The 72089-nt window shown below is 41.1% G+C and overlaps 2 protein-coding genes across 3 annotated transcripts; one reads left to right on the top strand and one right to left on the bottom strand.

The window, feature by feature from the left end:
- The first annotated feature begins 20932 nt into the window (after positions 1-20932).
- On the top strand, positions 20933-24101 carry LOC147435500 (putative pentatricopeptide repeat-containing protein At3g13770, mitochondrial). Of its 2 annotated transcripts, none has more exons than XM_086488562.1 (2): positions 20933-21276; positions 21373-24101. In XM_086488562.1, exons 1-2 carry the CDS (start codon positions 21241-21243, stop codon positions 23308-23310), a joined length of 1974 nt encoding a protein of 657 aa, XP_086344688.1. In that variant the 5' UTR covers positions 20933-21240; the 3' UTR covers positions 23311-24101. The 2 variants fall into 2 exon arrangements, with proteins under 2 accessions (XP_086344688.1, XP_086344689.1); XM_086488563.1 differs by having other exon boundaries at positions 20934-21276; positions 21378-24101.
- A 4463-nt stretch (positions 24102-28564) lies between these two features.
- LOC147435499 (pentatricopeptide repeat-containing protein At2g33680-like) lies at positions 28565-31987 on the bottom strand. Its single transcript, XM_086488561.1, has one exon. The coding sequence runs from the start codon at positions 31725-31727 to the stop codon at positions 29538-29540; it is 2190 nt and encodes a 729-aa protein (XP_086344687.1). The 5' UTR covers positions 31728-31987; the 3' UTR covers positions 28565-29537.
- Positions 31988-72089: the final 40102 nt, after the last annotated feature.

The raw sequence follows: 72089 nt of genomic DNA, 5'->3' as shown, positions 1-72089 counted from the left end.
TTTGAAAATTTATGATGTAGACTAGTATCACAATAGTCAACTACAAGGACAAAAGTGAGAAATTTTATAGACATTTGCTTATACGCTTCATATACATGGTACATATTGATTTTTAACCAATTTGGACATTGGAATCGAGACCAATAGAGCAAAATTTGAAAAAAGAAACACAAGCTAACCAAGAAATTGACAAGTTGCATCAAACCAAGTCCAAATTGCACATAAAGGGTACCATTGGGCTTGTAAAGTAGAGAAAAATCAAACTGTGAAGTTTGGCTAAAAACTGAGATAAAAGTCCAGTATCGTGATATTGGACTTGGGGATCGAAATCCAACCTGTTTTACCAAGATTTGGGTACAAAGAGTATGCACATGCTTAGTAAAGCCCATAACTGAAGTCAAAACAAAAGTTGGACCTTTGACCATTAGCATAGACCAAAATGTGAAATCAAGCAGTCTATAGATTGTAACACGGACCAACATGTGAAATCGGGCAATCTATAGATTAGAATTTGGACTTTAAGGCAAATTATAATTATCCAAACTTGACCAATGGATTACACTTAACAATATAAGGAACAAGTGTGTCAAGTCAATACTCTCACAAGAGGTCCAAAACTCTAGGGCGATACTAGACTATTGCTCATAAGTGGGATATTAGGTTGTAGAGCTACATGAGTACTTTCCAGATATTCTAGATTGGACCAAAAATACCCACCAAAAGTCAAGATATAGCAAAAACAAGATTCTAGTTCAAAAAGGGGTTGTTTCATACTTCAAACCCCGATTAGGGAAATTCTTGCCCAAAAATAAACCCCATACAAAGTGTATATACATAACTTTAATATTAAAAACTTGTATTGTTATTGATAGGTTGGGATCGTTGTGGGAAAAGGCGATCCTTGGAACTAGATTAGAGCTCAAAGATTGCTACTGGATTGACAATAATCAACACAATCCAAGTTAGCATTACAATTCAATGGTTAACTGTAAATCTATGAACCTTAAATTAGGTCAGGTACTAGGACTCCTAGGACAGAGATTTTGAGAGGCGATCATTAATTGAGGAGAGTATAGACCAAGGAGGTAAGTTGTCAAGAATCCATGAAAGAATCCTTGAATCATACTCTTATACCAATTCAGAGATAAACTCTCAAGCGAGTCTAGACCCGATCTTACCATTAGATATTTGAGCGTGCTTGAATTTTACAAGTAAAATAAACATGGGGCTGAAATTTACATAGGTCCTTTGAATGCATATGTAGTCAAAATTGATGACCATGAAATTGAGTTCCAAAATCCCTTGTTGACTTAATAATAGTAAAACTATTTCATAGATCCCAAGTCTACTAGATTCTTGTGAGTAGAAGACTATGAGAATGACAATGGTTGGGGACAAGTGGTAGCTCCATCAACTGTGAGTGCACGAATGCGGTGCATGTGCACACACACACACACACACACACACACAGAGAGAGAGAGAGAGAGAGAGAGAGAGAGAGAGAGAGAGAGAGAGAGAGAGTACACAGGATGTGGGTGGAGCAGCTCAACACTATATTTGTGTAAGAGAGCCCCTTATTCTTCTAACTAGTAAAGAATAAGATGTGTACAAGTAATGGGTGGTCGAACGTCTTTGGCATGTCCGACTGGGGTAAGAGACACACCGCCTTTACCCCAACAATGTCCCACTTAAAGGCGAATGTGCCGATAAGTGGTACTACCATAGGACCTAGTAGTATGTACAGTAGGTAAGGGAGGAAACTTGTCTCAACCTATGCCCACTGGCTCTCAAAGCCAATGCATGCTCCCATATAGGCTCTAGCGGTGTGTGAAAGCGTTATCCCTACTAGAATCAGCATGCATATCTTACAAGTATCCTGTAATGACCTGCACTGCTCCATGATGCATCATGCTAGTGTCAATCATCGCATGACTAACAACCTTAATTGCAAGCACTTCCACTACAACTGCTATGTCGGGTCTTGACACTAAGAGGTTGTACATGAGAGTCCCAAAGGCTGATGCAATCCGTGCAACCTAGCTAAACTATCCCTGTCAACCGCCTCTGCACTATGTGCAATCCTTGCACCATCGGGACTAGAAACAAATGGATGTGACAAATCACAGGTGCTCAACACTGCAACAATCCCTGCATCCATTATACCTTGCTCTATTTGTCTTGGCATCACCATATCAACCTCTAGCATGAGCATGTCAAACAACTCCATATCACTCATCTCCATGGTAGGAGGTATCTCTCTCCTAAGAGGATCAATCCGCTATGTCTCGCTAGAGCATGGATGCACTAGCTCCGTATCTACAGACATGTCATGCACTGCACTCTGGATCTTATCTGCAAAAGCACATGTCTGGCAAAGAGAATGTAACTACAATATCTCGCACATGTGACTCACTGCTCTACTCTTTGACTGGCAAAGCATCAAAATCTGTCACCATCGTCGATGACTGCTCTAGTCATGCACTCAAAGAGTTTTCCTACACTACATGTTTGTCCTTAGACCTTGCATGCACGACAAGCGAATTGTCACGCTGCTCATCAGTAAAGTGTACTCGCCTAGACTGCAAACGTCTACATGATGGCAACGAACTCATAGAGACTATGATGTCTCTGACACCAAGAACGTAGAGAAGAGTCGAACGCGTACCACAATGGCCTCACGCTATCACACACAAACCTCTTCTCATCAAGTAAGACTCATCAATCAACTGAACATGACACCCATGATCTCTAAGATGCAAGATGGAGATCAACCTCCTATGAGGATTATGCACATATTGAACATCATGGAGCACAAGCATACTCCCACCGGCAAAACACAATTGAATGTCACCCACACCATGAGAACACCATCTCTTCTTAGAGCAAAAAACATGCTAAACCACTCCTTGCGAGGAGTAACATGGCGTAAAGCACTATTGTTTAGCTGCCAATTGTGCGACAAAGTCCATGCATGTCTAGGTGAACTTGTAGAAGTAGGAGTTTCTACCACACTTGTACTCTCAGCAACATCCAATGGAATCCTCCGGTGTCTCCAAGGCCTTCTCATGTGCCTGGTCTGCCCTAATGTCAGCAAACCACATGTCTACGCCTCTGAAATCTGCCTGATACACCAACCTGTGTATCCAATGACAAACTATCATTGCAAGATGCCATTTTGAGTGTAAAACGAGTCTATAGATCAGCCCACACAAAGTGTAAATGCACTATCCACAAGAGCATAATCGCTCAAGACAATGCAAAAGAAGACTAACAGATCAAACACCTGCCACCAAAACTATAGAAAACATCGCATAGCGCGCATAACCCTTTACCAAAACCAAGAATCAATAATGCATAAATAGTGACCGTACGCAATGAGAGTGCAAGCAAAATGACCATCCGCATAGACACAAGCCAAAACTTGGCTAAAACAGCTCTCTAGCCCTTGTTACAAATCGCATAAAACCTAGCAAGAGCCTGGTAACAATCCGACAGAGTCTCCTCTGTAACTAGAGCAAGATGTCATCAAAAACCCAAGGAGATAAACAATGCCAAAATACTTGTTGGAATTAGGGTTGCAGAGAAACACACACAGCTTGGAGAAGACGAAGGAAGCTCAAGGCACACAATAGAGAGTGTATTACTTAGTGTGCAATGGAAAACATGGATAGTCCTAGAGTGATGGGCGTATATACAATGCACGGGGGAAAAAACCTCCTAAAGAGGGAAAAAATGCCCCAGCGGTCCTAGTGTGTTCACACACATCACTACCACATGTATATGGTAACAAATCCCCCCTGGAGTGATGCGGTGAACGAGAGATGGCACATGAGTAAAGGAAAGTGTCATGCCCTGAGAACAGGATCAGTCCACAAAGGGGAGTAAGCCCAAAGCTTTGCGGAAAGCTTCAAGCTTCTCACGAGACAATGCCTTTGTGAAAAGATCTGCAAGGTTGTCCTGTGTTGGCACATAAGCCAAGCTGATCTCTCCTGCTGAGAGCCTCTCCCTGACATAGTGGTAATGCACCTCAATGTGCTTTGTGCGAGCATGAAAAACTGGGTTCCTCGCAACTGCCAATGCGCTCTGACTGTCAGTGTAGATAGTGTTGGTAGTGTCCTGTCCAACACCCAAATCAGCCATAAGGTGTCTGAGCCATACACACTCAACCGTAGCTGTGAAGACTGCCCTGTACTCAGCCTCACAACTCGAAGTGGCCACAGTAGGTTGCTTCTTGCTCAAACATGATATACATGAAGTGCCAAGCATGAAACAAAAACCACTTGTGGACACTCGCGTGTCAAAACAACCAGCCCAATCTGAGTCCGAAAAAGCATGTAAGTCTGGCGGCAATGATCCCCCCTTGGGATAAAACAAGCCAAGATCTAAAGTGCCACTAAGGTAGCGGAAAATCCTCTTGACAGCCTGCCAATGCTTAGACCTTGGGCTATGCATAAATCTGCTGACCTATGAAACTGAAAACTGAATATCCGGCCTCGTGTTGCATACATAAATGAGGCAGCCAACAACAGTTTGATAAAGAGTGACATCAGCAGGATCACCAGCATCATGTAGACTCAACTTCAAACCTGTTTCCATGGGAGTGGCAATAGGTTTGCAATCCTCAAGTCCAAACTTACATAGCAATGTCTCTATGTAACTTTTCTGACACAAGGCAATACCACCATCACACTGCTTAAACTGTATACCCAAGTAATGATGCAACAGCCCCAAATCTTTCATCTTGAAAGTAGCATTCAAATCAGCCTTAAATTTAGCAATGTGTCTCTCATTTGGTCCAGTGATCAGCAAATCATCAACATAAAGAACCACAATGAGAAGTACATCACCCTCACGCTTTACATACAATGTGCTTTCTGTTGGAATGTTACGAAAGCCTTGTTTGACCAAATGAGTGTCAGCTTTCTCATACCAAGCACGAGGAGATTGCTTCAACCCATACAAAGCCTTGTTACATTTGCACACTTTGTCCTCTTATCCTTTTATGACAAAACCGAGAGGTTGCGTTACATAAACTTCCTCAAATATGTCACCATTCAAGAAAGCTGTTGGACGGGAAGCTACTCACACACCCATGAAGTGCATGTAAACACTACCTAGATCAACATAATGTCAATCGAGGACACAGATGACACGATAGGCACACGGAGGAAATCTCTTAAGCTTGTCAGGCCGAGACCATCCTACACATACAATACTCTAGAAGGCCAACGAAACCATAATCAAGAACCTCACTGCTCTCAACTACACCACCTAGCCACATACACACATGCGGAAGGTAACTCACCTAATCATGCCAGATTCGTACGAAACTTAAGGAACACCATCCCCTCACTAGGATACACCTGTCCCTAAGCTTCTACACTCAAAACCCATCTGCGGAAAACGCGTAGGATGACAGAGCAAAATTCTGAAAGTGCCCGAAACTGAAATTTATGAATACCTATGCGTAGCTTATGTCGCCACGATTCTATAGACTACTAGCACGCAGAAAACAGACATCGTTTGATACACTTATGGCCACAAATAGCTCGTAGATGCGTCGGCGTGTGCGCTTCGTCTCGCGTGGAATGCTTGGCTTTGTATTTACAATCTGGAAGTGCCATTGCACCTCGGCTTCTGAAACTAGAATAACTACTCATTTCAAATGACGTTTATAGCCATAATCCGCAGCCTTTCATAACTCGCAAAAGATAAGACTTTGGTACGAAACTTGAGTTATGTTGTGTTGTTGACCCAGCGGTCAACATTCCCCCCTTCCGCGTTCATGTTGTCCCCGACATGACCTGATTGTCGATGGCGATGTGGTCTTTGCTGTCATTTTGTTGTTGGAAAGAAAGTATAGACTATAGCCTTTGCAGTAGCTTGTCTTGTTCGTCCAATCCGATGTACATAGTCTTCACATGATTGAGGAAAATCATAATTGATGATGAACTTTATGTCTTTCACATCTGCACTCCGAGCTGCAACATCTGTTTCTGTCATTATAGGTCTACTACCATATCTAAATTCAAAAAGAACCCAATGTCGTTTAACTTGACTCTTATCATCATGGATAGAGAAAGCTCCATCCATCACTTGCTCCAGCAAATATGTCAATTTGGAGTATTTGTGATTCTCAGAAACAACTTCTACAATCTGTAGAATTGAGTGATTGGCTTTTTGTTCTTGTGAGCCAATGACAACTTTGTAAGGATTTTGTAGAAATTGTATGGCTAAACCCTTAACTTCTTTAGGCCAAGTTGCACTCCAATGCAAAGTCTGTCTGTCAGGCCGAATCCAGGACTTAATTTTTCTAATTTGAGGTTCAAAACCCTGCCGAGCATTCGATGCGCATTATCAAGGACAAGATTTTGAGATCCTCTAATTACTTTTATGTCTGGTCTTCTTCATTGGGGACTTCTTTGTTCCTGTGCAATCATGTTGTTAGTGTTGTCTACAGCTTTGTCAGTGTAGGCCATTCTTCGACTCGCCATTGAGGAGAAGTATGCTATGATCTGAAATTGGTGCTCCAATTCATTTGTCAATTGCCTTATTGTTGATGTAGAAGGAATATGTACAAGAGGATGGTGATAGGTGTCTTTAGATTAGAGTCTAAAACCTGGATGACCAAAGGGAAAAAACCCGGTGGGAAAAAAAATGCCTTTGGTATACGCTCTTATTGGAGTCGAGTAGTTGAACGTGAAGTACATGTTCATGAAAGGTGAGTGCTTGGGTGAAACACGGAAAGAGTGCCTGATGCAAGTGCCAATTATGGGACACTCTATATGCATATGAGAAATTTGTCAACAAAAGCATGCAATGTGAAAGAAGGAGATGATGGGTATTTCGAGGAATAAATGTAGCACATGTGACATCAAAAGATGTCTCAATAGCTTCCACCTTTCCAAGAAGGGTTTTTGATGTAGAAGTTTCTCCACTCGTATCTCACTGTGCTCAGTACGTGAGTGTCTTTTGGACCTTCTCCTTCACTTCACCAGACTTAAGTACTTAGACTTTGACTCTTTTGCTCACCTATACCAGCATGAGCGACCCAACGTAAATATGCTCAACTCTTCCAGCTAGAGCAGTACCTAGAATAGCTAAGACGCTTAGACCACAGAGAATATTACTTGAAGCTTTGGGACTAACACCTCACTCATTTTGTGGCGTAGCTACTCGACTCTGACTTGTATGACTTGTCGGTTGCATGTTGACACTGCTTTGTGACAAGTTCTTCGGCTGTTGTAGTGGCTACTGAGACATACTTCGTGAAGTTTCATCGTTTTCCTGTACCTTCTTCTCTTTGTAGTGCTCAGGCCTCTCGTCAGTCTTTTCTTCATGTGGTTTATGGATTTTTTTTATTTTTTCTTAGTAATAAACAAGGAAAATCTTAAAACAACTCAACAAAAGAAAAATCATTTAAATAGAAATCTAAATGCTATGTACACTATACACATGTCCCTAGGGGCTCATATATGGATTTTGTCCCCATACTCCTCTGTAACACTACTATGAGGGCATATACTCTCAATTTCGTCAAAAAATTATCACAATAAAACGCAAAAATTCAATGCATCTCACAAAACATTGCCCTCTAATAGTCATAATGTTAGGTCCGCATTCAGAATGCTTCCCCCCTTCCTATTTGGAGTCATCCTTTACGAGAGGGTATCGCAAAGGGTATGTGTTGTGCTTGGGCAATTAAAAGTTGTGCCTATGCAGGCCTTGTAATGTAGCCCTATTATGCATACACAGTCAATGCATGGAAAAGATTTATGTTGTGCAAGATGTGGGTATAAGCAATTTGTTTATTGGCATTTGTTGGCAAGGCTTCCTATTCTAAGCAATGTAATGGTCTTTGAAGCTCCTGTATTGTTGCTTGATTGAAGCGACTTGCTCTCTTCTAACTGTACTGTAATCATAGGAAGAATTGTAAGAATTCAAGCGGCGATGTACTGACAACAGTTTTGTTGTTCTTCTTTGGGACCCATTTCTTTGCGATTATTGGCTGTTTTGTTGCTGGCTCTCGTTTGGGAACCCATACTTGCCCGTGCTTGGTTTGTGTTTGAAGAGACTTCTTTGGGATCCACCTTTTTGTTGTGTGAGTCAACAATGGTCTTTGCTTCAGCCCTTGTACGCTTGGTTGGTGACGGGATTTAGGCTTTGAAAGTTGATACTGTGGTTGTTTTGGAATCCAAATGAATTCTTGACTTTTTTGTGCTTGAATCAACTTCTTTGGAACCCAAACCTGAGTTGTGAAAGCTTGCGACTTTGTGATATTCTTACACGTTCGTGCACGCTTTCCTTGATTTTGTTTTGATGTTGGATCTTGTGATTTGTCATTAGAGATCTTTGTCTTCTTGATCCATATCTGTTTTTGGCCAATCTGGCTTTTTGGTTTCCAGATTTGTCGAGCTTTTTGGCTTTGACTTGTTGTCCTGTTCTTTTGACCTATCATGGTTGTTGCTGAAGGGGTTGGTGATAGCGATGGTCTGAGTTGATGATAGGGGATGTCGTAAGATTCATCACTATCGCTACTATCCTCAGCAAGGTTGACTTCTTGTACTTTCCCTTGATTTTTGGCTGGTAGTGGAAAGTTACTGTCTGTTTGCTCGTGGGTGGTAGTTTCTTGGAGAACTTTTCTAGTCCATTGATTAGAGCATTGTTAGCTCGTTGCTCTGGTCGTCTTCCTCCCAGATGAGTCTTAGCATCCTTATTAGGAGCCATGTATGAGGAGCTTGTGGTGGCTGTGTCTTCACGGAGGACTTTGGAATCCACTTTTGATGCACTTTATTCGTGTAGCGATGACATTGATTCCCGGGTCGTTGATCTTCTTGAATCTCGAAGTGTTCTGCAGAGTCATAGAACTCGTCGTCTTCTTCATCTTTTGATTCTCCACATTTCTTTGTTTGCTCCTTATTTCGAGAGCTTGTTGATGTCTGGACCTCTTCGTTTTCCTGGATTACACTCACTGCAAAATAAGGAACGACATCATAGCCATTTTCATCACAAAACTTTGTTGTGGGAGCATCCTCCACGGCGCACATGTCGAGAGTAGCCAAGATGTGTTCCCATCCAAAAGGCTCTAACTCTTCTTCAGGAAATGGTTCTGGGATATAGTCCATATCCTCTATAACACGCTCTAGGATACATTCCTCACGTTTCAAGCTACCACATTGTGAAGCTCCACACATCCACAGTTCTTTAGGCTTACCCAACCAAGCTAGAAGTTCTGATCCTACTACTGTGGCGGAATCAAACTCCTCAACCGGTGTTCTCATCACATCCCTGTAGCTATGGTCCCTCAAGTTTATCTTTGTTATGGTTTCCATATCTCTCAGGTATATATGGTCATAACCCCAATCTTGGACCATTTTCAATTGTCGCATGAATGGTCTTCCCAGAATGATTTCATAGTTGCTTCTTGCCAAAGTCAACAATAGCAAAAGTGTGTTCATATTCAATGCCACAAGAAGTAACAAGTACTTTTTCTAGCAGTCCTAGGGGCTTTTCCTTGTGTCCGTCTGCAAGCTGCAGGGTCATTCGTGTGGATCTCAAGGCAGGTTTTCCCCATTTTTTCCAAACCTCTGTGGTTGCAATGGCCACACCAGCTCCACTGTCAAGGATTGCCATGGTTTTTACACCATTGAATTCCATAGGAAGGGTGGTGTTTCCATCTTCTCCCTCGTAATACTCGCCTACCTTGTTTAATGGCACTGGCCTAGTATTTAGTTGAGGCATTTCAAGCTCTTTGATGCCTTCCTCGATTTGAGTCATTGGGGTTTTTACACCAAATTTCTCTAGACATTTACCCACATTAGCCTACATGTTTGGTCTTATTCTGAGCAACTCGGCTAACATTATTGTACAGGTGACTGGGGTAGATAGAATATCTACTAGCCCCTTTGAATCGATGGCCTTGTTGGGAGACAGTCTCTGTGATGGGACTGCAACCACATCTGACTTGGTCTCGTACTCTCCCATATAGGATGGTAGTGTTCTTAGCGAATGGGGTTGACTATCCATAGATTGTACAGATCCTTTGTCGCCCCAACACGATTGCACGTCTAGATTCATTTGAGATCCAGTCTCAAATTCCTCTAATGGTGGTAGAAACACTCCGCGTTCATCACAAGTCTTGTCTACTCATCTTCTTGGGTCATCGGCTTCATTGGCCTCTCTGACTTGTTTCCACAATTCGTCAAGACCATCTATCTCTTTACAATCCTCAGGTATAGCTTGGTGAAATCCCTCGGAAGAGTTATCTGTGGTATTCAGTACTATCCTTGGTTCTAATGCTGGGTCTTTGAGGTTTGGTCTGTGCTTATGATTAGAATCTGGCTCTTTTAGTTCCTGGTTTGGTGGGATTACTTGTGTAGGCATGACGCGGATCACATCCTCAGGTTTTGCAACTGGTGGTTCTAGTAAAGATTGGGCTGTTTGAATCATTTTCCTACACATTTCCAACCTTTGCTTTTCTAATTCTGCATAGGGATATGTCATCCACCTCTGTTCTTGGGTTTGGTTGTTTTTTAGCCTCCCATCATAGGCTTTCAAGAGGGCATCTAATGTCTCATTAACCTTTTCTGCCAACACACATCCTCCTGAACTAACACTTCTCGGTTTCTCATCCGTGGATGGTTCTTCTAGAGGTTTAACCATCTGTGTAAGAGAAGGTGCCTCCTTTGCCTCATGTTGTTTTATCTTCTCCTCAGCTTCGGTAAGCTTCTCAGCTAGGGATTTTTGCTCTCGTTCCCTGCGTGCTTTCATCCTAGTCTTTCTAGCTTTCCAACTATTTCGTTTGCTCTTAGTTTTCTGACTAGGTGCGTCTGTCTTTGGTCCATTATCTGTCTTTGGACTCGTGTCACTTTCCGTGTTCTTTGTCTCTGGATTCTCATCAGCTTTCTTTTGAGCTTGTGATCTCGTAACCACTTGAACTGGTACGACATTTTTATTTTCTGAGCTACTAGGGAGCTGAACAATCCCTGATACATTTGTCGTGATTTTCCTGATTTGGTTTGGTTTTTTCGGGCAATCGGGGATCAAGTGAGTGATGCCACACTCAAGACAATAGGCATTTACTTCTATGATCTCCGTATGAGGACATTGTTTGACCAAGTGGTTGTCACGACTTTTGTGACAATCTGTCTCTGGTTGAGGAGATTCTTTTAGCATTTCCTCTTGGCTATAAGCAAGCTTCGACCTAGATAAGCCGCTATTTGCAATGAATCGCAATGTCCTTTCGTCCATTTCATACCTTCTTTCTTTTGATTGAAACCCAGGAGGTGGAGGTTGTACCGGCCTCACCACTCCATGTGTGCTCTCACATTTTGTTGCTCCGAAGGGTAGTACTCACTTTGGTTGCTATACCACATTGTAGCTGGTACTGGCGTTGGTTTATTTGATGCTTCCATCATTGGCATGTATCTCATGTCTACCGGCATTCTAGCACCTGGCAGCGGAGGTTGTTGTCCTAAGACAAGCTGTGGCCTTAAAACTCCTACTGGTCCTGGAGCATTCCCCGTAATGTATCTAGGTGGAATAGGTGCTTCTGGAACAGGTTGTACATACCTCTCCGTAGCATTTTCCATGCTATAATAGCACTCTTCCTCCGTATGGTTCGTCCATTTTCTCTCAATTTCACACCACTTTGGCTCTCCCGAATCAGACCTTACAAGAGGAATCAACCTCTTGACCAAGTCGTCGATAAGCTTTTCTTGATCAATAGGTGCCGTTGGCTTGGCAATGGACTCACTTATCTGTGAAACACTGTGCTGAGAGGATGTGTCATCTCCTTGACTCTTTAAGTCCTTTTCTTTGTATGCCTCACAGTTATCCACTAGATAAAGAGCTTCTTTGATCAACTCGTTTAGCGTCATCCTCCTTATCATATGCAGATCCTTCTGAAGGCCCGCATGTCTCATTCCCTGGATAAAGATCAGCATCAGTCGTGCTTGCGTAGGTAATTCCACTCTCGGACAGAGCTTAACATATCTCTTGAGCCGTAATGATGCTTTGCGTACTGATTCATTCTCTTTCTGTTTGAATCTATGGATTTGTGAGACCGTGTTGTGAGCAATGCCTTTTGGCGAGAATTATTCAATAAACTCCTCAAACAGCTCATCTAGGGTCTCAAAATCCCATATTTCCACCTAGTCAAACCAAGTAGCTGCATCATCTTCTAGAGTCAATCCAAATCCTGCAAACTGTGTCGCAAAATCTGAAACTTCCTCTGCTCTAATCACTCTTCTAAAAGCCGCTACATGATCTCTCGGATCTTCATCTCCGGAGTATTTTCTGTTTACCCATTTCTGGACTTGGGATGGTCTAACTCGTCGATTGTCTACAAGTCTAACCAGAGACTCTCCCAATCCTTCTCTCGTTATCGCTCTTGAAGGGAATCTTGGTGGCTCTCTTCTTGGAATTCCTATAGGAATTCTCCTGTTTGGTGGAGGCATTTGTGGTCCTTCATTGACCAAATATCCACCTCTTTCTAGTAAAGTCTGTGGATTTGTGCTTTCTATAACTCTGTATTCTCGTCCATACTTGTCAACAACTATAGATCTCCATTGACAGTCGACTCCATATGTGTAGACATATAAGAGCTTGTAATCCGTTATCTCTTCTAGGTATGGATCTGAGCACCTATAAAGATTGACCTCATTATCGTCAATGTGTCTATATAGTCCTTCACTCTCATGACCAATCATCCAAACTCTCTCAACATGATGGATCTTTATCAATTGCAAGTTTGGAAGATCCATTGTGGGAGGATATTCCTCTATCGTCGGGATCTCCAAGCTTGTGTAAGCTGCGTTTGAATCTAGGGTAGACATAATTTCTGGGCTTAAGAGCTTTTTCTTGGTTCAAGTAGACTTAGTCCACTGTGTTCAAGTGCTTTGGTTAGGGAAAAGTTGAAACTATGTCCAAAACCGTAACCGTTTCGTCACAATTCTCGCAAATTGTCGCTTTTAGACACCCCTAACTTTGCGGATGAATTTTGAGGCCTCAAACGATGTTTTTTTCTAAGATCTGTAGGGCCGCTCTCAGGCTACGTTTTGATATAAAAACTTTTCCGATCCGATACCATTTGTGAAAGTTATGGCCAAAATAGTGAAAGGCAGTTTAGACTGGTCAAAATGAGTCCAAATTCAATTTTGAAAGAAGATTTGGGATCTCTGTGACTCTGTGAACACTTCTGTATGGTCAAAAGTACAGTTGGACCCTAAATCTGGCTTGGAGACATCCTACGCGTAGGATGTCTATATGCTCAGAATTTAACAAAATTTGGTCCAGAGACTCCCCTTAAGTCCAGCAACACAATGGTATGCTCAGCGGTTGACTTGGACCTAAAAATGGCCTTGAGACATCCTACGCGTAGGATGTCTTTTTGCTCAGAATGACTTGAAATTTTCACCCCAGCTTCTCCTTGATGTGCTGATTACAGTGGTGTGCTCATAAGTTGGTTTGGAGTCCTAAATCAAGCTAGAGACATCCTACGCGTAGGATGTCTTTTTGCTCTGTTTCAGCTCAAACTTGCACTGTAGCTTCCCCTTGATGTGTTAAACTCACAGCTCTTTTTACTTTTTGATTCTGACACCTATAGGCTGGTCAAATGATCCAGAATCTGTTCCAAAAGCCTAATGTCTGTTCTGATGAATTCCTAAGTCAACTCAACTCCAAATTGGACCAAAATTGACTAGGAGGCTTGCCTAAGGCTATATGACAGCATGGTATGGTCAAAGTAGAATTTTGGTCTCAAAATCATGCAGGAGACATCCTACGCGTAGGATGTCTTTTTGCTCTGAATGAACCCAAATTTGAACTACAGACTCTCCTTAAGGTGCTGATCACTCTGGTATGCTCAAAATTAAGTTTGGAGTGCAAAATCACACATATGACATCCTACGCGTAGCATGTCTTTTTGGCCTGTTTGACCCCAGACTTGTCCCACAGCTTCCCCTTGATGTTAGCAACCCAGTGGTATGCTCAGATTTGAATTTGGATGTCAAAAGACCCCAAAAGTAGCTATCCTTGCTTTTTCAGTCAAAAGTGTTAAAGTCCGCTTTGAACCCAATTTTCTCACCCAAATGAGGTGAAACCCCTTTCAGTCACTCAATACAACATTTAGAACATGCCTATGGAGTCATCCTATGGTTTGGTCTCAAAAATTATGCCTTGGACACAATTTAGGTAGGATGTCTGGCAATTCTCGTCTTTTGGCTTTGATCTGTCAAAATTTGGTCAAATTTTCACTTTCCAGGTGAAAATAGGGTAAAACCTACCTTCTAAACACAATGGTAACCTCAGATTTTCAAAATTTCCACCAGATCACTTTGTAGACATCCTACGCGTAGGATGTCTACTGCTAATTTTTTCAGACTGAAGTGTCCTTGATGCTTCCTTATGCTCTCAGCAAGTGCAAGCATGCTTCACAATTGCAAAAACATGCAAAAATCACTCAATTTAAGCCTTTTCTGAAATTTTATGTTTTCTGACTCCGCCTTTTGGCTTTTGGTCAACAAAAACACCCAAGTCAATATATTACTAGGGTAAAACCTACCCTCTGAACCCACTGGTGCAGTCAAAATTTTCAAATTTGGTCTCCAGAACCCCCTTGAGACATCCTATGCGTAGGATGTCTATGTTTACAGAATTTCAGGTTTTCTTCACAGAATCCTTGCAAATGCTCTTTTATATGCACAACATCAGACAGTCATACAAAAATATCCACAAAAGCTTGTTTAATGCATTTTTACTCTCAAAAGCACACTTTTCCGTGATTTCAAATGCAATCAGGCACTTTAGCAAATAATTCAGTGTCGAATAGCTCTAGATCAGAATCGGATCACTTACCTAAAGCTACTCCTACAAATCATATGGGGTTTTGCATCTATGAGTAGAAAAACGCTTCACTGCCACACACGGACTAGTAAACGCTTTTATCACCTCACAAATCACTCGACCACCAACAACTACTCTAATACTAAGATCCTAACTAAACCTATCTAGTCGCAGACCCTCGGCAAGACACACGCTTCCTGGCTATCCACTTGATCGCGGAATATCCTCTTCCGGATCCACTTAAGAAAAATGCTTTTTTTAGCCCAAACTAAATCAAGCAACCATCACACGAGTGTTAGTAGGAAACCTACTTAGGTCCTTGTGTCCCCGACAGCGGCGCCAATGTTGGACGGGAAGCTACTCACACACCCATGAAGTGCATGTAAACACTACCTAGATCAACATAATGTCAATCGAGGACACAGATGACACGATAGGCACACGGAGGAAATCTCTTAAGCTTGTCAAGCTGAGACCATCCTACACATACAACACTCTAGAAGGCCAACTAAACCATAATCAAGAACCTCACTGCTCTCAACTACACCACCTAGCCACATACACACATGCAGAAGGTAACTCACCTAATCATGCCAGATTTGTACGAAACTTAAGGAACACCATCCCCTCACTAGGATACACCTGTCCCTAAGCTTCTACACTCAAAACCCATCTGCAGAAAACGCGTAGGATGACAGAGCAGAATTTTGAAAGTGCCCGAAATTGAAATTTATGAATACCTATGCGTAGCTTATGTCGCCACGATTCTATAGACTACTAGCACGTAGAAAACAGACATCGTTTGATACACTTACGGCCACAAAATAGCTCGTAGATGCGTCGGCGTGTGCGCTTCGTCTCGCGTGGAATGCTTGGCGTTGTCGCGTAGCTCTCCTCGAGCCTACAGCAATGGTGCAGTCGGATCTCCAATGCGTTGAGCGAGCCGGGTGTAGCGAGAGGATGAAGCTCACGCTCACTCTCTTTCTCTCTCACACAGTAGACGGCAGCGCTAAAGTTTGATTATGATTAAAAGTCCTCCTTACAAAATGACCTAGGTACCTTATATACTAAGGCTACCTTAGGTTTAACCCAAATTGGGGTTGAAAGGGTCAAATGGCTTTGTATTTACAATCTGGAAGTGCCATTGCACCCCGGCTTCTGAAACTAGAATAACTACTCATTTCAAATGACGTTTATAGCCATAATCCGCAGCCTTTCATAACTCGCAAAAGATAAGACTTTGGTACGAAACTTGAGTTATGTTGTGTTGTTGACCCAGTGGTCAACAAAAGCAGTAACAATGTCTGATTGATGTACATCCCAACCAAAATGAGCTGCCAATGCACATAGAAAACGCACAATAGTCATACGACAAGTGGGAGCAAAAGTCTCTTCATAATCTATGCCTTTTTGCTATGCATAACCCTTTGCAACAAGTCGAGCCTTATGGCGATCGATCTCACCATCCAGCTTGCGTTTCAACTTGTAAACCCACTTCGTACCAATGGCCTTTTTGCCAGGAGGCAAATCACATAAAGTCCATGTGTCATTTTCTATAAGTACATCATATTCTGATTGCATGGCAGCCATCCAATTTTCTGAATTCTGTGCTTCATCAAAAGACGGAGGCTCCTCAACATCATGTAAGCTAGATACAGCCAAAGCATAACAATCTGATGCATAAGATGCATGGCAAGAGCCTGAACAAGTACGACTAGACAAAGATGCATCCAATTTACTGTCACGCAAAGTGTGCACCAGCCATTTTGGCATACCTCTAGCCTGCTCATTTTCAACCCTTTCCTCATCAAGTACATCATGTACATCTGCATCAGTAATAGGCTGATCTAAAACATTTTCAGAAACCCCCATAGGCTGTACATTTGCCTCATTGGAACTTACATTCGTATTTCCACCACTAAAAAGAGGCAACAAAGTGTCATAAATGTCCTGTGAGCTTACATTACTGTCTCTAGTACATGACAGCAAGGGCTGAACAGAATCTTCCACAAACACTACATCCCGTGAAACCAGAATATGTTTTGTTTGCGGATGATACAACCTGTAACCTTTGCTTTCAACACTATAACCAACAAAAATACATTTGACAGCCTTATCATCCAATTTTCTGCGCTGCACTTGTGGCACCAAAGCATATGCCAAACGGCCAAAAACACGCATGTGCTCAATAGATGGCTTTCTATCATGCCATGCTTCATATGGAGTCATAGACTGCAAAGCTTTCATAGGACACCTGTTAAGTACATAAGTGGCACGCATGATGGCCTCAAGCCAAAAAGAATGCGGCAAAGCTTGACTTTTGACCATACATCATGCCATTTCCGTCAGTGACCTGTTTTTCCTCTCAGCAACACCATTTTGCTGAGGTGTATAAGGCACTATACATTAGTGTTTTATCCCACGACTAACCAGAAATGCATTAAATTCATGAGACATATACTCCCCCCCTCGATCGGAACGAAGGGTGCCCATAGTACATTTCGAGACATTTTCAGCCATAGCCAGAAATTGTTTGAAGCACATAAAAACTTCGGACTTCACTTTAAGCGGAAATACCCATGCATGCCTAGAGTAATCATCAATGAAAGTCACGAAGTACAGGTAATTGCCCAAGGACGGAGTTTGCATGGGCCCACAAACATCACTATGCACAAGCTGCAACCTGCATATGGCCCGAACTGAACCATCCTTTGGAAATTTAGAACTCTGCATCTTACCCAAAATACAGCCTTCACAAACATGTTGACAGGTGCTTCAAGAGGTGGCAAAGAAGCAACCATATCAGATTTCTACAAACGCAGCAAACTGGCAAAATTCAGATGACCAAAACGTGCATGCCAAAGTTTTGCATCTGAAATAGCCCTTGAATCTGCAACAGCATTTGCAAAATTTTGTCCACACTTGTCATACAAAGTGAGCTTATACATCCCACGGCACAAAAGCCCAGATGCAACAATTTCATCACCAAAACTGAAATCATAAACTGTACATCTGTCATCCACAAATTTGACTACAAGTCCAAGTCTAGCAAGTGCGGATACAGACAAGAGATTCTTCTTGATCCCAAGTACATAAAGTGCATCAACAAGTGTGAAGGAACTGCCATTAGCAGCAGTGAGCACAATCTTTCCAACTCCCTGAACTGGATAAGAGGCGTTGTTGGCACAAGTGACTGAATTCCCATGAGGGACAGACTCGAGAGAGGTAAACAATTCACGATGTGAGGTAATGTGCTTTGTAGCACCACTATCGAAATACCACACATGTGAATCTGCAGCAACAATTGACAAGCATGCATCATGAACAGCAGGATTGTAAGTGCACTCTACGCTAAAAGCCCATTCTGCATCAACATCAGCATTACAGTCTCCTTTCACAGAAGACTCAACTGCATTTGTAGTGTAACCAGCATTTACAGTGAAACCACCCTCTTTCTTCTTAGTCTCTTTGGCCTTCAACTTAGGACACGACTTGATCAAGTGATCATTGGCTTTACAATAATGGCAACGCATCTTCTTTTTGCCCTTATCACCAGAATTTCCAGACGAATTGCTGCCAGCAGAAGCATTAGGAACGGAATTTTTGCCACTCGCAGCAGAACCATAAGAAGTGGCTGCATTGCTGTTACCACCCTTTCTTTGAGAAGCAATAAAAGCCTGTTCAACTGCACGCTGCCTAGTCCTGTTTTTTCTGGAAAGTGACTCTTGCAACAGCAATGTGCATAATGCATCAAACTTGACAACTTATGGATTTCCTTGGGTCATAAGTCTCCAAGTACTAGCAAAAGTCTGGTAAGAATCTGGTAAGGCATCAAGAACAGTCTGCACAAGGGAACTGTCTGAAATAACTTCACCTCCAGAAATAAGTTGCTCATTGATATCCTTGACACTAGCAAGGAAAGTGTCCGTATCATCTTCCTCATGCATAATCTTCGACTCCAGCTCTTTATGCAGCAAAGCAATTTTAGCCTCATTGCGGCTTGCATAAAGACCTGCTAAAATATCCCAAGCTTGTTTTGCAGATTTTGCTGAACGGATGTGAGGAACAATGGTGCGCTTCACAGACAGCGCAATCAATGCATGAGCCTGCGCATCCTTAACATCCCAACGAGCTTGTTCTGCCGTAGGCAAAACAACTCTAATAGCTACAATCCTTGCAGCAAGACTTGCAACATCCTCAACATCGCCTACATCCTCAGAACCAGGACGTACATCAATGCCCTGCACAATGTTCCAGACACCCTTTGACACAAGAACATGTTGCATCATATAAGCCCACATAGGGTAGTTGTCCCCATCCAACCTGTCCTCAGTAGCAAACATCTTGAACACATCTGTGTTGTTGTTGTCAGCCATGGTAAATGCTGCCCCTGATGTGAAAACTGCCCGAAAATAGGAGAAATGGAACGGGAACAACCTGTGCTATATAGCACAAACCGTAGAAGACTATAAGGCACCTGTTATGCAGAAAACGGCACTGGCAGAAATTCCGCAAAAAATGACGAAATAGCATGTGCAGTACTGCCTGTAGTGGAAACAGAGGCCGAAATGAGCCCAAATCAAAATTCTGAGCAAACCAAGCTCTTTGAACCTACCCAAAATTTTTGTCGACCTGGGAACGCTCGCCAAAGCTCACTGAAATCAGAGAAAGTGAGTAGGCGTGTGCTGGAGCAGCTGGCGACTAAGCTCGGGAGGACGTGACCTTCTCTGATACCAATTGTTGGAATTAGGGTTGAAGAGAAACACACACAGCTTGGAGAAGACGAAGGAAGCTCAAGGCACACAATAGAGAGTGTATTACTTAGTGTGGAATGGAAAAGATGGATAGCCCTAGAGTGATGGGCGTATATACAATGCACGGGGAAAAAAACCTCCTAAAGAGGGAAAAAATGCCCCGGCGGTCCTAGTGTGTTCACACACATCACTACCACATGTATATGGTAACAATACTATGGCACAATGCCAAACAAAATGGAAAACAATCTAGGAACACTGCAAACCTGTGGACTAATTGCCAAGCTCACCGAGGTTGGTATCGAGACATATACCCACTAATCTCCCACTTGCACAAGCCATGAGTGCAACTCATAATCACTACCTGGATTACATCAAATCATGTGCATAAAACTGATGGAAAAAATTTGCCAGAGTTTTAGCAGTATTTCGGCTATCTGACCATAATAACCATACATGCCTAAACATGCTCAAAATCGTGAGCAAATCATGCGAAAAATCCACACTCAAGCATACGCAACCAATACCACTCTCACACCCAAGAGCAAACCAGGTGTAGAGAGAGAGAAGGAGAGAGAGATAGAGAGTACACAGGATGTGGGTGGAGGAGCTCAACACTATATGTGTGTGAGAGAGGCCCTTATTCTTCTAACTAGTAAAGAATAAGGTGTGTACAAGTAATGCACGGTCGAACGTCTTTAGCGTGTCCGACCGGGGTAAGAGGCACACCGCCTTTATCCCAATATTAACAACCGAGGCTTCATCAACATATGAACTCAAGGAATCTCCTCCTTTATCAAATTAACAAGTCATGTGCTATCAAATTTAGGTATTGCCAAATTGTTATTATCATGGAAATGCATTATTACATCATGAAACAACTCCATAGGAAGAAACAACTCCATAGGAAGAATGACCGTCTCAATAAAACGAACGATCATCATGAGTAAAATCATAAATCTTTGACGTTTATTGTTGGAAAACAAACCAAATTGTCAAAACATATTTCTTATAACTCATCAACATCCACAGGCAACATATAAAATGAATCATTAAACCATAACAATTTGACATTGATTATGCTGATGATTCATCTTATTTGTTGAATTTTTTTAAATATTTTTTGCTTACAAATATCAAAATTGAATTTTTTTAATATATGTAAGCAAAAAATAAAAAAATTATCAAAACATAACTCTTTGACAAACCATCAAAATTATAATCCTTGGCATTGATAAAACCAAAAAAATTCATCGAAGCATAACAATTCAACATTGGGCTCTAATACCCTTAGTGCAATGGGGACTCGGCTCTAAGCGGGATTAGTTACATGCCACACTCACAAATTTTCAGTATTAGGCAGACAAGCTCCATGAAAGTAGAAAAGCAGCTAAAGTTCTCAACCTCTGTCTTTTTCGCTCTTCCCCCTCCAGAATCGTTCAGACAAGGCGGCGGCAGACTTGCACCAAGATTTTCTTCCACAGGCCTCGTCTGAACCCAGCCTGGCTTTAGAGCTTACAATCTTTTCCCCCAAAAAATTACCAAGATATGCAAAAGGTTCCAACACTCTACGTTGTTCAAACTGGGCTGTCGCAAGTGATTAGAGGGAGCAGCGAGGCGGGTGAGCGTTAGCAACAGCGCTATGGGGGCAACCTCTGCGGGACGACGTACCCTCAAGGTAAGGAAACCACTGTTTCTTTTTACACACACACACACACACACACACACACACACACAAAGACCCTGAAAATTAAGCATTACTGTTCTGGTTCAGAGCAGCTCCAAATCCCCTCACAAATTCACAAAGGAAGCGATTCCAGCCAGGCAAGTCAAACATGGAGAGGAAGGGAATGCTAAAGACTTGACTGCAATCAGACTTTCTTTTATGACCTCACTACAATCCTGTGCTAAGAAGAAGGATTTATACCAGGGGACTATGATACATGCTCATATTCGCGATAGTGGGTTACTTGAGAAGGACATATACTTAGGGAACACGTTGGTCAGCATGTATGCCAAGTGTGGTGCACTTGCCAGAGCACAACAAGTGGTTGACGAGCTTTCTGTCCGGGATGTGGTCTCTTGGACTGCACTTATTGCAGGGTATGTCCAACATGGGCAGGGCAAAGAAGCAATCAGTTGTTTTCATCGGATGCAAAATGAGGGCCTCTCTGCAGATGCATTCACCTATTCTTGCATCTTGAAGGCATGTGGCATTATGCAAGATTTTGACACAGGCAAAAAAATTCACGATGAGATATTTAGTCAGGGGCTCTTGGAAAAAAATGTTGTGCTTGGGAATGCTTTGGTCGACATGTATGCCAGATGTGGTTTATTCATGAAGGCACATGAATTGCTGGACAAGCTTCCCGTCCCGAATGTCGTCTCTTGGACTGCACTTATTGCAGGATATGTCCAACATGGGCAGGGCAAAGAAGCACTAGGTTGTTTCCATCAAATGCAAAATGAGGGCTTCTCTCCAAATGCAATCACCTATTCTTGCACCTTGAAGGCTTGTGGTATTCTGCGAGACGCTGACACAGGCAAACAAATTCACGATGAGATTGTTAGTCAGGGACTCTTGGGAAAGAACGTTGTGCTTGGCAACTCTTTGGTCGACATGTATGCCAAATGTGGTGTGCTTCTCAAAGCACAAGAAGTTTTTAATGAGCTTTCTGTCCGGGATGTGGTCTCTTGGAATGCATTGATTTCAGGATATGTGGAACAGGGGCAAGGCCAGGAAGCATTGGGCTGTTTTCAGCGAATGCGGAGTGAGGGTTTCTCTCCAAATGTAGTCTCATGGACTGCACTTATCGGAGGATATGCCCAGCAAGGGCTGGCGAAGGAAGCTTTGAACTGTTTTCAGCAGATGCAACAAGAGGGCGTCTCTCCGGATGCAATTACTTTTGTTAATGTGCTCAATGCATGTAGTCGTTCAGGTCTAGTAGATCAGGGCCAAATATATTTTGATAAGATGACCGCTAAATATGGTATTGTACCTAACAACGAACACTACACTTTAATGGTTGGTCTTTTTGGACGTGCAAGGCTGTTCGACAAAGCAATGAAAGTAATAATGATGATGCCATCATGTGATCATCCTCCAGTTTGGTCTGCTCTTCTAGGCGCTTGTCAAAAATGGGGAAATGTGAAGCTTGGAAGGTTTGCATTTGAGCGTGCAGTTCAACTAGATGAAAGTGATGCTGGGGCATATGCCTTAATGAGTAATATTTATGCAGCTGCTGGCATGCAAGAGGACGCACGAAACATTGAACTCATGAGATTGAAAATTGCCGCTTCAAAGCAGCCGGGACATAGCTGCTGGGTTGATGAGAGTGGACATGTTCATAAATTTGTTGCTGGGGATATCAAGCATCCACAAAGCGGACAAATCCATGCAAAATTACAAGATCTTGAACTTAAATTGGTCCAACAAGGATATTCCCCATATTTGCATCGGGTTCCTCAAAACCTTTCGGCTGATTTCAAAGAGGTAATGCTTTGTCAGCATATTGAGAACTGGGCTATTGCTTGTGCGATTGTCAATACACCAGAAGGTAAAGATATACGCATCATAAGCAGCATGCAAGTATGTGGGGATTGCCATGTGACTACCTCACTTGTATCAAAAATAGAAAAGCGTAAAATAGTGGTCAAAGATGCAAACTGTCTTCACATTTTTGAAAGTGGGAATTGTTCTTGCGGTGGCTGAGTAATGGAAGTCTCAGAAAGGAGAGCAGGGTTCTCATTCTTTAAATGAATCTGGTTCCTATGGTTGTGATTTCTATGCTCGCTTCTTTTCATGTCTTCTTGATTAAGCTTTAGAATGTGGGAAGCATTACTGATTGAATATTTATAATGGAAGTTGTGGGACTACAAAATGGAGCTTCAATCCAAAAGGGAGACTGCTGTAGAGTTTGTCACAGGTGTGATGACATGGCATGATGGGCACCCAAGGGGTCCACTGAAGTAAAGGAGAACCCCGGACAAAACAATCATGCTGAAAAATTTGTGCAAAAGCTGATGTAGCACCTAGCAGAATTTCCGCCGCATTTTATAGCCAGCCATGTGGGAAGCTGTACGGCAGAGCAGTTTATAAGCCGGATTTGGCAGTGCTTTTGGGAAAACAGCTTTTGGCTTGAGTTGCTTTTGAGGCGCCCTGTTTTTGGGTCCCCTATGCTCGTTTAAATATGGTCCTAGGGCTCTCTCTCTGGCGAATGAGCTTGGGAGCCTTGCAAAGAAGAGAGACCCGTGGCAGCTGTACTTTGTCATCAATCAAGGAAGAAATACTGAAAGGAGTGCCAGTCATCGGGGCCGGTGATTGTGGGAGGAGAACTTCAACTGCCCAAAGTGATCCCATTATTTATTTTGACTTTTAGTTATTTATTTTACTTATTTGTCAAAGTTTGGGCAGGGCAATTGAGGTGGGTATATATGTGACCCCTTGCCCCCATTGTACATTGTATCAGTTAATTCATTGCCAAGGTTGATTGGTTCAGGAGACTCTCTCTCTCTCTCTCTCTCTCTCTCTCTCTCTCTCTCTCTCTCTCTCTCTTGCTTTCTCCCCTTGGTCTCTACGCTTCCGCATCTAAGACGTGGTATTAGAGCTTCATGCTCCGTGACTTTGGTGGAGCAAGGCATCACCTTGAGAAGAGAAGGCCTTTCCCGCTTCGTAGTTGCTCTCGCCATTACCTCCCCTCCTCTGCATGCTGCCTGGTTCGCAGTTATCCCTAGCGTTAGCGTTCTAAAACGCTACTGAGCATGCTCTTGGTGACGTTGCAGAACCGCCCCCCCAAAAAAAAAACCGCTGTACCATTAGTGTTTTAAAACGTTGTGACGCACAGCTCTCCCGACTCGCTGCCCTTCTGCGCTCTGAAACAGTCCCCAGCCTGGCGGTGTTAAGCTCCTTAGCTAGCGTTTTGAGATGCCTTGCATTTGTGCTAACGACGGCGGTGGCAAGGCCATGTGTCATTGACAATTTCCTCACCCTAATCCCTGTGTTTTAAAATGCTGTTTAGCACCTCCATGGCGGCGACGCACTACACCTCTTCCCCCATCTACAGTACCTGATGCCCCCTCCACTCTCACGCTGAGCCAGCGTTTAAAAACGCTGTGAGCCAGTGGTGAGCACTTTTGGGTAGCAGAGAGGGACTTGTCTGCATTGTCTTGGAGAGCTTTAGATGGTGGGATCTTGGATCCCATTTTGTTAAATTTTTTGACAATAGGCTTGGAAGGAGCGGCCTTTGGAGGCCAATTTTCGAGAGAAGTGCAGATTCTTGTGATCGGCTTTGGGAGGAGAATTTGAGGTTCGTGAAGGGCGTTGGAGGAGTTTTCCTCTTGATCGGATTTGGAAGAATTGAAAGGGGCGCACGAGGTCAATTGTTTCGAGACCTCCCTTGGGAGAACGACTTGCAAAGGCCCCAAAGGTGTGTTGTATTGGCTTGGAAGGAGAGGATTTCGAAGTTTGGTGCTGGTGCGGCTTGGTGGAATTGTACGGCCTTTGGAGTGCAAGGACAACAAAGCCCTCCCTTGCTCGAGCGCCATGACATCAACGATCAAAACCAACAAATGGCTATGGACAACAGATCAACCATCTAGTTAACGGCCTATGCTCAACCACAATTCTCGAGGAAACCAAAAAATTGTTTGGCTCGAGATTGTGAAGCCAAAAGCAAATGTACGAGTTCGCTAGTAAAAGAAAGATTGACAAGGACGGCAATACCAGTACTCAGTTAGCCTCGGTACCCATGAGGTCCAACAACAGTTGTTATAAATGTGACATGACGCTTTGTTTGGCTCGGGATTTTGAAGCAAAAGAATAAACTAGGAACTCAAGGGAAGACAAAGGCAAAGGGAAGTTGGACAGAGATAACGGTGATAAAGATTTGACAAGTAGCCATGACCCGCATATACAGAGTGCTATGGAGACCTTGGCAAGGGAATTGAGATGATGAATCTCATCTTGCTTCATTACTTTTTTGGATTGGAGATATGGCAGATAGAGGGGGGCATCTTTCTCTCTGAGTAGGTGAGGAGGCATGCTGACATGGTAGATTGTGGTGCTTATCTTTTAGGAAAGTGTTAATTTATGGCTTTCAAGTATGGTTCTTTTGTGCTCGGAAATCATGTTTGTAGGAGGGGTGGGTGTTTATACTCGGAAAAGGGCCAACTTTGAGGTCATGTGTGGAATATAACATATTTATTCAAAATAAGAACAATTAAAGCTGAATCTCATGAATCTTGTAAAAGAGGGTCTTGTTAGGGGTTTGCAAAAGAAAAGCTTGATGCTTCAGCTTGAGTCCTTGATTCCTTGATTGAGGAAGTGTACAAATTGTAGCTTGTGTTATGATTAGAGTGATTGGGTAGAATTGGCTTCAATTGAGCTCAAGCCAAGTTAAATAAAAGAGGAATCCATCAGATCACATAGGAATCAATTGCATTTTGGTAGATCTAGGTAGGGCTTAGTTATTCTTGATATTGACCTCAATTATAGCGAATGACACTTGTATCTTATTGGACGCAAATACATGATTTCAACGGTGATAAAGATATTACCATATTGCGCAATTGAGGTCAATCGATTCTATTACAGTCTTTCCTATTGAGGCCAAACCAATTGCAATTGGCATTTGTTGGGACCTAAGTATGGCCAACTACATCTGATTGGATTTACTTCCAACAAAGACCAATTGCAATTGTTTTGACCTTACTGATATTGTCAGATTTTAGTAAGTTTAATGGGTCTTCAGCTATGCTCATTTAACCAATTGAACTCATACACAAAGCAAATAAACTCTAATCACTAACTTTGGCTATCGGGTGTTTGAGGTGACATGCACAACACATTGTTGAATGTGCAAATAGGTGTTTGCTATAAGTTTGGTGTTACAAAAGTACATGTCCAAGGAGCCTTTGTATCTCTTTATTTTTCTCAGAGGTGGTAGCTAATAGACTCTGCTTAACCAGCGATATTGAGAACGTTGAGAGTGCATTTGTCTTCGAAGTTGAGCATAGAAGACAATTAGTTTCAAAATGGGTCGTGTGTGTTTGTACATGATTTAAATTTCTAAAATGCAAAAGAGGTTCTAGAAGCACAAAACAAAATATACACAAGTGCAAAGGAGTTCAAGGTGACAAGGCCAATGAGCAAAAATTAGAACCCGCAAGCTAGGAGTACAATCTAGGATTGGGTGAATTGACGGCGTTTCAAGTAGATAGAAGCAAGTTTATAGAAACATTTGAGCTACAAGATACTCCCATTGGAGAAAAAGTGGATAAAATGAAATTGTTTCTTGTGATAGGTGAGATCATTGCTAAATAATCTACTAAAGATCAAGATCTCTAGGTGAGCTTAAATCCAAAGTCAGGCTCAGCATCCTATATGGAAAAGGTTCTACTCAACAAATATATGCGACTCAAGGTAAGAGATCTTATATGATGGCTTAGACTATTAAATAGCTTAATTTCACTAAGGAAACAGTAGTGAATATTTCTCACTTTCAATGAGCTTCAAGTTTTCTATTAAACAAAAATTAGTTGTCTGAAGAGAAAACATTGAAATTGAGAAGCTATGAACTAGGTTAGCAGCAGAGATAGAAGCTACAAAAAGCCATGAGATTGTTGAAGATCAACTTGGGACCTTCGTTTTCTCTACGATGACAAGAAATTGTAGTGGAAGAAGGCATAGAAGCTCCATAGAAGTCAATGTTGCAAGATGTCCAACAAAGCATTCAAAACTTTGCAAATTCATAGCAATTGTACACAAACTAGTAGCACATCTGATTTTAGGACTCGCATCAAAGAACCCGTTTTTTAATCAGCCAAGTGTTTCATAAGTTGATGTTCTTATAAGATTGGAAAGGAGAGTATTGGAGGTGATATATGCGGATTTCTAGTATTTGACGGTAATACCGCAATGATAAAGGATGTGGTGGCTGAACACGCAATGGGTGTATTACAAGATCTAACTCAAAAAGTTGAGCAATCAATAAGCAAACCATTCATTTTAGGAATATAAAAGTACTCCAAGTTCTCATTGATTCTTTGTTTAGTTGGGTGCTTTGTTCAGAGCTTGTTCTTGCTAGAAGGTGAGCTTATTAGCTCATAGATTGTAGGTTTAAAGCATTTGCCAAGCTATGATCATCCGTTTTATTCATCGCCTTAAATGAGGATGAAGAATAATTGCTTTGTGTGCATTTTTAGTGAGAAAGTATATATGAGATAAAGCACAAATTATAATGGAAAATAGCCAAGAATAGCACTAAATCAAATTGTCAAAAAATAATTTGTGGCGCCGTTTTGCTTTGTAGCTTTTGATAGCTATAGAACATCTAATGCCTATATCATGGGTGCTTTGTAGCATCAAATAGCAGAGACTCTGAGATAGTACTAATAGAATCATAGAAAAGCTTCTGTGGTATGCTATATAGCACACAATAGCTATATCGTGGGGTGCTAGCAATATATTAAAAAATATCTCAAAGGGCACAAAAAGAATTGTTTCTGCTATATGGCGTCCAAAAGCTATATAACACCGCAAAATCATGGCTGTTACTCTGCTATATACCGCTTAATAGCAAACATAGCACCTAATAGACATATCTAAGGGTGCTGTGCTGTAGAGAATAAAATAGCCAAGAATAGGAAAAATATTATTGCTCTAAAATGGCCTATGTGCTATAGAACCTTGAATATCCAAGAATAGCAATTCTGTTTGTGCCATTCTTGGCTAGTTTATAATGACCATCATAGAGCAATTATGTACTATACATAATGATTCAAATTGTGTTTATGTCATCTGTTCCACTATTTGGCGCCTATACAGCGTAGTACTTGTGAATACGCACATGAATACTATGATCGTCTTGGCAATAAAGCAGCTAAAAGCTTGTATAGGCACAAATTCAATTGGTATGTTTCTGTTGCAGGAGCTTGCCCAACAGACAGCAGAACATTGGGCATAAATGTCCACAAAGCATATGATGCCCTAGCATTGAGCAATGCATAATTGGAATCTTACTGCAGATTTTCTTGCCTACTTAAGCCTCAATTGTCCTCTGTGAATGACTGTGATCAGCGTGGCCTATGCTACAATCATAGTAGTAGCTTTTAGAATAAACACGTCATTGGAATTGGGAGGATGTCCTTGTGCTGCAATCAGAGTGATCGAGGAGACAACATTGCAAGTGGAAAGATGGGAGCTTATTAAGGACTTGAAGCACCACACTTGGACTTGAAACTCCTGCAGTTAGAGCATCCCAGGAGATGACGCTGCAAGACACGACGTGAGCCGGAGTACAATTGTTCTTATCCTATTAAGCTCATCTTGCAATCAAAGCTCTACAGACCACAAGACTCCACATCTTCATGTCACTCTGTGCCTGAGAAAGTGCATCATCGTCCCAACATACAAGCACCACAATCTTACACGCCCTCAATAAGAACTCCTCATGAGAGTTGCATTTCAACCAAACGCTTGTCATTCCCCCATCCAGAACAAGCATCCTTTTCAGGATTGGAGTTTCTTTTTGTACACAAGGTCAAGGAGCTTTCATTAAGGTCAGTGATCACAAAAACACTTTTCACTTTTGAAAAGCCTATCACTCTCCCATTAAGAGGACCTGCAAAGAAGCGAGCAAATCTAGCAGCCATGACCTTAAAAGCAAGCATTCCTTCTATAATTTAACTCATGCTCCCCTTCCGGAAGGTTCACCACTGAATAACTATAAGAAAAGTGCTCCCTTCCAGGAATGTGAAGGCGGTTAGAATCTCTGACCATTATTTTACGCTTCTCTAGTTTTAATATTGGCAAGGTCTGAGCATGGCAATCCCCCAAACTAGCAATGGCCAACTTCTCATTTTGCTGACAAGGCAAAACCTCTTTGGAATCAGCAGAAAGGTTTTGTGAGATGCAATACAATTTAGCAGATGCAATACAATTCAGCAGATACTATTGTCAGGACACATTAAGTTCAAGATCTTGCAACTTTGCATAGATTTTTCTGTTTGTGGATACTTGGTATCCTCTATGACAAACTTATGCACTTCTTCACTGGCATTAACCCAGCACCAGCGCCCGGGCTGCTTCCGAGCGGTATTTTCCATTCTCATGTGTTCAATGTTTTGTGCCTCCTCCTGCATGCCGGCAGCTGCATAAATATTACTCATTAAGACATATGCCCCAGCATCACTTTCATCTAGTTGTACTGCACGCTCAAAAGCAAACTGTCCAAGCTTCACATTTCCCCACTTTCTACAAGCACCTAGAAGAGCAGACCAAAGAGCAGGATGATCAGACGCTGGCATCATTGTAATTACTCGCATAGCTTTGTCAAAAAGCCTTGCACCTCCAAAAAGATCAACCATGCATGTGTAGTGATCTTTGTTCGGTGCAATCCCAAATTTTTCCCTCATGTTATCAAAATATGTTTGGCCCTGATCCACCAGACCTGCACGGTTACACGCATTGAGTACATTCAGAAAAGTGATTGCATTTGGAATAATGCCCTCCTGTTGCATCCATTGAAAACAGTTCAAAGCTTCCTTGGCCAGCCCTTGCTGGGCATATCCTCCGATAACTGCAGTCCAACTGACTACATTCGGTGAGAAGCCCTCACTCTGCATTCGATGAAAACAGCGGAGTGCTTCCTGGCCATGCCCTTGTTGGGCATATCCTGCTATCAATGCATTCCAAGAGACTTCATTCCGGAGAGGAAGCTCAACAAAAACCTGTTGTGCTTTCAAAAGTACACCACATTTGGCATACATGTCGACCAAGGCATTGCCAAGCATGACATGTTTTACCAAGAGTCCTTGACTAACAATCTCATCATGAATTCGTTTGCCTGTGTCAACATCTTGCGTAATGCCACATGCCTTCAAAATGCAAGCATAGGTGATTGCAGTTGGAGACAGCCCCTCGGTTTGCATCCGATGAAAACAATCTAAAGCTTCCCGGCCCTGCCCCTGTTGAGCATATCCTGCAATCAATGCATTCCAAGAGACCACATCCCGTATAGAAAGCTCATCAAAAACTTCTTGTGCTTTCAGAAGTTCACCACATTTAGCATACATATCAACCAAACCGCTGCCAAGCATAACTTCTTTTTTCAACAGCCCCAAGGTAGTAATCTCATTATGAATTTGTTTGCCCGCATCAAGGTCTTCCATAATGCCACATGCTTTCAAGATGCAAGAATAGGTGATCGCATTCGGAGAGAGGCCCTCACTTTGCATCCGATGAAAACAACCTAGAGCTTCTTTGCCTTGGCCATGTTGGACATACCCTCCAATGAGCACAGTCCAAGAGACGACATTCCGGACAAGAAGCCCATCAAGCACTTTGTGTGCTTTCAAAAATGCACCACACTTGGCATACATTTCAACCAAAAAATTGCCAAGCATGGCGTTTTTCCCCAAGAGCCCTTGCCTAAGAATCTCATCGTGAACTTGTTCACCCATGGAAACATCTTGTATAATGCCACATGCCTTCAAAATGCAAGCATAGGTGATCGTAGTTGGAGAGATGCCATTGCTTTGCATCTGATGAAAGCAATCTAGAGCTTCTTTACCCTGCCCATGTTGGGCATATCCTGCAATCAATGCATTCCAAGAGACTACATCCTGGACTGGAAGCTCATCAAAAACTTTTTGAGCTTTCAAAAGCAAACCACACTTGGCATACATATCGACCAAAGAACTGCCAAGCACAACATCTCTTTTCAACAATCCCTGAATGACAATCTCGTCATGAATTTGTTTGCCCTTGTCAAGGTCTTGCATAATGCCACATGCCTTGAAGATGCAAGAATAGGTGAACGCATTTGGAGAGAGACCCTCACTTTGCATCCGATAAAAGCAACATAGAGCTTCTTTGCCCTGCCCATTCTGGACGTAGCCTGCAATAAGTGCAGTCCAAGAGACGACATCTCGGACGGGAAGCTCATCAACAACTTGTTGTGCTTTGGCAAGAGCACCACACTTGGCATACATAGTGATCAACATGTTCCCTAAGTATGCATCCTTCTCAAGTAGCCCACTATTGCGAATATCAGCATGTATCCTACTGCCCTGGTACAAATCCTTCTTCTTAGCACAGGCTTGTAGTGAGCTCATAAGGGAGCGTCTCATTGTTTTCAAGTCCTTATCAATCTCTTCCTCTGCATGATTTACTTGGCTGGCTGATATTGCTTCTTTCGCAATGTTGCAAGGGATTTGGAGCTTCTCTGTGGGCACGAAGCCAGTGATAAAAAATCGTGCGTGCGTGCGAGAGAGAGAGAGAGAGGTTCTTTACCTTGAGAGCAGGACGTCCAGCAGAAGTCGCTCCTATAGCCAACTTGCTGTTTCGAATGCCAACGGTTCGAACTCACCACGTTCTCTTTCAATGATGTACGATTAGGCACATGGAGTCACAAGTAACTGCCTCCCTTAGAGAACTAGTACTAGTAAGGTAAGGGGGCCAATACAGTGGCGGCCCCCAACTCTACTTATTCTATAGGCCAAAACTATGGTACACACGCTTGTAGTACACGCTCGCCACGGTAGCGCAGTGGTTGATGTGGCAATTGTTCGTATCCGTCATAGTTCTGGTAAGAGAATACTCTGTTTTGTAACTTTTTTGCTCATGCGAGCTCTGTGGAAGTCAAAACAATGCAACAATTTTTTTTCTTCAGCATATTGGATGTTGCGAATAGAGCGTTGTAGGCGATTTGTCGAAATAGCCTCAGCAGTGTATAACCATCGAATCTGTTTCTACCGCCACAACACTTGAGTAAATATACACCCTATTGCCTTAGGGCCATAGGGTACTACAAGTAGGTGTTTCACGATGAGTATGTATACATCTTATGGCCTTAGGACCATAGGATGCTATATGTAGGTGGTTCACAATGAGCAAACATGTAGGTGTTTAATGATGAGTATGTATACATCTTTTGGACTTAGGGTCATTGATGCTTTAGGACCATAGGATGCTATATGTAGGTGGTTCACAATGAGCAAACATGTAGGTGTTTAATGATGAGTATGTATACATCCTTTGGACTTAGGGTCATTGATGCTTTATGTAGGTGTTAGTGTTGAGTAAATTTACATCTTATGGTCTTAGGGTGTTTCTGGAACTAGATGGGTTGTGTCATGACGAGTATATATACATCCTATAGCCTCAGGGCCATAGGGCACTATATGTAGTAATTTCATGATGGATATATATACATCCTATGGCTTCAATGCCATAGGGCACTATATGTAGTTGTTTCATGATGGTACAACATCCTATGGCCTTAGGTCCATAGGATGTTTTATGTAGGTGTCTTGTGTTGAGTATATATATGCCCTATGGCCTTTAGCCCATATGATGTTTTATGCAAGTGCTTTGTGTATAGTAAATATACATTCTATGGCCTCAGTGCCATAGGAAAATGTATGTAGTTGATTAATGATAGGTATATAGCATCCTATGGCCTTAAGACCATAGGATGTTATATGCAGGTGTTTCATGATGAGTATGTATACATCCTATGGCGTTAGGTCCATAGGATGCTATATGTAGGTGTCTTCATATGACTATATATATATATCCTATGGCCTTAGGTCTATAGGGCCCTACACGTAGGTGTTTCATGATGAGTATATAAACATCCTACAAACCAAAGGCCATAGGATGCTATATGTTGGTGTTTCTAGCTAAGTATATATAGATCTTATGGATTTATGACCACACGGTACTATCTATTCGTGTTTTATGGTGAGCTATATATACATCCTATGGACTTTGGGCCATACTTTGCTATATAGTGATTTCAGAAAGCTAGAGCCCGCCGACACATAAGGGGGTACGTATGAGCCGCACAATGTGCCACATGGTGCATCCACATCCATTGATCCTATGCCATGTGGCACATCCATGGCCATTGATCTTATGTAGGGCCCTTGTCTCAAGCAGTCCCGTGGATGTACATCAATATGATATCTTTACGTCTTTAAAGGGACATAAAAAATGGCCGTATGCACGTATCGCATGATCGAATGTGTGACCGCATCGTGTATGTGCACCTTTACAACCCTTTCTGGAAAGGCATACCAACATCTTCATCTTTGCAACCCATCCTAGTATATACTCACTCATTCAAATACTATTTTTATAAATATGTGTATGTTGCATGTATGCTCACACTTTCAAAACATGTGCAACTGGTGTGCAATGGCACGTGTAGAAAAAAAGCTTTTTTTTAAAAAAAAAATCGAAAAAAAATTTGCTTACCCCAAACTTTTCCAAAATGAGTTTTCAAGTCCCCTTGTCAATATGCACCAAAAAATAGCACTTTTTTTTTTTGAGAAAAATTTCAAATTTTAGTGTGTTTTTCAGTATGGAAAATTGGGTCTCGGGACACCAAAACTGACCATGGGTGTCGTTCCACTTGCCACAACGAGATATTAACACTGGCAAAACCTTGTGTCAAAATTTTCAAAAAATCATATACTCTTTTTTTTGTGCGGAATTGCCTCGTGATTTCAGAAGTGACGATATGGGTCTCGCTGTGAGAAACCCCTCGAGCGCCTCAAAAGCTTAATTTGAAATTCAAAGTTAGGTTTTTTTAATTAAAGTTTTAAATTTTAGAGCTTATCTCTTTCTTTCTCTCTCTACCACACACACACACTCTCTGTATCTGTATCTGTCTTTGTCTCGTTATCTGCTCTCCATCACCACTCTCTCTCTACCGTCGTCGTCGTCGCCGCCGCCGCCGCTACCGCGATTTCTCCCACCTACCGTCGTCGGCCGCTCACTACCTCTCAGCCCCCTACACAATCTCTCTCAACCGCCATTCTCTATTGGCTTGCACATTCCTTCTTAGCCACCACTCTCTCTTGGCCTGCACAGTCCATCTCTGTCGTCACTCACTCTCGGCCCCCTGCACACTCCCTTGCTACCGCTTGCCGCTCTTCCTCTTCCCAGATTTGAGGTCCCTGTTGCTCCTACTCATTTGGTGCCACCCCTTCGGAAGCGGTGCTACTCTTTTGGCAACAACAAGGCGTTGCTTTTTCCCTCAAACGCAAGTATGTTTTCAAAACATATGTAAACAGATTATTTCAAATCTGTGTGATTAGGTTTTTCTATTGTAAGTAAATAGGTTTGCTTTTGTTTAAAGAAGGTTTTCTATGTAAACAGGCTATTGTTTATGTGTAAACAAGTTTTTGTTTTTGTGTAAATAGTTTTCCTATTTAAACAGGTTTCTGTGTGTAAACAGGTTTTTGTTTCAACTTAATTTAGTCTTTCTCTAATTCAAACCTTCTCTAGTTATTCCATGAAATGAAATTAAAACAAACAAAACCAAATAAATGCCTACATGTGTATTGTTGTTAATGGTAGAGAAGTTGAGGGAGGAAATGTCGTTGTAGTGAGAGGTGGTATGAGAGAGTTTGAGCAAAAGGGCGATGTATCAATAAGGAATGACAATATAGGCGATGTCGTGGGAGGACAAATACGCAAAAGACCTCTCAATTTGCATGCAAAATGAATGGAAATAAAAAACTCACATCATCAAAAACCTTTTTTATGTATATCCATGGGAGCATTGGGTATGGCATGGGTCATTGGGTGGCATAGGTCCTTATGTAAAGCGTTTTTGTTAATAATGCACCTTATGGCCCTATGGACTTAGGGTCATTGGGTTTCTAAATAACACAAAGAGCACCCTATGGCCTTAGGGCCATTGGGATTCTAAATAACAAAACGAGTACTTTGTGGCCTTAAGTCCATATCGTTTCTAAAGCTAACAAAAAGAGAACCATGTGGCCTTAGGGCCACATGGTTCTAAGGCCACATGGTTTCTAACTAGCAAAAACAGCACCTTATGGCCTTAGGGCCATAGGGTTTGGGAATATGGTCTGCATGATATGATCCCCCGAGCTGTCAGAGGCTACATCTTGTGGCCTCACATATGCTGCTTGACCAAAGCGCCCGCGAACATGTCTATTGGCTTGCAAAATTGCTGTCTGTTGGCCAGCGTCAGAGTCCGACGTTACAATTGGCAACAAATCGATCTATAATAGATGGATCGAACTCGCCAAATTTGTGAATGTGCTGCAAAGAAACGCGTCTTGTCCGTCGCAAGCATGCTTGCATTGATTACAAGGACATAAGATCCTCGTTGAGAGATAGGTGTTTCGGTTGGACGGCCCCACATCCTCGTCACTACTCATAATGAGGGTAAAAACCTTATAACCTGGACAAAAATTTTAATCTTCTATTGGCATTCTTCGTCTTTTCTCTCTCTCTCTCTCTCTCTCTCTCTCTCTCTCTCTCTCTCTCTCTCTCTCTTTGTTCACACTGTAAACTACCTCACATTCTCTAGTCATGTTCAATCCCCGCACACCTCGGTCTAGAGGTGCACGGAGATCAGAACCACCGGATTATAATCTCGTCTTTATTGGTCAATGCCTATATTTGTGGGTACAAGAAATCTACACACCCACGTCTACATGATAGTGCATGTAGTGGACAAAACCCTTTGCCTCTTCTCTAGCTGTAGCATTTCACAACATCTTAACATATTTTCACGGTAGATCTTTTCACCGTTCGTCTAACTCTAATTTTTTACCATAATCTCGAAGGTAGACTCTAATATAAAAACTCAATCCAAAATCTAATCTTAAATATAACCTAATTGAACATGTGGTGATTCGCTCCATTGAAGGGTAAAAGACATACCAATGGGGCTACTAGCTGCGTAGATGTGAATGGGCCTAACATATACAAATACTTCAATGCAAGAGTTTAATAATCTCACCTCTCCACCACGTCAATCCATGACCCACTCCTCTCTTTGAAGCCAGTCAGGTCTGGCATCTGTGCATCTGACCTCCGATGCTTCATGTAGTCGCGCATGCGTCTCCTCATCCAAGCTTCATTAAATGTATTCTCCAGAGAGGGAATTGGAAACTCCCGATGCAGCGTAGCAATAAGATAATCCTTGGAGGCTTTATCCTGAGCCCTCCAAGAGACCATGACAGACTACAGTGTGTCAGAAAACCTGTCTACACAGCTGTCGTATGCGGCCCATCACCTGCTTCCCCTTAGGGGTCATAATGATCTCATTGACATATGATTGATGAGGTAGGCATATCCCTTTGGCATGTCCCTTCCGTGAACTATAGCAACCCTGTCCGGTGAATGCTCATCCTCCAGGCCTCCAGGCGACCCCGATGCAGTGTTCGGGTCACTCCTTAGCATCTCCGACGCAGTGGCCGGGACACCACTCTCAAACGCGTAGGCAGTATAATCCTTTGGTGTAGTCTGAGCAGTCTCACAAGCAGGGTCACTCCTCGGTGTGTCCTAGGGACTCTGTAACACATGAGCTCCAGGAACGACGTGCTCCTCGCCACAATAACCACCACCGCTAGACTGTCGTGGAATTGCTGGTCTGCATGGTCCATCAAACATAAATCTAGATCTAATTTAATCTTAAACTTAAAATAAACTTAAATAACGTAAATCTAAATCTAGCACGCGTAAATAAACCTAAACTAATCTAACGTAAATCTAACTCAAAATAAACCTAAATCTAATATAAGCTAACCTAAATAAACCTAAATCTACTCTAACATAAATCTAAATCTAACCTAATCTTAAACAATAAAAAGAGAAAAATCGTATAACCTTTCTATTACCCAAGTGTGGTAGAGTGGTTATGCCATTTCCCTCTTGAATAACAGGTCTTGAGTTCAACTCCTCGTTGACTAGATCTTTAAGGCCTCTTGGGATAGTTCCTATGACATTAAAACTTTCTTCTTCTTGGGTGTGTGTGTGTGTGTGTGGGGTGTGTGTGCCAATAAAAAAAGGAAAATGGTATAACCTTTCTATCACCCAAGTGTGGTAGATTGGTTATGCCATTTCCCTCTTGAATAACAAGTCTTGAGTTCAACTCCTTGTCAGCTTGATCGTTAAGGTCTCTTGGGATAGTTTCCTACGGCGTTAAAACTCTCTTCTTCTCGGGTGTGTGTGTGTGGGTTTGTGTGTGCGCAAATAAAAAGAGGTAAATGGTATAACCTTTCTATCACCCAAGTGTGGTAGATTGGTTATGCCATTTCCCTCTTGAATGACAAGTCTTAAGTTCAACTCCTCGTCGACTAGATCTTTAAGGTCTCTTGGGATAGTTTCTTACGACGTTAAAACTCTCTTCTTCTCTCTCTCTCTCTCTCTCACACACACACACACACACACACACACACAAAAACACAATGTGTGTGAGAGAGAGAGAGAGAGAGGGAGAGAGAGAGAAAGAGGGGAAGGGAACATGAGAGAGAGGAGAGGGAAGGAGCATACCTGGCTCTCCTTCCTCTCCTCGTGTGTGTGTGTGTGTGTGTGTGTGTGTGTGGAGAAGAAAGAGAGAGAGAGAGGGAGAGCACGGGTTGTTAGGGAAGGACACTCTCGGTTATTTTTTTACCCCTGTCGCCGTCTCTATAGGCGTCGCTAGTTAACTTGTAACTTAGCGACGCTCATAACGACGCCGTGGGTTTTCACCTTTGAGCGTCGCACTGCGAGCGTCGCTAAGAAGTACCTCTTGTAGTGAAGGTTCCTCTACTATCATCATAAGAGATTTTGTGATCCTAGTACCATAGAGTGGCCTAGGTACACTTGTAGAACTAGTTTGTTGGCACCCTTTGGACCTAGGACCATAGGGTTTAACATAGAGGGGACTCTATGGACCTAGGTCCATATGGGTGTATTAATATCCATCTTGTCTAAATATATTTCATTCTGTTTACAGAAAATGTCTCAGAAGAGAATTTCAAAGTCGGCTCAACACTAAGTTCTTGGTATCTATATTTTCACTTTCCAAATGGTGGAAGTGATGAGAAAGTCTACTCGTTCTTTCAAGATAAAGAACATCTACCCTTCAAAGATTGTGGGATTGTTAAGGAGATAAAGAAAGATTGTTCAGATCTTGAAATGTCTCCATGCCTTGGAGTAAAGCTACTCAATGGTGACTCCTACTTGTTGGAGCCTGTGGCCTTTGCGCAAAACTTGGTGAAGGTTGATTATGACGGAGTGACAATGACAAAAGCACGGTGGGTGGAGCTTCAAGACGATACTCCAAGTGAGAACTTGATAGACTTATATATTGAGGGATTTAAGATAGTCCCTCAATATTTAAGTAAAGTGAGCAGCACAAAGAAGAATAAGAAGCAAAATAATGAAGACACAGATAAAGAAAGCCAAGCTAAGACTCTCAAGGAGAGTTAGACTCCCTCACTTGGAGACGATAGTAGAAATGTGACCGAAGAAAATATTTCAATGATACCCTTACAGACTCAAGAAACAGGAGATTCTAGTGGACTTGTAACCCTAACAGTTAAAAACCTCTCAATGGCAGTGGTTGTGGAATCAGTATCCTTAGCTGTGTTGGACTGTATTATACAGCCCAAAGAAAAAGATCTTGATAAAGAAGTTGCCAAAACTTCTAAGAGTGGGCTATATGGATACATTGGAATTGCACACTATTTTAAATTTGGTGTACAACTTACCCAATTGATCCCAGTTGAGCATGCAACCTTGCACCAGATGGCTATAAATGCAGACCATTGTCAAATGTGTATGTGAAATACCTCTTGAAGCAATTTGCAGGGCACTCTAGTCCAGTCTCCAATGCAGCATACCTGATGCCGTATAACCCAATTACAAAAATGCCTTTACAAACAGATGAAGTGCATGAAGACAAGCTATCGGGTCAACATTCCCTCATAGAGGCTAGAGCTTTTTTGCATAACAACAACACTAAGTATGCTTTGAGAAAAGAGTTCTACAAATTTAGAACTGCAAAGATAGTGTTAGATGCTCCCAAAGAGGTTGTTGTTCAAATCCAAAATGGAGAACATGGAGAGAATAACAGCAATGAAGCACCAGCCTTATGTGGAGGTTTTGAAGCATGGTCGTAGTCGATGGCTTGCATATTCTAAACCAACAAAACCCAAGGAAAGAGTTCCAATCGGTCATCTAAGTCGAGCACCTTGGGATGTAAGTTCCACTTTTCTATGCTCGTTTTTGTTACAAATATGTCTTGAAATAAAGTTAATTTCCTTTTTTTTAAAGGCCTTTGTAAATGTGGCAAACATGACGTTCAACCATAAATCATTTGCCAACAAAGAAGCACACATGGTCATGTACAAGGATGAAATCTACGACCAGTGGATAAACATCTTGGATAAACATCAAACATCAGTTGCTCATGGGCAACAATCAAGCATAACAATCTTTAGATGCCTAAATGGTTTAGAAGCTAATGATGTCAAGTTACTACAACAGGAGCTGATAGAAGAGAAGATCTGCTTAGTGAAGCAACCACATCAAGAGGGCATGCTCGACCTCACTGCGTGTGCAATGAACTTAAAGTAGACTAGGGTTTTTGAGCCTCAAATGTTGATGGCATTTAAATATCTAGATCCATCACCAACAACAGTTACTTCGTGTTATGAATTAAGTCTCATTATAACATTACAGATGAGATCTACAAATCTCTCTTCACGAGTTGTACGCAATTGCTAAATCTCTTGCTACAAAAAGAAAAGGAGAAAGAGACAATTCCTGAGATCACTAGGGGATATGTGTAGTGGATCATTGCACAAAACAATGGCACTTTTAGTTTGCAATTCATTTTATCATGGACAATCAAGTGTGTTGGAAATAATTTGGAAGGCATTGAGTTTCTCTGCAGTGAGAATAGCTCTACAATTCGTGTTGGTGTCTGTATCATAGATACAACACACAAAAGTCTTACATCTACTGGTTGTACTGCTATCAAATTTGGTAAAGTAATTGATGGAATATGTGGGGTAGCACATCAACCATTAGAGTTTCAATTGCCGGGTTAGTCAAGTATCACCATGTTGCTTTCCTAGAGAAGGCAATTTTTGAAAAGCTAAAAGGTGTGAAATGCATATTCTACCTTTGAGCTCCTTAATGGGGTCAGAGACCATCCAAACATGTGCTCTTCGCAAAGTAGTTTTTGGGGTTTGGGCATTCTTCAATCAAGGAGAGAAGTACACCAACTACTCTAGTGTTAAAGAGTCACTGTTGGAGCCAATGCATACTCTCTGCATCAATGACGACGAGCATGATGCTGTGACCATGGCCAAAGCTATTTTGTGTGTCGTGCAATCAAATGCATATGTGTCAAAGAAGATGATCAAGTAATAGACATCTTCTCATTAGGCTATGGGACTAAAGAGACACTAGAACAACAGAGAAAGGTGATATCAGTTACATGTACTAGTGATCAAATGACGCAATTGGAAGCTCTTTGCCATTCCATAGTGGAAGAAGACCTTGATCTTAGAAGGTGGGCAAGTGTGGATACCATAGATAAATTCAATGCCAAGGAGTCAGAAGAAGAAGAAATTGAAGAACCATTGGATGCAAGTGCAGATACCATTCTCTATAAATTCTACAAGAAACAGGTTAAGCTAGCCACCCATGATATTACATCACTGATATTAGATTATTATTTTAATCATTTTATTTTATTTGTCCCATCTCAAACCCACCCATGATGTTAACAGCATTGATGTTTGGTTTGTTATTTTTCTCAATTTATTTTCTTTGAAAAAATGTGAGCTTGTGAGTTTGAGGGTTTTCACACTAAATGAAGTACTAAACTTAAGTGTATGATATTATATGGACTTGTTGTGGAAAATATAATTTTATATATATATATGTTCATAAGATATATTATGTAATACTTTAAAGTTAAGTGATCATATGAGGTTTGGGAAGATCACCCTATGACTTGAGGATCATAGAGCTCTTTGTAGACATGGCAGCCTATGGCCCTAGGGCCATAGAATCCCCTAAAAGCAAATGGGATACCCTACAACCTTATAGACAAAGGGTGATTACATAGAGTCTCTAAAAGGGCACATAAGCATTTGGGCTACTCTAAAACCTTACGGCCATAGGGTGTCGACATAGAATCCCCCAACAGCATTTGGGCTACCCTACAACTTTACGGACATAAGGTGAGTCTCTAAAAGTGAACATAAGCATTTGGGCTACTCTACAGCCTTAGGGCCATAGGGTGTCAACATAAAATCTCTAGATGGAAACATAAGCTATCCAAGAGTGTTAGCGGCAAGCTAACACGGACACCATTTTTCGGAGTTCTCTTTGTAAAACATTTATTATTGTGATAAATCGGGAATATTGTAACTCCTATTTTCTCGGATAAACTCTGTGATTAATGAGCCGGGGCTACAAGCTTCCAGATGGTATCAGCCAGTCATTACCCAGCTTTGGTAGAACTCTAGATTATTAGTTTTGACAACCCAAAAACCTTGGCTAAGGTATAAAAGCCAATTTTTGTAATTTTTTATAAGTATTGGATAATGGAATACACAGCATGAGCTAACGGCGCTCACTCCTCTCCTTCTTGCACTTCCTACTCCCTCCCCGATTGTCAGATTGCAGTCGTGTTTGTTGCATTGCAATCATAGGTAAGAGCTGTAGCTTTTGGCGTCGCCGACTGTTAGGAAATAAGACGTAGCTAAATAGATATTTGAGTAGATTACTCAATGGAGAGAGATAGATTTCACACACAAGAGATTATAGAGTAGAGAGAGAGAGAGAGAGAGAGAGAGAGAGAGTACACACGATATACGTGGTTCACCCAATGTGAGCTACGCCCATGGAAAAGAAGTCACTCAATAGCTTTAGTACTTCAAAACAAGAAGTAGTTTACAAAGGGATTATACCCTTAATAGAGCTCCCGCTCACTCTCACCACCTCACACTCACTTTGTTGCATCAACTTCATACTATGAAATGTGTGTAGAAATTGCCTCCTTTTATAGGCCAAAAGGGCTGCCCTCTCTCATGAGAGGCAACCATGTGTAGCCGCCCTTTTGTAGATAAGTCCAAACCGGACCCTCCAATCCGCCCATGTGTGGCCGCCCTTGAGAAGACAAGTCCACTTTTGAATTCAGCCACCCACCAACGGCCATTGACTTCCGACCATCGGCCACCGGCCATTGACTACCGGCCATCAGCCAACTGACCGATCGTTTTCCTACCACTTTTCGGCCGCCGTCCGGCCATAATATTCCGGCGAAAATGAATATTTTGGATGGCCATGAAAATTTTGGTTTCCGACAAGTGATTTGATTTTCCAGCGAGTTATTTTTCTTCACGCATGATGGCTTCTCCTCATAATGGGGGCCTTCAAGGGGTAAACAAGCTCATACTTAACAATCTCCCACCTGGAGATTGATCTCCAAACTAAACCTGTGACTGCTTTCCATCCTGGCTTCTTATCCTTAAATGCCGATTGAAGATGAGAAAAAGCTCAACTTCTCCTTGCTGACCACCTTTGTAAACATGTCTGTAGGATTTTCACTTGTATGCACCTTTCCTAGCTTTAGCTGTCCCTCTTCCAAAAAGGTGCGTATGAAGTGATATCTCACTTCAATGTGCTTTGTCCTTGAAAGAAAGGGTGAGTACTTCGCAAGATGGATAGCACTTTGGCTATCATTGTACAAAACACAATTGTCTTATTTGAATCCAAGCTCTTCTAAGAGTCTGTGAAGCCACATAATTTCTTTGCTTGCCTCCGTCATTGCTACATACTCTGCTTCCGTGGTAGAAAGTGAGACCACTTTCTGCATCTTTGAAGCCCAGCTTACTACTGTGCCTCCAACCGTGAAGACATAGCCCGTAGTGCTCCTTCGAGTATCTTTGTCACCTATCGTATCTACATCAATATACCCTTGAAGAAAAATATCAGTTCCTCCAAAATACAAAGCATTTGTTGTTGTCCCTTTTAGATACCTAAGTATCCACTTCACAGCTTGCCAATGCTCTTTACCTGGGTTGTCCATGAACCTACTCACAACTCCCGCTGCATGTGCAATGCCTGGCCTTGTCTAGACCATAGCATACATTAGAAAACCTATCGCTACATCATATGGAACTTTAGACATATAGGCTATCTCCTCTTGTGTCTTTGGACACATATCCTTCGTTAGTTTAAAGTGACAGCCAAAGGTATAGAAACTGGTTTTGCATTTTTCATTGCAAACGTTTCTAGTACCTTCTTGATGTAATTCTCTTGAGATAGCTTTATTGTCTTCTTCTTCCTATCCCTCGATATTTTCATACCAAGTATCCTCTTTGCAGCACCTAAATCTTTCATTGAAAAAGATTTAGACATCTCCTCTTTTAGGTCTTTGATGTCTTGCATGTTAGCACCTTGCAATCAACATGTCATCAACATACAACATTATGATGATGAATTTCCCATATCCCAAATTCTTCATGTAGACACAATGATCCGAGTTGTATCTTGGGAATCCATGATCTAACATCCATCGATCAAACTTCAAGTACCATTGTCTTGATGCTTGCCTTAAACCATACAAGCTCTTCTTTAATCTGCAAACCATTTTCTCCTTATCTTTTACTTCATACCCCTTTGGTTGAAGCATGCAGATTTCCTCCTCTAAGTCACCGTGAGGGAATGCCGTGTTTATATCCATTTGCTTGAGATTTAGATCATGAGCAGCCACAAGGCTTAAGACAAGCCTAATTGAGTTCATTTTTACAACAGGAGAAAATATTTCATTGAAGTCAATACCTTTCTTTTGAGAAAACCCTTTTACCACAAGCCTAGACTTGTACCTTTTCTTCCCACCTTCTTCTTCTTTTAGCTTGTACACCCATTTGTTTTGAAGTGCCCGCTTACCTTTAGGCAACTCAACCAACTCCCATGTTTGGTTGCGATATAGTGAGTCCACCTCCACTTGCATGCTCTTCATCCATTCTTCTTTGGATTCATGTTGCATAGATTCTTTGTATGATGTCGACTCTCCAGAATCTGAGATCAATATATGGTTGAAGAAAGGAACAAACCTTTCTGGAGGTCTACTTGCTCTTGTAGATCTTCGGGGAATAGGTTGAGGCTCCTCATTTGGTTGACGTTGTTGCACATTGTCACCATTTGCAGTCCTTGAGTCTTCATCGTCCTCAAGCTCCATGTACTCATCACCTGTTTCTTTTGTTTGTTTTCTCTCCAAGTAATCTTTGTACATATTTTGTTCGTTAAATATTACATCCCTAATCCTTAAGATTTTACCATCTTTCGGATTCCATAGGCGATACCCAAAGTCACCTTCTTCATAGCCAATGAAGAAACACTTTTTAGACTTTGCATCTAGCTTTGATCTTAGGCTTCTATCTATGTGCACGAAATCCTCACACCCAAACACTTTGAGAAATGCATAATTCACCGGTTTACCTATCCATGCCTCTTCTAGAACTCCCCCATCCAATGCCGTTAAGGGTGACCGGTTGATTAAGTACACATACGTACTTACAGCTTCTGCTCGCTCCATGATTGTCCTATTCTTCCTTTCCAAATCCCATTTTGTTGAGGTGTCCTTGGGTTGTCCTTTGCCTCTGAATGCCATTGCTAGGACAAAAGCTTTCAAAAGCTTGGCTGCAATATTCACCTCCATTGTTGGATCTGAGGCATTTAACCTTGGTACCTGTTTCATTCTCCACAAAGGCTTTCCACCTTTGAAATATGGAAAATACATCGGACTTATTCTTCATGACATAAACCCATGTTTTTCTAGTCGCGTTGTCTATGAATGTTACATAGTACAATGAGCCACCAAGTGATGGTGTAATTGCAAGAACCCAAACATCAGAATGAACCAACTCAAGTTATTTATTTTTTCTTTCATTTCCTGATTCTTGAAATTTTGCCCTCTTTCAATTCCTTGCACACACATTGAAGAAGTCTCAGACACTTTTTCATATTCAACATCCGAAATGTCTTCTTACTCGACTCACTCAAAAACCAGAACAACAGTTCGTTACAAGCATATACTATCTTTTTACAAGACTAGGTTTACTTGGACCCTAACGAGGAGTATGCTATTCGCATTGATGACCATGGGATTGAGTTCGAAGAAGAGGTTAGCGCAAACAAACAAGGAAAAATGTACATGGATCGAAATGGAACTCAGTATTTACAAGTCAAAAACCCTGACGTGATAGACAAATGTGGGTTAGAAGTAAATATCATAATCCCAGATATGTCAGCAAAGGAAGGACCACCAACTTTAGAATTTGAGGAATATGATCAAGTAGACTTGAAGCCTTTGAAACGGCTTAGTATGAATAATCCTAGGATCAGGGTCTATTGTTGGAAAGATAGAAACGTAAAAGATCTTTTGTGGACTTTTCATGCCAAACCAGGACAACTAACGGCCATGAAGATCATCTATATCTTCAAGATCAAAGATAAGGGATCAACGGACCTACCAATCTACCTGTTTAGGGATTTTTATAATAACAACTTTGTTATGATGACTCATGAGGAGGTAGAACAAACCAAATACCAAGGGTATTTGGATATTGGGGCAAGGACCAAAGACAATTTCAAGAGATGAACACCGTGAGAGATCTTCTGAGAGTAATATAAAGAAACCAGAAACCACCTCATCTCATAGAAAATCGGGTGACACTAAGGCCAGTCCAGGGCTACATGAGTCACTATTTCCAACAGACTGGTTTGAAGGACACAGAACAGGACCAACTACTAGAAGACCGGGAGTTGAACCAAACAGACGCATCAGACCAGCTGATTTTTAGAAATGGGTCAGAAAATACAGTGGATCGGGGGATCTATACGACCACTTAGCAAGCTTTAAGCAAGTGCTAAGAGCAAAACGTATATTAGATTTCCATACTCAATTCGAGGGGTTTGGAATGACATTAGAAGGAAAAGCATTGACATGGTTCCAAACATTCCATCAAGGTCAATCATGGACTTGAACACATTAGCTTAAGAATTTGTAGCTGCCATTTCCAAAACGGGGATCAAACATAATACGGTAGCTCAAATCTATAGCTTTAAACAGAAACATGGTGAGTCTATTAGGGATTGTGCAACTTGAATGAAACAATACATTGCCAGATGCCCAGAGCTGGAGATACCTGTAGAAGAATGACTTGTATTTTTGTTTCTGGAGGGACTGTTAAATAAAGGACTTCATGCTATACTCTATAGTAAAAAGCATACAACCCTAGAAGCGTGTGTGTCAGATGCTATTGACTTAGGAGACAATTGCGAAATTTTCAACGAAGAAGATGTCCCTAAGGATACCAAAGCGAGAAAACAACATCCACTAAATCAGCACAAACGGGAACGGCTATTGCAGCACCACTCTCATCCATAGAAGATATGCTTAAAAGGATGAACGACAAGATGAACAACATGCAAAAAGCACTTATGAGGGGACCAAGACAAGGGATACCTCAACAGGGGCAACCCTTTAGGCCACAAAAATGGTGTGCAATCGAGGGTAAATGGACCAACCATGAGACCCATGAGTGCTATTTTAAACCAAAGTATGATGAGAATGTTTAGTACGTGCCCATGATGAGGCCACAAGGACAACCCATGTACATATATCAGCCTAATATGGCCCAAGCTCAAAGACCACCAATGGTTATGGAAAGACCTCAACCTGTGTTGGGACAACAACCTCCGTATCCAGGACATAATGCAATGCCTGTAAAGTACATGCATTCTGAAGGAGTCATAGATGAACAAGCATTAGTACCTGTTACACCCTATACAGAGTCTAGCTCCTCTACAGTAATGGTAGAAGGAGATTGGTATAATCCACACCCACCACCAATGGAAGAAACAGTGACTTATACTCCACCAGAGCTCACACCAATGTATTATGTAGCTAATCAAGGTGTCAGACCTCCCATGGTAAGACCCATACTGAAGCCAAGAACAAGAAACTGTCATAACTATGGTGCTGATGATCATTGGAAAAATAAATGTCTTGAGCCTGACAAAAACCTCAACAAATTAAGCCTATTGCATACAATGTTGCAAAAAGGGAGGACACTTTCCAGAAGATTGTCCAGAAAATCCTTTGAACAAGGGTAAAACCATAGTAAACGTAGTCCAAGTGATACCTAGTAGCTAATCAGAGAGTGAACCGATTCTCCCAATCAAGGTAATCACTAGATCCAGGCCAAGAAAAAGAAACACAACTCCTCAGATGATTCGGAAAATATGAAAGTTTCTTCTTAAAGAATCAAAAGAAGCAGAAGCAAAAGATATGAGATGAGAAAACAAAAACAACGGGTAGAAATTGAGGAGAAAGCAAAAAAGCTATTCCAGGCAAAGTTGAAAGAAACTAGAAGTGAATTTAAGGAAACAACTGTGAAATTTGGAGGATCCATTCTGGTCCATAAAATTATTGAGCCTATTAATGCTGCCTTGGAAGCCTACCAAGCAGGACTTAAAGCAGGCCAAAACATGGAAAACAAATGAAAAAACTATCCTTCTCCAGACATGGAAGCAGCTAAGGTGGAAGCTTATCAAAATTTGGTAAGAATTACACAGGAAATACTGGAAAAACAAAAACCCAAGCTTGAAATTATTGCAAAACCTAAGGAGCTTGTGGTAACAGAAACGAAAGAAAAATCCGATGTGGTGGCAGAACCCCACCTTGAGACAAAAGAACCAGAGCTTATAGTGCTTGACAGCGAAGATGCTTTAGACAGAATTCCATTCGTAGAGGAAGACTAGCCAGGACGCTTATGGGAAAAAGTGAGAGAGATCAATGATGGGAGCCTAACTCTAAAGTCAGCTCCTATAGAGGAAGTATGGTTGGATAACCTACCTTCTGATATGAACATGGATGCACAATCCTTGTACGGGGATTGCGGACCGGAAGCTTCAGGAATGCCGAAACCATTGACCTTGAAAACATTACCTTCTTACTTGGGAGATAATGAAGATGAATCCATTGTGTGTAAGACCACTCAAGTCAAAAGAGCTGAACAGACCCTAGAAGTAGACAACATTTATTCAATCATGTCTACACCCATCCAATGTACTCTTACCTTGGGAGAACTGCTAAAGCTCAAACCATACTTATGGAATGATTTATAAAAAACCAGAGAGAAGGTGGGGATAACGGGGTTAATCTCAAAAAAATTGGAAAAAAGGAAAAATGAAATGGATAACAAAGAGATTCGATCTATTCCCATGAACAAAGTCGGAGAATATTATGAAGGGGAAGAAGGAAACACCACACTCCCAATGAAATATAATGACATTGAAACCATGGCAATACTGGATAGTGGAGCTGGCATAGCCATAGCCACTAAAGCAGTATGGGAATCCTGGGGACAGTCAGCCATTAGACAAACTCAAACAAAATGGTAGTTGGCTGATGGACACATTGAGAGACCATTAGGGCTGCTTGAAAAGGTGATAGTCAATTCCTGTGGAATTGAATATCAGCACACTTTTGCCATAGTAGACTTTGGGAAAAAACTCAACTATGAAATCATATTGGGAAGACCTTTCATGCGACAGGTACAACTTATCCAAGATTGGGGAAACAATTATCTGTACTTGAAGCAAGTGGGATCTATAACAAGATTAGATATAAATGATCACACTTATAGAGATGTCTTGGAAACACCCATCCCAGAGTTTGATTCGGTCTCTTCGGTTGAAACTAAACTTCCATCCTGGTTAAACAAAGACACTCCTATTTGGATGTGTGGAGCTTCAAAAAACGGAAGCTTAAGACGAGAAGAATGTATCCTAGAAAGGGACTGCACAAATGAAGCCTACGTACATGAACCCTTTCCAAAACATTTGTTTGAGCCATTCGAGTGGACTCAAATTTTAGCGACAATGGATATATGTGTGGATACGTCTATGCCTACTCAATTTTGCAATGAGGATGGCTACGACATAATTCCCATCCAAATGATTTCAATCCTCAACATTGAAGACAAAGATGAGGAACCCAAGGACTTAAGGAAAGCTCAACAAGTCTTTTCGGACCTCTATTATGATGTAGCTGATGAGTTAGATGAACACTCAGCTACCTCAGAAGGTTCGGGGTCAGAAAAAGAGCATATGAGAGCTAAGCTTCTTTTAAAAGGAGGGGAGGAAAAGTTTTTTGACTTTCCAAACCAGAAACCAATAAGACAAAAATGATATAGACGAAAAAAGACACCAGAATTGAGAAAACACAACCTATGCCATCAGTCTCCAGTAGAACACAATTTTGATGCAAATGATTGTGTCAAGGACAAAATCAATGGCATATATTCTTCAAACAAAAACTCAGAAATGTCTCAGACATCGAGGAAAACAAGGAAGGGTACTTAAGCAAACCCACAGGATAAGAAATATCAAGAGTTGAAAAAAGCTCTAAAGGAGATATAACGGAAGAGGATGGTGAGGGTGTAATGCATGTTCCATCCCATTACAAAAAGTATACTCTCCAAGATCGGAAAATTATAGTCGAACAACTTAAGGAACTACGAAAATAGAGCGAGTCTTACGAAGGACCTGAAAATGCTAAAAGGATAGACTTGGCTGAACCAGGAGAAGAGCCTAGACCTGCTTACATTGCGAATGACCTAACAGAAGAAGAAGAAAAGCTTTTGCTAAGCTTGTTAAAGGAATACCGAGATATCTTCGCTTGGTATTACAAGGATCTCAAGGGTGTTGATCCAGAAATCTGTCAGCATACCATACCCATGAGAGATGATGCGAAACCAAGTAGACAGAGACCATACACGTATAATGAAACATTTGCCAGAAAGATAAAAGAAGAGATTGAAAAACTAAAGGAAGACAAATTCATTTACAAAATTGAACACACAGATTGGGTGTCTCCAATTGTGGTAGTACCCAAGAAGAATGGAAAATTACGAGTGTGTGTTAATCTCAAAAAGGTGAATGCAGCTACCATTAGAGAAAACTTTCCTCTTCCGATAACTAAGCATGTTTTAGAATCAGTTGCAGGAAAAGAAGCTTACAGCTTCTTAGACGGATTTTTGGGATACAATCAACTTTTGGTTGACCCAAAAGATTAGCATAAAACTTCTTTTGCAACAGAATGGGGTATATTTGCCTATCGAGTTATCGGGTTAACTAATGCCCCAGCCACATTTCAAGGATTGATGAGCCATGTCTTCAAAGAATACCTTAGGAAATTCTTAGAAGTATATATGAATGATTTATGCGTACATTCATCAATCTGGGTTGATCATTTTGAACACATCAAAAAGGTATTCGACAAATGTAGACTTTGCTTAATCCTGAAAAGTGCACATTCATGGGTAGACAAGGAAAAATTCTTAGACACATAGTGTCTAAAAATGGCATAGCTATTGATATTGAAAAGATTCATGTCATTGTTGATTTGCCTAGACCAACAACAATCAAGGGGGTACAAGCCTTCATGGGGCATGGTGGATATTACTGACGGTTTATCTACATGTACGCTATAATTGCAAAACCCATGTATAGCTTGATTACGCACTTTGAGTGGACCGAGGCATGTGAAGAATCCTTCATGAAGCTTAAGAAAGCTCTCATCTCAGCTCCAATATTGAAAGCACCAGATTGGAATAAGGTGTTCCACGGACATGTAGATGCTTCCAATTTTGTTATCGGTTGTATACTAGTTCAACCAGGAGACAGGAAAATTGACTTCCTATTTCTTATTCTAGCAGACAATTGAACATGGCGGCAAAGAATTACACCACCATCGAAAGGGAAGGATTAGGAATGATCTATGCTGTTAAAAAGTATAGACATTACCTATTAGCCAACAAATTTGTGTTCTTTGTGGACCACCAAGCTTTGTTGTATTTGGTCAACAAGCCATGCAACACAGGAAGAATAGTGAGATGGTTCATCATTCTTCTTGAATTTGATTTCAATGTGGTTGTAAAAAGGGGCACTACACATCAACGAGCAGATCATTTGTCAAGGATTGTTTCAGGAGAATCACCTAAAGGGGTAGACAATGATCTACTAGATGCCTATTTTTTCTCGGTGGAAATGATACCTCGATGGTCGGAAAATAATGTGTCATTGATGACAATTTCTCAAGTGGATTCACAAATGCCACTTCTTATCACAATCAGATTAATCGAGCAATCGGCTATGTATCAATTACTAGCTGGTAGGCTATACAAAAGAAATCAAGACGGGATATTGCTCTTATGCATTATCCTGAAGAAAAAGAACAGTACCTAAGTCGAGCACATGTTACTATAGTAGGACTTCACTTTGCGGAAGACCAAACTATGCAACGAACCCTGAGACTTGGAGTATTTTGGGAGACTATGAGGAGAGATGTTCGATCTTTTGTAAAGGATTGCCCTCAATGTAAAAAAAAAACACCCATACGTCATGTAACATTGTTTCAAATGTCACATGTTTTTAAGTGGAGTAATTATCTGGTTATTTACTTTTCAAGCCAAACATTTCCCGAGGATATGAGTAAACACCGTCAAAGAACAATTGAAATTGAAGCAAGAGACTACGCTCTTATTGGGAACCAATTGTATCAGAGAGGTAAAGATCAACATTTTCGTCTTTGTGCAAATGAAAACGAGTATATTCCGATTATAGAACAAACACATGCTGGATTAGCTGGAGGTCACTTTTCTAGTGAGACCACCGCAAGAGAAATCTTGATGGCAGGCATATGGTGGCCAACACTTTTTACAGATACCAAAGAACATGTTCAAAGGTGTGATGCTTGTCAAGGCTAGAGCTTTCGAACAATGGGGTATATAATTTGTTGGACCAATACAGCCACCTGCTTATAGAACCCAATCTCAATATATCATTGTAGCTACGGACTATTTGACCAAGTGGGCCGAGGCTAAAGAAACTCAAAAGAATGATGCCATAACTACTGATGCATTCTTATATGAGTATGTATTCATGAGATATGGACTGCCAATAGAGATTGTCAGTGATCGGGGAACTCATTTTCTCAATGAGGTAATCGAGTATTTGCTTAATGAGTTTATGGTCATCCATAACAAATCAGCTCCCTATCACCCACAAGCAAACAGACAAGCTGAGCATACGAATAAAATTCTTAGCTTGGTGCTGACTAAAGTGGTTAGTTCAAGAAGGACAGACTGGGAAATGAATCTCCATGCTACTCTATGGGCTCATCAAGTTTCATCCAAAACAACTTCAAATGCTACACCCTTTAACCTTGTCTATGGTCTTGATGCCATACTTCCAATAGAATTTCTATTGCCGACATTAAGGATAGCACAGAATCTTGAGTGGATTGGACATAAATTGTCAAAAAGACTTGAAGATTTGGAAAAGCTAGATGAGCAAAGGCTAACTGCTGTAGCTTACACCTATGCACAAAAGCGGAAATAAAAACATTTTGATTCTCACTTAGTCACAAAAATCTTCAAGAAAGGGGACTTAGTTTTAGTCTATTCCCTTAAGCAACACATTCCCAAGTTTAAGAAAAAGAGAAAGGAACCGTTTATCATTGAAGATGTGTCTCCAAGTGGAGCAGTAAAATTGTCCACCCTAGATGGTGAACCAATGGCTAATTGGATTAGTGGATGTTGTTTAAAGAAATACAATTTGCCATCAACCAATGAATTGCTAGAAAGAATGCATGCAGCCAAGAAAAGAAAGATTAAACGACAGCAGGTTATTGATGAAGCCCAAGAAGAAGCTCGGCTTTGGGTACTCAAGCGAAAAGCTGCTCTCAAGAATTAACAGATATCGATTCCCATCAACATTTTGGAAATAGATGATCGACAATGGGAATTACCTAAAGACGCAGTTTGATGACTGGTTAGATGGAATGGACCTGCGCATCAAAGTACATCTCAACAATCATAGCACCAATGCTTTGGTCGACACAGGAGCTAAAGTAAATTTAGTAAGTTATTCCACGTACAAAAAGGCAACAAGTCAAGCATTGACAGCAGGAATAATGACAATCAAAGGATGCAACAAGAACCCAACTCCAACATTGGGAGTAGTCAACTTGAACGTGATAGTACATGGATGTTCATGTTCTCATCAATTTGTATGAGTTAAGTCTCTAAAGACTCCACCACACCATGAAGCACCAAGCAGACCAAGCTACCAATGGCGGGAAAAAGCTCGACAACAGTCAAAAGTGCTACTAAAAACTCAAGCAATCAGTGTGCTAAAGCATCCTGATGGTACAATTAAGCAGAGAGCACACAAGCTACAATTACTCAAGACCCAGCTCTTGCAAAACATATTGGTTTGAATTGCATTGATCTTTATAGCATGGTAGAGCTAACCACGGCTATGCATAGACACAATTGTTCAACCCATGCACACAGAGTACGCCATTTAGGAGGGTGGAAGGGCACTAAGTACTAAGTAATTAAGGGCAATGTTTGAAGAGGGAGGAAAAAGTTCGATGTTAACATGTGATTTTTTGCAAAATTACCTAATAATGCCCTTATAATTCATCATCAAGGGAAAATTCATTGATAATATCGTCCCGATGAGTGTAAATAGTGTATATACTATCAGAAAATCATTAAAAATAGTCCTTTTTGGATATTTTTCATCATTTTTATTGATAATGAGGCTTAAACATAGAAAAATCTAACAAAAAGCAATAAAGTTGTGTTTTTCAATGGATTCTCTTAATTATTGGATTTTCATTTTAATTTTTAGAGCATTTTTCTATTTTCTTTGATTTTTTAAAATAAACATGTCAAAAATTAATAATAAATAGCAAGAAGCTCGGATGGTAAAATAGAAGACACGACGGTGATAAAAAAGACAAGTTGGAAAAGCACAAAAATTTTCAATGAAATCAGAAGATGGAAGTAGGAAGCCTAAATGAGGCGGCCAGGCCTACTTTTGCAAAATTTTTACAGAATGAGCTACAAAAATCCGATTAGGGAAATTTGTGAGTTTAACATAGATTTCACGGTCTAGTAGGACTAATAGGGAAATATGGGAAATTTGGATCGGGAAGTCCGAGTATAGATATCCAAGGTAGGCTAAAACCACCTCATTTTCATTTGCAGCCTTTGCAGAGAGAGATTTCGGCCTCTTTCGCGTGACTTTCCTGGAGCCCACAATTGACCATTTTCAGCGCCGTCTCACACGAGACATGAGGGGTAAGTTTTTTACTCGTCAATGATGCATTTTGTACGGTTGGTAGCTATTCTAAAGCCCTAGAAAAAACCCTAGAAATTGAGCAGTGCACAAAGACCTACGACCAAAAACTGGCCATGGCGGCCTGCCAGCTCGACCAAATCAGATGGGATTTTTACCATAACATGCCCTAACATAATAGAACCTTTCCATATCATCAATTGACCGTTCGGCAGGGGTTGAGGGGGTCCCCAGTAGAAAATCTAGGTTTTTGGCAAATGCCAAAATTCCGACTTGGAATTCCGACCTGACTCCAAAGATGGCTTGCTTATGAGGTCCATATACAATGTATATGATTGGTTTGGAGAAATCCATCAAGCAAAGCCCTCGAAAAGAAGAAAACGGCTCGAAGGTTACAAAGCATCAAATTCGACATACGGAGTCAAACTGACTCCAAATGAGACAAAATTGGACAGGTTGCTTCGTGACTATGTTGCTGAAAAGTCCAAAGCCTCAAAGTTGACCGACCAACCCAACAGGTAGTGGAGTCACAGAAAACAGTGATTTCAGAGTTGAAAAAGCACAAAGTGATGCCGGCATGACCAAACTTGACAATTTAAGACTAGTACTAGGTGTATGGAATATGTCTGGGTCAAAATTTGTAAGTTTTGCAAAGAATTTGTCACTATTGTAAATAATCATGATTATTTACTTTTGCACTAGTTTTGCTTGGAAATTGTTACCTCACCTCACCTATCATGTGTACACATCTATTACATGCCAAAAATCAAGTATGACCCAAAATGACCATCCATTACTTGAAAAATAGTCAAAAAATGCAAAGAAGTCTTTGCAAGGCACTTTCTTGGTTATGGACAACATTTCTTGATCCAAATCACCTTATATGTCATATACAGGGTCTATACAATACCTAGAATTAATTTGTACCAAAAAATATTAATTTTGGAAGAAAATAATCATGATTATTTACTTTCTAGCCAAAATTAGGAACTTTGGATATTTTGCCATCATACATCCAAAGTGCATGATGTGTTAAGCCCACTAGACAAGTTGGAACCAATTTGGAGCTTAAAATCTCAAATTTACTTTATATCTACTGTTTCAGAGACCTAAAGCCAAAATCTGGTACCATTTTCACCTTATGCATCCAAATGAGCCCATATTTCACTCAGAGCATGTATTTGGTATATACTTCAAGCGAGTCTTACCGTAACCCGAGCAAGATTTGTTGAGCAATGAGAAACTCGAGCAAGTAGAAAAGTTATTATACAAGTATGAAAACCATGTCATGATCCACAACAACAATCAACACTACAATTTTAACGCAAGATTTGTCAAGCAATGAGAAACCTGAGCGAGTAGCAAAGTTATTTTAGAAGTATTCAAAGCATGTCATGATCCACAACAACAATCATTACTATAATTTTGACTTTGAATTTTAACGATCAATCTTATGCAATTCAACAATGCTCATACACCTACAAAGTTTCTAAGCTCTATATCAAGAGACAATTTTATATTCTATATCCAACGAAGAGAGATTTTTAAAGAATTGTAAGATAAAAAGTGGAATATTGATGCAAAATAGAGAGTAGCATGTTGTGCCTTTTCAACAACAACAACAAAAAATGTTATAGTTTTCTCTAGTGACTATGAAGAATCACATTCATCATCAATAAAGACACTGCTGCGCCTCTAACACTTCTCATGGTTGTTAATATTTCATACATCAGTCACCATGGTTTTTGAAATCCCCTCGGCATAAACCGACAACACACTTCCATACCAAAAAAAAAAAAAACTCACAATCCACATGTAAGCAATATAGAACCTACATCATAGAAACAAGAAATCTAAAATTGAAATTGTTGTTTGAATCATTATCCATAATTCCTAGATAATAAACAATGATAACAAAAAAGTAATAAATAGCATACAAGTATGATGTGAACATAAATTAGAGAGCAAAAGGAAGAGTAAAGTGGAGTTTGAGTAGTCATCAAAGGGGTTGACACGTGAAGGCATGTCACCCACATCATCAACATCAAGAGAGATGGAAGCCCCCTCTGTGCTTAGCTTTTTACGACGAGGTAATGGCTGCACATAATCTGAAATCAAAGCATCATCATTGTCAATAGCTACACACACCCACCCTGTACCTAAGCATGCTACCAATACTGGAGCTGTACCAGATTCCAACGCTAAACAAAGACCTCCACGCCTACAAAGAAGCTCCACAAAACATGCAGCAAAAGAATGACTTAGTTGAAGGTCACCGCGCCGCCTCGGCTCCCCTGATGATGATCTTGCCTAAGAGGACTCTGGAAGGTGGTGCATCATGTAAGATTTCAAAGGATTCATGCTAGTGGGGTGCTCTCCACCACAAAGCAAGGTGGTTGCATGCCAACCCTATGCACCATAAGTAGGAGAGAAAAATGACACTACACTACAACATAGACAATAAGAACAATAACACTTAAGACACCAAATGAGAAACAAACATGTTAGTATATAGAAGAGCATTACCTCAATCCGACCACCAAAGCTATTGCCATACCCGTAAGCTCCATGATGGAGGACCGCAATGCGATGATGAATAGCCATCTCTGATGTACAACAAAATCTCTCAACCCAGTCAATGGTATCCCCTGCAAGGGATTCTCAAAACTAAAATAAAAAATACACAACCAAAAAATAAAAAAGTATTGTATAGAAAATATGATGGTAGCACAAACCTACCATTAGAGACCATGATCAACAACCACCCAGAGTCTAATAAAATCGAATATGCAAGCTCGTGTGTTATCAAAGCTGTCCGTTTTGATTTTCAACAATGATTCAAAAACTTTTGAGAATTATGGGCCACCAGTAGCTTTCATTTCATTGATTTTGTAATTCTTAAAAACTCAGGAGAAAAAAACCTCCTGTAGCCAGCCACGCCGGCGTGGATGGCTATAGATAGTTTGCGAAGGTAACCTGATGATATGGCAGGAATACCGCTCTCACGATAATGGTGCCTCTTCTCATGTTTCGGCCAAGAAAGTACCAACTTAGCTACATTATCATACTCAGCTTAATATGGAAGTAGCAGAAGTAGCTCGTCCATCCTTGATCAGTCACAACCCGCCATGTACTATTGCAGAACTATCATGAGATCGACCCCCATTGTAGCAGCTGCGCGAACTAGAGCACTACTAGCCGCAAAGATTAGCACCATTATCGCCATGTTGTTCATGCAGCAAGTTGTAGCAAGCTATCAAGGTAAGTGTTGCTCAATTTTAGCACTTCAGAATCTTGCAAACATGTGAAAGAAAGCCACTAAAGCTATTTCCAGCTTGACTTGAAAAGGGTGCCATTGAGGAGTTCAGAATACCTGAAAGAGATGATCCGACTCATCCAGAGTCCTAGCCTTCTTGGCATTTTGCAAATGGGATGTTTCGTCTAGTTCATTCCTTTGACTTCTCCTCATAGGATTAAGGAGTAGGTAGAGGCTTGTGCGTGGCACTACGGAGCAGGCATTCATATGTGTTGTCGTGTTTTGGCTTGCTTCATGTAAATTGAAAGCTAGCTATTTGTCATGACAAATGCAAGCTTATACTAAGGGGCAAAGGGTACTTGTAATGATAAGCTTGGTTGGCTAAGAGGACTAATAGCAGATTATGGTCTACCAATCATGGTACTTGTCTGGACTGGAATATCCTCTGCACCCACAGAGCATGTGCCTACTGGCATCCCTCGACGCCTTTTCAGCCCAAACCCATGGTCCCCTGGTGTAGCCCGAAATTGGACGGTAATCAAGGTAACTGTTTGGGAAAAATCATTTTTCCAAACATACAAAATTCCTTTACTAGATTTTCTCAAAAGGAAATTTTAGAAAATAAGGTCATTTTTTTGGGGTTTTACACTATTTTTCTCTATTTTGGGGCGGAATTTCTCGTTTTCCCCTTCACAAGAAGTTTTGGACAAATTCTCACAATATTTCCCACATTGTGACTTACCTCAACATCATGAGCTTCTGTGAGGGAGGTGCCGCATACCTAGCTAGGTACGATTGGGGGCAGGGGACCGCTGGCCCGATGGGGGGGCTGGCGGTCCCCTGCCCCCAATCGTACCTAGCGAGGTATGCAGTGCCTCTCGAGCAGAAGCTCATGATGTTATGCATTGTATGAAAAACACAGAGAAAGACTCCAGTTTCCTACACGAGAAAATTTCTAAATCTTCTTGTGAGCTTGCCCTCAACCGAAATTTTTGAAAAGATATTAAGCCGAGACACATTTTCCCGAACACTGTAAAGAGTCAAGCATATTAGTAGTTGATAGGAAGAGTCAGCCAGCGCGCTTTTCTGTGGGGCAGTAGAAAGCCACTCATTGCCTGCAAGCATGCGCAATAGGGACAACATGGTATTGCACCAAGGTGAAGTAGGAATTTTTTGTACACAAGCTTTGAGTTTACAACTCTGAAACAGATTGCTGGGTTTCATTTCCACAATCATCAGCGACACAAGCTGATCCTAGTGACTGACGCTTTTTGTGCAGAGTAGTACTTGGATTTTGAGCATCGAAAGAGTACAGTGCATGTATGGAAAGAGTACTATTGCAGAAGCATGCGCAGTAGTGCAGTGGTACGAGGGCAGCCTGTGATGAGCTCGGGGGGTTCACTATGTGTAAAACTACCATATCACGTGCGTTCAAGACATATTTGTAAAACCCCTTATCTGTGGATTTTTTAAGGAATAAAATGTACTCTTTTCTTTTAAAATCTGTAAGTTTTTTTCAAATTTGAAAAATAGTATCCCTTCTGTATATAATTTTCTGTAAGTTTCAAGAACTTTAAATACCCTTTTGTTGAACTCACGTGATAGGTTACATTTTTCTTAGGTGACCTACCCGGGGTGATGAGCGAGAGGTCGCGATTTCGTAGAGCGTGTCTTGAAGATGTGCTGACTTTTTAGTGGACTGCTTCTAGCCGGTTGCATGTGGCTCCGGCTGCTCTGCCAAGCATGCAACCCATAGCCGAAATGTTACCATAAGCTAGTGCATGCGATCATGGAACTGCAGCTGCTGGCCAACGTTATGAGGTGGCTTGCACCCTTAGGGAAAATAACTACCTGTAGCCATCCACGCCGGCGTGGACTGCTACAAGTAGTTTGCAAATCTATCAATATCACGCCGCCCTCAGTATCTAGGCCGGGCTGACCTCACCCACCCTGCAAGTCTAGTACCTAGATCCCATCCACCAAGAGGCCTGGCGTTCGGCACTCATACAGCCATTCTATTTAGTATTGAAGCAGCCGTCTCTTGCTCGCCACCAGATCAGGTTCAAAACATGCATAAAATGTGTGCCAGGTGGGCGAATGAAGTGAAGGACTGGATGAAATCTTTGACGAGCTGACACCGCCATCGCTATCTCTGCTGGCACCGCCACCAAGATATCTTAGCTCATAAACTCGTGGCCCCGCAAGAGCCTACAACAACTTTTGAATTACCTACAACTACTACAACACACTTCAATTAAACCCACCTTATTGAATAGTTGAAGCTGCAATAGGAACACAGCCGTGCATAGTAACCTTAAAGCTATGTAAAACAAACTGCCTGTAGTAGCCATCCACGCCGGCATGGATGACTATAGGTAGTTTTCAAAGGTACCTGGGAGGAGGTTTCCCCGCAGATGATGACTCATGCCTTCGCATGAAGAAGCTTAAACGATGCCGTTAGAGATAGTCGAGCTCTTGGTGGACTGCAAACCGCAGGAGCCTGTGAGTTTGAGACAAGGCAAGCATAGAAGGGTTGTACCAATGCAATCGTCAAAGAACAAACACAGGGCTGAGAAGCAAGATGTTCCACGAATTGGGTAAATTGAAAGTTTCTTTTAGAGATTTGTAGAGAAGAAATGCAAGGCAGATGGTTGGGTTTTGGTTTCAGAAGGGTAGGTGAAATTTGCCATTATTGTACAGTAATGATAGGGCACGTTTTTGTTTGGACAATTCGAGAATTTTTAAAAAAAATATTTGATCTCACTTTGTAAAAATATTATATAGTGAAAATTTCATATTAAATAAAGCCATGATTGATGAGTACGGGCACATGAACATGCAAACCTCCTCAGGCGGCTTATAGTTATGACTAGAATTTCAAGTTACAAAATTTAGAAGAAATTTAAAACTTTGATTCAACCCGTTGTAGCAATCTGTACATTACCACTGCTAAAATTTTGCTTGTCACACTATTAACCCATGTGGAGATGCATTACAATTTTTGGGCCACGACGTGGACATAAGCTAGTGCTAATGTTTGAAAGTAGATTTTATTTGCTAGCAGTTGCTTCTGTGCAAGAACATTTTGAGCTTCGTGATGCCAATTTCTATCTTTGACCGCTAACATTATCTGGACCGCAAGATTAAGTAAAGCTGGAGGCTACAATATCAAATGATGGTGAGCAAACTTGCATGCTTGATCGTGATCTGCACCAGTTCTACAAGGTAGACGTTAGAAGTGAGGATCAAATTGGTGCAGGCATCGGCAGAGTTCCTCAAGACAAGAAAGACAATAATGGAGATCATTTAAATGATGATCTACACAACGTAGATCACTCAAATCAATGCAAGTGTGATTGACATGATTAAGTGCATGCCACTGCAAAGCAATTTATATATTTCTCTCCATCAAGCCAAGAAGGTGGCCTAGACTGATGAACTCCCTGCTAAATATGATGGCTACATTGCATTTGAATTGCCACCAGCTAGTGGTTCTTCAGATATGAGTGGTATGGAGCAAATACATGATAGTCACATGTAGACAGAGTATGTCACTTGTAGTAGCGATAATTTTAATGGTGTTGTTAGATTTAGTAGATGCTCTGGGTATTTGCACTACATTAACATTGATTGTCCATTTTATTTGCGCTCGAACATGTCTAATGAGTCTCAATGGCGAGGTCGGCTTGTTAAATCATGTACTAAAGGATTTGTCTCCTCTTAGTAAGGCACAATGGCATGCACTCACTGTGGAAAAATGCCAGAATATGTCTCTACATGTCTTGCGGTTACTTACTATTGTTTGCCAAGAAATAAGCACCATTGTACTAGGTGTGCTTTGCATCTTGGAGAGCATAATCATCCATGTTGAGATGGAAGGAGTCGGACAATTGAGTCACATAGATGAAATGTTTCTTGATCATGCAATTCGAGATCCTTTGGTGAATGCCAAACAGTTGGAGCGAGCCACTACTCATGATATTATCATAGACAAGCTTATTGAAGCAGGCTCAACGGCAAGAGGTGTGATTGAAGATTTGGGGTTTGTTGAATTCTTCGACAGTTTGACTCCCCTTTCAAATGAAAGGAGAGTAGAGCAAATTTTGGAGTGTGCAAAAAGATCAAAGAATATCACTACAAAGGGTCTTGAGGTAGCGCTTCACCTTAAAAGCAATTTCAGATATCCTTTTATTCATGGTATCCTCTTCCCATGTCAATTGGTTGATAAGGTGCATCCCCATGTATATAAGATGTTAGTTAAAGGACCTGGCAGTGGAGTTGATTTAGTGAATTGGTTGCACCTTGGAGGTAATTTATAGCAAAAGTGGGTGCACTTTGATCATGTCCCCCGTGTTCAAGGATGGCTGACTATGTCAACACATGTCTATGACCTTACGTACGAGAGCTGCTCACCATTGCAACTAATGAGTTTATTGTGGAAAATAAATTTAATATGCTTAGATTGAATTTTGGAAGATGCTAAATAATGTGGTTAAGGAACAACACTTTGATAAACCAGAGTTCAGAGGATTCATGGCAGATGAAGCAAGTGCCAATTATATTGCTGTGCGTACTATTTATTTGAGGAGCAAAGAAATCTATTTCAAACAAAGAGAGATCATGTTTGTTCCATTGGGAGTGAAGTATGGTTTGACATACTATCAAGTGCATCCGTCCAAAATTTCAAGAGGAGCACAAGATTTTGTGCCGTAAAAGAAGAATTGCACCAACAGAGAATGAGATTGAGAATTGTAAGGGAGAGCTTAGGAGATTTTGGAAAACAGGAATGGCCATTGAAGAGGAGGTTCCTTCATTGGAGACTTGGTTGGCTTGGTGGGATGTACGAGTCCCTCATTGGGGGGAAAGATTTGTATATCGCAAGATGCTGAAGGTATCTTTCTCCCTAACACAAACTTTTTTGGTGATATATGGATATGGGTGTTAAATTTTTTACCAAGTATTCTTGATCGAAAGTATTGTTGTACATTGTACACTTTTCTAAATTGTAGGTGCAATACATATTTTTTGTCGATTTCATTGTTAATTAAAGGTTTTTGGCATGTGTGAGTGATTGAACAACTGAAAAAGATTTTTCTAAGGTAAAGAAACTATGAAGGGATTGTTTCTAACTAGCAAAAAACAAATATGTACATAACAAATATATTGCACAAGGGGGTCACAAAACATCACAGGTTTTGCTCGGATTATGGTTTGCTCGAATTTTGGGATTCCTCCTTTAAGCCTATGAAGCCAAGTTTGCAAAAATTTAAAAATTTTACTCAGCTGTAAATAATCGCAATTATTTAATTTGGTTGCAAAAATTTGTTTTGACTTCACAATTTTTTTCCTTGCATGTTTTTATGCATCTATGCTTGTTCAAAAATTGATTTGAAGCAAATTGGACCAAAATTGTCAGCATTTCAGACTAAAGGACATTTCAAAGAAAATTCCGACCAATCTGCTAACTTTGCACTCTATTTACTGAATAGGAGCTATGCAAGCAGCAGAGAGGGCCAAGAAGAAGCTCAACCAAAAGGAAAAGCTACAGGAACTGCCCGCATATCAGTTTGATCCAAATCAGTCAAAGCCGCCAAGGCAGCTTACCTCTCCAAAGAACAGCTAGAAGAGCATCATACCACAGTGTTCACTAGTAGGTTCAAAAGTGAAGAGAGACATCAAGTGGAGTTGCAAATCTTACTGAAGGAAGTCTATGATGTAGCCGCAAAGCCAGAGACCAAAGAGGCTAACCATAGGATGGGACTCAAGGAATTCTACGAACAGGAGCCTTGCGGAGTGGATATTCAAAAAGCTTACGAACTTTTATCCACCATTAAAGAAGATGGAACTGCACAGATCACTGACCCCCAAGGGAACAATGTCAAAGTAGTGATAACTAAAGATATAGTGGTAGAGGCACTCAGACTGCCCACAGAAGGAATGACCATGCGAGCAAGGGACAGGAAAACAGCAGGAACTTTTACCAAGGAAACCGCTGCGGCCACCTTTGCTGATTTAATTCACAAACAAGTGGAAGAGCCAGCCCGCTTGTACCACCAACACTTCCATTTTTTGGCAGAAAGGCCACCAAGGTACACTATGCCAAATCACGCAGTTGCCACCACATTCACTCAAGTTCTCAAGTCGACAACCAAAAAACAAGTGGACCATGCCCATTACGTCCTGACCACCTTGAAGGGCAGCAAGAAAGAAGGCAAAATCACTTACTTGGGTGCTCCAGAAGTTTTGACAAGGATAGCATACCATGCCATTGGCATGGCCGAAAATCTACCACCTGCTCCTGACCAAAACACCTGGATATTGATAGCACAACCCTCTCTAAGAGCTACAAGGTCGGGAAAGAGATCTTATAAATTCGATGAAGAATCAGCTGACAGCTTCCAGGAGAGGCACAGCAGCGAGAGCTTTGATAATGAGGAAAAGAGAGTTTGTAGAGAAGAAATGAAAAGAAAAGTTGTGGCAGCCCACCAAGAAGAGCCCGCACAAAAACAAGCACGCTTTGAAAGAGAGAAACAGGCCTACCAGCACAGTAGACAAGCACAAGCGAAGGACCCAGAGAAATGGGGGCCTACTGGACTTAAAGGCCCAAGGACGAAGCATCATACAAGAAAAGAGGATGAAGATCTGACAAAGCGTTTGGAAAAAATGTACCAAGAAGCCGAAGCCCTCAAGCTGAAGGAAGCAAAAGACGCGGCAAGGAAAGCCAAAGAGGCGGAGGAACATAGACAAGTCGAGGAGACGGCTAGAGAAGAAGCACAAGAACAAGGTTACGAGTCTCCCAAACCCACCTCACCGCCTACCGAACAACAGGACCATCCAATGCCTAGCCCACCACCATCACCTACGAATAAAGACACCAATAAAGAAGCGGAGCCTAAGAAAGAGACAGAATCCGCACAAGAGGCTGACCAGCACGAGAAGCCAAAAGAGAAAGAATTAGAGCCGGAACAAGAGAAAGCCGCCGAACCTACTCAAAATCTTGAAGAGAAAAAGGCAAGTGAATCTGCACAAGAGGCCACAGCTACCCAAGAGCAGCAACAACAGAAAGAACCGGAGCTAGAGAAGGAAGTGAGCCCTGCACCTGAAGAGACTACACAATCTGGGCCATCACCCACTACTTCCACTCAGCCAAAAACCGATGAGGAAACACCTCAGGATGACAAAGAAAAAGCCCAACCCTCTACCTCCACATAAGAAGAACCGGTAGCTAAGACGCAACAGAAAGACACATTTGAGGTTGCAGGCACATCTCAGCTGGCAAAACAAGAAGATTGATAGTCAAATAATGAGGTTATACTGCAAGTAAATGAATATGCAAGGCAGATGCAAGACATGACGGAGAGACTCCGTTCACTAGCACTTAGCCGCAGCACCAAGGTTAAAGAGCTTGAAATGGTGATTGACGCTCTCCAAGGAGAGTTAGAAGACAGGATGGCTGTCATCACCGATCTTCAAAGGCAAGTGCAGGAGATGAAGGTAGAAGCTGAACAACAACAGCTAGCTAGAAATAGACAGCAAAACGAAATGGAGGAGTTAGGTGATCTGCTCACCAAATTATCCAATGCCTGCAAAGCAAAAGACAAGTAGCTCACAGAAGTGACAAATGAACTTCTTACGACATCCCTATCAGCTCAAAAAATTCAAGTGCAATTAGATGTTGCAAATGCCTCATTACAGTACCCTGAATAGTGAATCAATGATCAAGCAATCTTCTTACGGCAAATAAGAGAAAATCCAGCCATGGCCTCGACCAAAGGGGATGATGAAGTGTACAAGGCACTAGAAAAGAAGAACAAGGACCTTGAGTTAGTCTAGAGCTGGAGCAATCACAGCACAGGGACCTGGCATTGATGCGGGTCCAGAGAGAAGAAGAGCTCTTGAAAGAACTAGCAGAGCTCAAAAGAGTTAACCAACTCCTCAGAGATGGAAAACCGGATACGCAGGAAGAGGCAGGCACTTCACAGCCGCTGCAGATAGACATACCCTCGGTCTCATTTGCTGAGTTTGAGACACAGTCCACAGTAGAGCCGATTGGTGAAGAGGATTTCCATATTCACATCACAAATGCAGACACAGTGCCAATGGTCCAACTGTCAAAAGCTGAGGAGGATGCACTAGAAGAGAAGATCACCCAAGAGGTGGATGAGCAATGGAAAGCCGCAATGGATTGGGAGTTGAGAGTTATACACTCTGTCAACATCACTCAACTCACTCCCAATCAGATCAATGCGCAATGGCATCAACAATCCCTGCCATACACTCTCATCGAAGTGGAAGTAATAGAAGTAAAAGAGCGGCTGTACAAAGACATGCAAGAAGATGGCGCAGATAAGACCACCCAAAGTGGAGGTTAAACTGGCTGAACAAGAATCAGAGATATCTGATTCTGTTCAAGAGAGAACCTACATCTCTCAAAGAGATCCCACATTTTGTCCTGTACCTAGAGTAAGGACATGGCAAGAGCACAAAGCACTGACAAAGAAGAGGCCAACTTGGCTTAACTACCCCAGATTTCCAACTCTAGAGAGAGGACAAGCAACAGAGGAATACATGGTGAAAATCCTAACGGGAGCCATGTCTTTCTTCAAGAGTCTACCGGATCTCTCTTGTGGAATGCTATTTAAAATCTGCAGAATGTTGCTCACATGCATCCAAGTTTTTAATGAGCCTGAGTAAGCAGGAGCTCCATGGATGCCATTTTTAGAAGGTAACAAGGGGTTATGCTATGATCTAAGTAGTCAGCCTTCCGAAGAAGTCTTTTACGGATTCTATGCCACATGTATGTTCTTACCATCAAGCAATATGTTGGCATTTGAGGAAGATTTTTACACTGGATTCTTCACCTGGCGAACGAAGATCTTTGCGCCAGTGATCAACAACCTCACATCCAGATTTGTAGGCTACTCAACGGTGGAGTTGAAGAGAATAGAGTGACCATGCAATTTCTGCAAGTGTCAGACAAAGAAAGAAAAATTAGATACAAGAAGGCACTGGATGCACTTAAAGACCGCCTCACCATCCATCAACCCGAAGACTATTTCAACCCATAAAGCTGTGTCAAGGGACGACACAGGCGAGGAGGGGGGAATGTTAGCAGCAAGCTAACACGGACACCATTTTTTAGAGTTCTCTTTATAAAACATTTATTATTGTGATAAATCGAGAATATTGTAACTCCTATTTTCTCGGATAAACTTTGTATTTAATGAGTTGGGGCTATAAGCTTCCAGATCAGTCAATCATTACCCAACTTTGGTAGAGCTCCCGATTATTAGTTTTGACCACCTAAAAACTTTGGCTAAGGTATAAAAGCCAATTTTTGTAAGTTTTTTTATAAGTTTTGGATAATGAAATACACAGCCTAAGCTAACGGCGCTCACTCCTCTCCTTCTCGTGCTTCCTACTCCCTCCCCAGTTGTCACATTGCAGTCGCGTTTGTTGCATTGCAACCATAGGTAAGAGCTCTACGTATTAACGTAAATAGTTCACAGTATCTCATAGCTTTTGGCGTCGCCGACGACCCGCGGCCTAATTTCATCATAACTAGGAATTTACACTTTCAAATCAAAAACTAAGTATAGGCGGGGTTTTGAGGCATCATTGCTAAGCATTTAGATGCATTCTCGGTCGAAAACGACTAGGTCAAAAATCCACTGCTATTAATAATTGCGATTTTAAAACTTGACCTAAAGTGGAGTTTGAGACCATAAGCATGTGTGCTTAGGTCTTATAAACATGCCCTAGAAATTTCATTACATTTGGATGTCATTTGATGCTGTAACGGATGTCATTTGTTTGCCAATGAGCGATTGGCTTTGGTGATTTCAGTCACTTGAGTGTAGCTTGAGTTAGATATGAGTTGTTAGTTGTTTTTCGAGAGATTGACAACCTCTTGTAGCCTCTATGCACTAGTCGAGTCAGCTTCCTTCCATGGTTTGACAAATTAATCATGGTTCTTGCTAATACTGCAATAAGATAGGATGGTGAGGTTAGACATGCGTCCCACAAAGAGCATTTGGGATACCCTAAGGCCTTAGGGCCATAGGGTGCTGACATAGAATCTTCACAGGGGCACTTAAACCACCCCATGGATGCAAATTAGGTTTATATGGACATATCTTATATAATGTCACGTGACACTCTGTGGCCTTTAGGCCATAGGTTCGTTATTCTAGGTCACCTAAAGACTCTTTAAGTTTCTCAAAAATATTTTTCTTTGGCCTTACTATCTTGTTGAAGATCTTAGGATCATAATGTGCAAATTCCAAACCAAGCTTATGGAAGAATATATGGGAGAAGATATGTCAACTTATTTCCGTGGAATCATAGGGTTCATATATATTAGGGACATATATTGCATAGCTTGTGACTAAGGTTTAATTTTCTATTGAGAATGAAATAAACTAGAAAAAACATAAAAGTTTTTAGTCCTTAAAATTCCAAAATGAGAGTGTGAATAGTTGATTTATTATCATTTTTTGGTTGAGTGTAACTTCTCTTACTGTGAATTGATGGTGTAAGCGTTTGAAATAATTATCTTTGTGATGCAAATAACTAGATTAAACATATATTCAATATTTGTTGTGAATACTAATTACTTGCTTAGATAGTGAACATCAAGTATCAAAGTGCAAATGGTTTATGAAGCATTTGTCCTTTGGATTATGTGAAGATCTAGTTCTTCAATTGCAACAAGATTTTATTCAAAGATAAAAAGTGCGAGTATTTTGGTCCGAACTATGATTTTGTTTTTCTTCTAGATGATGCAGAGAATTGAAATGGATATCTTGAATTTGTTTTAATAGAGAGAAGCTAGGACTAGCACAATTTTTTAGCTTGTCATGTAGCAATGGAAACATTGTATCAAGGTTTATTGCAAAGAAATGATTGTATAGTGTATGACAATTGTTAAGTTTGTAAATTGGATTGTATATTTAGTGGCTAAATCAAAAACTACCAAATGCATTGAAGTGTAAAGCCTAAACCTATTTAATGAACATTGTGGATGTGTTTGGACTTTCAAAAATCTTCCTTTTAAATTTTGTGACCTTGATTAATTTCTTGAGCATGATTTTGTGACATACTAAAGATATGCCACCCTTTCAATTCTTTCAAAACTTCCAACGTCCTATATTTTTTTGAAGATTTTGTTAGACAACCAAATTTACATACAAGGCTATTAGGAACATTGAGAAAAGTAAATGTGTTATTGAATTTAGTAATATAAGAAATAATTATTTGTGACCATGTGACTTTAAAATCAAGAAAATCATGATATTGAAAACTTATAAAACTATCTATCATTTAAAATAAGCACCTACAAAGCTATCGTTGATTCTCTTTTCAATGCTCCTTTTCTCTATTGTTAGTATTATATGTATTTTTCTCTTTCCATAAGGGCATAGGTTATTGTCAAATTCCAAACTCCTTTTACAGTCTACACTTGCAAAGGACCCTAATATGGTCTTGAGGCCATAAGGGTGGCATAGTTTAGGCATCACATGTTTTTAGCATAATTAGACGTATTGTGTCATGGTCCAAGTGACACTTAAGAAGCCAAGATAAATAGGATCTATGTAGCACTACAGACTCTTATGTTCAAATCATACCATGCTATGGTCAAACCATACAAAGGGCACCCTATTTCCCTTGGTCCATAGGGTCCCAATATAGAGCCCCTATAGATACATTTAGGTCACCAATGATCTTGGGGCCATTGACTACTCCTTGTTTATAGTACATTAAGATGTTAAAGAATAGGGCACCTTTGCCACCCTATGGCCATAAGTCTATAGGGTTGTCTAACTAACATAAAGGGAACCCTTTGGCACTATGATCCATGTTATGTTGAGTAAAAAGATCAAAGGGTTGTGACGAGATGATTAAAATGTAGCCTATGTCTATTTTCTCTATAAGGTACTCCATATAGTCCCTATAGCCATAGGGCTATAGGGTGGTACATATATAAATCATTATACAATATTAGGAGTATAATTCTCTCTCTTTTTATGACTTATATGTTGCAAGAGAGAATCACACCACCCATAAAGTGCATGTAATACAACCTAGATCAACATAATGTCAATCAAGGACACAGATAACACGATGGGCACACAGAGGAAATATCTTTAGCTTGTCAGGCTGAGAAAATTCTACACATACAACACTCTGGAAGGCCAACTAAACCACAACCTAGAATCTCACTGCTCTCAACTACACCACCTAGCCACATACACACAATGGAAGGAAACTCACTAAATCATACCAAAATTGTATGAAACTTAAGGAACACCCTCCCCTCACTAGGATACAGTACCTATTCCTAAGCCTCTACACCCAAAATCCTAGCTCTAAACCCATATGTAGAAAACGTGTATAAAGATAGGGCTGAATTTTGGAAGTGTCCAAAATTGAAATCTATGAGTACCTATGCGTAGCTTATGTCGCTACAATTCTAATGACTACTTGCAAATAGAAAACAAACATCATTTGATATACTTACAACTGCAAATAGCTCATAGATGCACGAGCGCGTTCACTCTGTTCCACGAGGAATGCTTAGCGTTGTCGCGTAGCTCTTGCCGAGGCTAGTGCAATGGTGTAGCCGGTTCTCCAATGCCATGAGCGAGCGGGGAGTAGCGCCAGGATGAATCTCACACTCTCTCTCTTCCTCTCTCACACACAATCGAAAACAAACAAAAATAGAGTTCAAAGGGTCAAATGGCTTTGAATTTACAATCTAGAAGTGCTATTGCACCCCGAATTCTGCTACTAGACTACCTACTTATTACAAATGATGTTTATAACCATGATCCTGAGCATTCCATAACTCTCAAAGAATAAGGCTTTGTTGAGTTATGTCGTGTTGTTGACCTAGTAGTCAACACTCCCCCCCTCCGTGTTCATGTCGTCCCTGACATGATCTGATTGTCGATGTTGGTGCAGATTTTTGTTGTCGTTTGGTTGATGTAAATAAAGTATAGGCTGTAGCCTTTGCACGAGCTCGTCTTGTCCCCAATCCGATGTACATCGTTTTCACATGATTTAGAAAAATCATAATTGATGACGAACTTTATATCCATCACTTGCTCCAACAAATCTATCAATTCTGAGTAATTGTGATTCTTAGAAATAACTTCTACAATCTGTAGAATTGAGTGATTGGCTTTCAGATCTTGTGAACCAATGTTAACTTTGTAAGGATTCTATAGAAATTGGATGGTTAAACCTTCAACTTCTTTAGGCCAATGCATTCAATACGAAGTCTATCTGTCAGGCCGAAGCTGGTAGATAATTTTTCTGATTTGAGGTTCAAGACCCATGTCTAGCATTTGATTTGCCTCATCAAGGACACGATATGTTGGTTTTTCTACCACTTGTGTTTGCTCTTCTTCATTGGTGACTCCTTTGTTCCTGCATCAAGGTGATCAAAGTCGCATTTACCACTGTCAGCTTTTGTGTGACTTGTAATTCATTATACTACTTCTACTTGATACATGACTTAAATTTTAGCCCGACAAACCCCAGTTAATTCCCCAAGTTAGTAGCTTGCATCAAAAGGGTTTATCTGGCATCATTCGTGATAGATGCCCATCTATGAGCTATCATAGTCCATTTGCCCCAAAATTCATATACATGATGTAGAGGGTATGTAGGTGGCTATCATGGCTTCAGATTTGAAAAAATTGCATCTTTGACTAGCTAGGGGTTATACTGTTTTTTTTTCTTTTTTGAACCCTTACCTTGTACTCTCTATGCACAGCCTCCTGACAAAGTTTGGCTTGATTTGGGCTTGTATTTGTAAATTTTGGATTTCAATTTTGAAAATGACCGATGGGCATCACTGGCACCTTCTGGCTCCTGGTTGCTCCTGCAGACATTTATTGCAAAAGATGGCTGATCTGTCATTTCTACCCCTTTTGTTCTTGTCAGTATTGTTAGTCCGTTTTTTTGTTAGGCTTCATTAAGTCACATACAAGATAGAAGATTATAGTATAAAGATCTACTCCTTGTATACGGCCTTGTAGTCACATGAAGTGTTCGATAGGCAACTTTACACTTGATGGCTGCATTCATTTAGTCGCATCACCAACTTTCTTTGTCCATATTTGGCCTTTCTTTGTTGTCGAAGGTTGATCAACACTTGTTTCTGCTCTCTCACATTATCCATTGTGCATATGGCTTTTGGGACATGCTTCATGAAGTGTTGTCGTTTTTT

Source organism: Adiantum capillus-veneris, chromosome 18 (genome assembly GCF_014529385.1).
Source record: "Adiantum capillus-veneris isolate H3 chromosome 18, ASM1452938v2, whole genome shotgun sequence".
In the NCBI taxonomy this organism is placed as follows: domain Eukaryota; kingdom Viridiplantae; phylum Streptophyta; class Polypodiopsida; order Polypodiales; family Pteridaceae; genus Adiantum; species Adiantum capillus-veneris.
Note: the sequence above shows the minus strand (reverse complement) of the source record. Positions and strands in the feature narration are given on the sequence as shown.

Excerpts from the sequence above, each read along its gene's own strand:
- LOC147435500 (XM_086488562.1), top strand. The coding sequence starts at position 21,241 with ATGGGGGCAACCTCTGCGGGACGACGTACCCTCAAG. Across the intron at positions 21,277-21,372 it reads CGGGACGACGTACCCTCAAG|AGCAGCTCCAAATCCCCTCA; the intron begins GTAAGGAAACCA and ends GTTCTGGTTCAG.
- LOC147435499 (XM_086488561.1), bottom strand. The coding sequence starts at position 31,727 with ATGAGACGCTCCCTTATGAGCTCACTACAAGCCTGTGCTAAGAAGAAG.